Source organism: Brachionichthys hirsutus, unplaced genomic scaffold (assembly GCF_040956055.1).
Source record: "Brachionichthys hirsutus isolate HB-005 unplaced genomic scaffold, CSIRO-AGI_Bhir_v1 contig_1437, whole genome shotgun sequence".
NCBI lineage: Eukaryota > Metazoa > Chordata > Actinopteri > Lophiiformes > Brachionichthyidae > Brachionichthys > Brachionichthys hirsutus.
This window is the reverse complement of record NW_027180411.1, coordinates 1-58,114: the sequence shown is the minus strand read 5'-3', so window position 1 is coordinate 58,114 and position 58,114 is coordinate 1. Positions and strand designations below refer to the sequence as shown.

The window sequence follows — 58,114 nt, the reverse complement described above, 5'->3', positions numbered from 1 at the left end:
GTTTGACGATGAAGACTTGAGAATCTTGAACTACAATTTGATGGATTAAACGAGGTCACATGCCCATTGCTGGCAGGTTGCCTCATGCAGAGTCTTAATATTCCCAAGGAGTTCCCAAGGAGGTGAGAGAACCCGCCTGAATCCTAAACTCGAGTGAAAAAGCCAGGATGAATGCAGTTGCCACATTACCTTTGTAGGCCTTCAGTCTTTATTTTGGAAATGTTCCCGGTGGTTGAATCAGATCCATACAAATTTGGATCTGATTGAAAAATAACACAATACGTCATCTTCCTCTGGCAGGGCGTTATCGCCAATCATTGCAAGTTAGGCTAAAGCATGCAAACATATGGTAAAGATGGTCTAAGATGGGGGGTGGGGGACAACATTTTTCACTGAGGTCGAAACATCAGTGAAGAAGTTGAAGTTGTTATTGAGCTGATCAGCCTTAGGTTTTCATTCAAGTTGAAAGTGAGAGATCATTGCTTGATCAATTCTCCACATTTATCTTGTAATCTAATTATTTGGGAGTTGAAAAACAAAATCCCAGTTTTTGATTATTGTGCACTCTTCACGAGCATCCATGATTAAAAATGACTATTTCCTGGAACAAAACAACAAACATGTCCACGGTCCCTCTGCTAGTGATGTAGCCTATACTTTAATTATTGTATTTCTTTGTTTTTGTAAATTAAGAACAACAACAAAATGATCCATCGCTGCATTTTTAAAGCAAACTGAAACCATTGAGATGACGTCAGATAGATACAGATGTCTTAGGCAGTGGTGACATGCATTATAAGCATTGTCCCTCTTATTATACTCACAGTTTTCTTGTCTCGGGCTGCTGGTGGTCCACGGTGGAGGGGGGGAGGGGGGGGGGATGTTTCACTCGATGAGTCCGACTGATGGAGAGTTGTTGGCGGGGATGAGTAAGACTGTGACACAGGTATCTGCTCTCTGTTCTGTCCTTTTGTCAGTTGCCATTTTGCACTTTGCCCTTTTTGCCTCCTGCTCCCGGGCAGGATGGGCCCTGAAGTATCCAACCCTATTTCTGTTCTTCTGCAACAAAATATAGAGTTAGCCTTAAAGTCTCTTCTTTTCTGGGAGACGGACTGATATTATAACATATTCACTATTATATTACTGCTACTGCTATTACAGCTATTTTTTTTTGCACTTTCTACTTGATGAGTTTGTGAATATTATTTCATTTTACAGGTTAAAGGTTGTTTATAACTACTACGTCAGAATAATGGATGTGCACATTTTGATAAATATTTACCTGCTGTATATGTGTAGCATGCGCAAACAATATTTCATAATTCATATTTTTATTCTCAGCTTGATTCTCTGAGTATTTATAACATGGAATTGAGATCGAAGAGGGAGAAGAAAAAGAAAAACATCTCAGAAATTATCAAATGTCAAAATATCCAGAGGAACATTTTTAAGATGGAATTATATATATATTTTTAAATACATGTACCTCTTGGAACCACATTTCAATACGTAGCGTTTTATTTCCGGCTCATGAGAACCACATGCTCATAACAGCAGGCTGCAATCCCGCTAAAGCCACAAAGACCCTAATAGTCTTACGTGATTTGATGATCAACAAATAAACAGGCTGTACCCCATTGTGGTGCGCTTCTAAAGCTAAATGGGCACCACAGCATCAAATGATCTCGATCTTTCTCTTTAAAACAAACAAGGGGCTTGATGACATTGCTGTGCGGGTCTTTCACTGGTTAGTTAATGAACAGCTTGGGCAAATAGTAGAGATTTGCATAGAAACATATCAACTTACAATGATTACACGACTCATTTACTAGATATGAGAAACGCATCAAAAAGCACAGCAAGTAATAGATAAGACATCAACCTCTTGACACGAGGCTGACTGGCAGGACTGACCGTCTGCGTTGTTTCGTAACCGCTTGTTGACTACATTTCTTTTGTTGGGTGTCACAATTTAATTTAATTTTTTGGCTTATTTATTTATTTTATTTTAAACAATATTGCTTTTTGACACAACAGTCTGAAAATCAAGCATACCAGTCCACCCCTAGGATTTATTGACAGCTTATTGATCATCTGCTTTCACATCTCCATTATCAAATAATTGAATTAAGACACGTTTGTGTTGCTGTGCTTCTGTTCTGTTCTACTATGCTGAAAACACAAAGTGCAGAAGTTTTATTTGCAACACCAACAATAATTGATTTACATTTTATTTTATTTTATTCTAAAAACAAATAAGTAATACAACAATATATGCAGTTATTTGCTATTTCTTTATAACAATGGCATGTTAAAACATTTAATGTGTATTTTTGTGTACTTGAGGGTGAAAATATGACACATTTAGAGCAGCATAGAAATAACCAACCAACACAGCATTGCTGATATGTACACAGGAGGACTTTTATTGGGCAGTTTCTTTCGATAATACCAATGTTTCTCAGCCGCTACAGAAAAATATACTGCATGCACTAAATCACACGCTACAAACACACTAACCACTGCACCAAGATACAGACAAACAGCCTCTTTTTGACCACCCTGCCATTCCTATAACAGTTTTATTTCTGCATATTTAGGCTCCAGCATCCCATATTGCTGTGCCAGGATATTTTCAGATTGGATACACGTACTGTAAAACAAAACGGACAACAATAAGACTGAATATAATCTCTCGTCTCAACCATCCCAACATTTAGAGTTCAGTACACAACCACGGAGCAAGTCATGAGGATCATTATCATCATCTTCTTGGTGTCACTGATTAACAGCAGATGGAAAGAAAATAACATTCTCATTCAACTTGTGGTTTCTATAGGCCATGCAAACTCACTGAACTTCAGTGATAGTGTAAAGTTCAATGACCTGGTTCACCTTTCGGAGAAAATTACACTCGACAAAGGAAACATTCAGTCTAAAAATGTTTAAGGATTAACAAATAAAGTGATGCTGTGCTTTATTTAATTCTGATAGGCCCCATTTTAGCATGAGCAGACGGGGTCTGTTAGTAATACGATTTGCCAAACAAGAAAAGTTCAGTCAGCTGCTGATATCCTATAGTAAACCTTGGCTTGCGTCAGCATCAGATCTCGCTCCAGAGTCGTCTATGTATAGACGAATCTGATGTGGTTAAAAAATAAAATAAAAAATCCTTAACAATTTCAGATTGTAATGACATTTGCATAAAAGTTTGTATGTTCTTTCAGAAGAAATCTAAAGTCTGAAGGTTCTGCTGCGCAAGAAACAACTTCAACATCAAACTCACAACAGAAACATTTACACAACAGCTTCACATTCAACAACTGTTGCAAATGAAAAAGGAACAGCAAACAAAAAACATTTCAAATATAGCCAATGATAATTTATATATATATATATTTATTTCTTTTTTTTAAAGTTTAACTTGCAATATAAAAATAGTTGCAACTCAATCCTTTTTTCACTCTGCCATGCTTTTGTTGATGTGACAACTGAATATCTGACATAGAATCCCTGACAGGCTGTTTTTTTTTTAGGGATGATTCTCAGTTTGAAATTCTCTTTACTGCGACGGTCTTCTGAAAACAACAATCGGGTACAGTGTGTTTTAGACTTCACTTCATGAGTCAAATGGAACTGCTTTTCCAACCACTGAAGTCCATTACAGTGCCGCAAAGGTCAGATGTGCTAATTGATGTTAACCGATGGATGTATGTTTCTCTTCTCGCACCCCTCGGAAGCTTGAGGAAAGATAAAGCCGTGTACAAAACTGCAGAGAAATGGCTCTAGATATGGATATACAGGGGTTATTCCTCTCAATTAAAGAAGGAATTTAAATATCTCAAACACAGCCTCCAGGTATATCAAAAATAAATAGTTGTATACTGTAATGTACTTTACTGTACTGTGTGTATACACTAAACTTGATTTTTCTTTATTTTGAGAAAAAAGTTCAAATGTGGGAAACGCGCTTGTGTACATATTTTACTTTATAATTACTGAAATTGTTTCTAAAACTTAATATTCCTGAATAGAAATTCCTGTTTCGATTATAAACTATTACAATGCTGATTTTGATGGAAATCTGATGATGTTCTATTTATTTTTTTAAATGTGAATTAAATTATTTTGACAGACAGAAACCGTCAACACCCACTGCTAAAGACTCATCTCTTTTGACTAGTCTCTGCTGCTTCGTAAAGCTATCAGATCTGGCAAGGATCTAAAACAAGTTGCATTACAGGTGTGCATGTGTGTGGCTACCTGTAACAGGAGCAAATATAACAAAAAGATCTCCTTAAATTTAGGGCAGTTGGACACAGCAGTGGTTCATGGACATTTATGTGGACATTGTACCAGGAATCTGGTGTCCTGAAATTTGTATGGATCTGATTCAACCACCGGGAACATTTCCAAAATAAAGACTGAAGACCTACAAAGGTAATGTGGCAAAGTTGAAGTGATGAGGACACTGATAAATATTCAGGCTTTCTGTTTTACCTCATATTCACGTCCCTTCCTGTTAGAACAATGTGAAACTGTGAATATCAGTTTGATCTATGCTGACCTTGTTTAGGCCAGTTTTTGCTTCTATTTCTTTTGGCTTTTAGTCGACTGTAGAACAAAAAGTTCACATAAAAATAAAAAACAAATCACCTTCTCAATGACACTGCAGATCAGTCACGCAGTAATAACTTTCGACCTTTCGGTGAGAGTAACTGCAGTGACTTCAGCAAACTGTGACGGCGCATGCATATACTCTTTAGGTGTCGGTCAACAGCAGCAGGCTGCAGTCGGAAAAGACTGAGACAGAGGAATGCATAATTGATCTGGGTCTTTCTGCACAATGAAAATGCATATGGAACAAGAACTATTTTAAAGTCTGATTTGTCCACCTACAGCTTGTCCTGTTAGACAGAAAGATTACATGATGCTTTTCATGCATAGACAAGATTCATATGGGGTTTCTTCAACTTCACACTTTTTATGATGATTATGTTTAACTCAAATTATTCAGATTTATGTGCACGCTGAATATAAACTCACTGCCTTAATGTCCATTGTGATTCCAGCGCTAAGAAAAACAGCACTTCCTGGTGGTTATCTGCAGCACTGCATCGTATTTTCTTGTCTCGCTGTGTGCAGCAATACAGGTGTAAGTTGTCAAACTAGGAACTTTAGTTGCAGTGATGTCACGGATCATAATGATACCCACGCATGGACCACATCACTGCACAAGAAGTAGATGGGATTGAAAGGGAGCAAGCAGGGGGAAGACGAGGGACGCAGGACAGTTCTGTTTACAGTCGGTGAGACGGGAGAGGAGGACAGTGATTAGCTGCATGCAGATTTACAGAGGAGTTTTCAGAAAGAAGACATCTGCCTGGAGAGAAAGAGACAGGCACGCACACACACACACACAGAGTGAGCGAGAGGGACACAGAGAGAGAAGAGTAACAGTCAGGTATATTTGACAGTAACAGGGCGAGAGCATCCGATGAGACGGCAGCCAGTGAGACATGCTAAAATTTCCAGAAGGAACATGTCTTGAGTCATTTTATTTCTGGTGTCATCACTTACTCATGTTTGGGAACTGCACTGCGAAGTGCACTCAGAGGCTAAATTTAGATTTCATAGGATTTCCTTTTTTTTTTACCAACCCCGTTGAAACGTTACCACATCACCAGTTTATGGAGCTTGAAAAGTCACACAAAGAAGTCTGGGATATCAGCACTTTACATGTTTTACCTAATAATATAGTTATTATGTCTTGAATTAAATTACAGCACTACTTCTGTAAAAGGGGCCAACACACTCCCTGTGTGCTTGCGACAAGTGCTGCTTTATTATACATGAAAAGGAACTAAATGAACCCTGTGCTGAAGTAATGGGATGAAGCAACGACTTAGAGACAATAATTTAATCCACCTTTCTCATGTGGATCTTTCCCTGAGGAATGTTTTCATAGAGTGTAATTTTAAATCCACTGCTGGGATTTAAAAATAAAATCCAAAAAGGTTCCTTTCTGAGAGCAGCTGCTTTTTTTGTTTGGCTATTTTTGTGTCTCACAGAGCAGTCAGGGATTGCAAGAATTTTTAATGCGGGACTCTGCAGAAAAATGTTATGCTCCATTTATTTCGGTAATTTTTCATTGAAAGCAGGGCTGTCTATTTTTGTATCCCAGTAATCTAATAAAAATGTCATACCTCTGATTCTGATTCTATGACCTGTGCATTAGCATGCAAAAGCCCCGCAAGACTCTTAAATGGGTCTTCAATCTGCTGCAGGGAACAAGCATGTGTCAGACTTGACATTCGCATCAGTTAATACACGTGACCTTGCATTTAGTCTTCAATATTTAATGTAACCATTTGAGGCAAATGACCAAAGTGTACACACATCGTACTGAGTGCATTTTCAATGACATTCAGTGCAATTTAGTTGCATCTTAAAAATGGATGAGGTGCAACATTACGCAAATTAAAAACCACTCCAATTGTCATAACACGTGTTTTTTTTTAATGAAACCAAATCCAGAGGCCCAGAAGAAGGGAATCAACAAGCAAGTACATTGTGATTTGCACATATGAGGATTTTCCAGGAATAATTCATGAAGCTGTCTTCAAGCAAACTGAGTATCTGCTCTGTTTTTCTGTGGTTCTTACCTCTTTGGGATCATTAACTGGCTGGGGTCTCTGGCTGCAGGCTGAGGAGTTTGGCTGGGTCCCGATTGTCGCAGACGTCAGTTTGGGACACGGAATTCACATTCAGACACATGCTACCAAACGCGTCGCAGTCAAGGGGCCATCACGTGTGTGATCGCAGCAACATCCACAGCAGTAGCAGCAGTAATGGAGCGTGGCGGCGGCGATGGAGAAACAGCAGTGAGCAGGAGGCAAATCAGTGAGGTTACAGCAACGGGGCTCACTGCATGCAACATACATGTGCTAGTGTCTTTGTTCAGCATGCTCTATTCCAATAATTTATCATACTGGAGGCTCATTTCCTGCTTTCAAATGATTGTTGATCAGCTTTTATCAAAAGCAAATATTTCAGGATCCTCAGTAAGACAAGTAAAAGCAGCGGGAATTGTGCAGTAACGATGCACCGTGTCTTACCTGTTGTCATTGATATCTGTGGTGTTTCCTGTGGATGGAAAAAAGTGCATGAGGAGGCAGGCAGGTGCGCAGTGGAGGGACTGCAGTGTGGCGCATTAAGGGGGAAGTGGGTTTGTGAGAGAGCACAAAGCAATTCATCACACAACTCTGGAACAATCTGAGGTGCTGGTTCTGAGATAATAACTTCTCATAACATAAATGATAGAACAGGATGTTTGTCACTGCGTTTGCAAACAGCCCCAATGTGCTTTTTTACGAATCAATGACCCAGCCAGACAAAGGCACATTGGCTTGAAGGAAAGAGGATGTGGTCGTTCGATGATGGCTCTGTAGAGCTGGTAGACGCTGCTGACGGCGAGAGAGAGTTAACCCTTTGTAACATCCATCGCCACCTTCTCCAGTGGAGCTTTTACAGCGGTATCAGACCATCTGCTGTTTTGTATGAACTATTTCATAACGTATAAACAAGCTGCCAAGTCAGCGGTTTTTATTTGCATGCCTGTTACAGTAAAAACCATCTGTCTTTTCTTTGTTTTGTGTTTAACACAGTTTGAACAAATGCTGACATTTTTCTGATGAGGACAATTTTACTTCTGACACAATCTGTTCCACCATCCCACGCAGCATAGTGGTGCATTACCACTGGAGCAGCACTCGCATGCAGAATTGGGCCATTGGGTTGTCTCTCTGTGTACTTCTTGCATCAAGATCGCACGAATTATTAGCTGGATTAACATTAATAATTTTCCAAAAACACATGCAGATATGATCCCTCTGGGCCCGTGCGCTGCCTGTTCCACCCTGACAAAGAGAATTTGTGATGCAACATATTGTCACCATCACTTATCAGAATATGTCAGATGCTTCTCAATTTTCAGCAGCTGAGAAGACTGTATGCATTTAGTCGCTGTCATTCACAGAAGACAGTGTATATCAATTTTAGGAGTAGGCTATTATCAAGGGGCCTCATGCTCGGCTGGATTATATGGCTGCTCAACTTATTCTATTAAAAATGACAGTTAATAAACGGAGCTGTCAAGGTTACGCCTCTGCAGAATACAACCAGCAAATAAGTTAGGCTGCATGAATTACCAAGCTGTCTAACCTCAGTTTGGCCCTTTTGCATAAGTTTTTATTAACACGCAGGACACAATGTGAAAATTACTGTCCATGCTGAAGGAAGGACAGAATGCCATATTGAAAACAAAATCACACTGATTGAAAATACTCTTAAACACTTGTTTACAGTGCAATTATGTGCAATTTTGAACTGATCATTATTGATTATTTTGAGTGTTCTTATTCAAGATAGAGACGTAAATCTTTGCTTTTCCTGATGTTCACAGGGTTGAGCCCATCATGGGAAACAAAAAAATAAAACCAGCCAGGTTACATTCTACAAAGGGTCACTGTACAAAGAATCACTGATGTCTATCATTTAACCCCCCCCCCCCCCCCCAAAAAAAAGGCTGGCGTGATCTATCGTCTCTAACAGTGTTTCTGACTTTTACTGATATTCCTGTTGAATCAAAGAAACAACACAACTCGACACCCGTCATTATGGGTAGCAGGCTGAGGTGGCCTGTCTGACTGGCTATCTGTCTGTCTGAGCAATGATGCTGCAACGCTAATCGATTTCCTCTTAACTCTGTTGGAGCAGACCCCCCCCCCCCACACACACACACACACGCACACACAGACACGCACACACACATTTGTTGACACTTTATCTAAAGGATTTCTGTTTGATGCTGAGGGCGCAGCCCTCCCTCATCAATGGTAGAGTATTAAGATCAGTCCTGCTGACTACAAGCGCATTATAAGAAGATGAAAGAAATAAAAAAGAGGAAAACAGCAGGAAATATAATTACAGTAAACTGGTTTAGTAGACACAAACAGTAACAGCGATTAAAATAACATTCAACTCCATTATAAAGGCTGGTATAATAGTACCACTAAAAATCCGGGGTGAAGTGATTTCACCCCTGCTGATGATCATAATATTCCTCGTTATTTTAACAGGCTTCGTTTGAACAGGGCTCACCATTTTCTGAATCAAGCGTCTCTGAAGCATTCTTATCTGATTGCCTCAGTGGTTCAGCTGGAAGCCTGCAAACAGCAGAGAGAGATATTTGATACACACGCAACTCTCAGAGTTGGGCTTTAAACATATCGACATTGGCCTTTAGACTACTGCAGTCTGTGATTCAAGTAGAATGACATAGAAAATATAAGTTCACACAAATGCTCAGTCAGCCGCAAAATAATAAATCACTGTTAAAAGAAATGCTTGTTCTGAAAATACACGTATGCACACTAGACTTTAAAATGCGCAGTTTAACAGTTTTTCGCTTTTAGAGCGCAACACAATATACTGCAGTACACAGATATCTTGAGCTAGTTAGTGAGATTAGTTTTACCCACGGCTGATATAAAGTCAAGAACGCAGATGTGATTCAAAGCAATGGAGTCGTCCAAACTCTGAAGTACAAAGCCATGCAACCATAATCGGCTGCAGTTCATTACTGGATTCGACCGTGTACTACTGCTTACTCACATTTTTCCCTGGATGTCATTGGGTGACTGGGAATGTCGGGGCTCAGTGTGTTTTTTAGGGCTGTTCTGGTTGGAGCAGGTCTCTGTCGTTGCAGACGCAGCTGCTTCCAGGTTGTTGCTGTTGTGGAAACCAGCTTTGAGGAAAGGGATGTGATCACTGTAACCTCGGATGAAGAAGGGGTTGGCAGGAGAGTGTGCTGGGAAGTGACCCGCACGAACAGGCTTGGCTGTTAATGAGAAATTCCAACCGGTTTATCGATTGATCCATTCTTCACGAAAAGACAATGGATTGTGTTGTGATGACAGGTCTGAGTGGAGTGGCGGTCAGATCATCTGCTCATTTGCTTTAGATTTAGGGCTCTCTGGAGACACAACCCTAGAGGATGAATGGACACTGGATTCTGCCTCAGGTTATCTTCTCTCAGGCTTATCAACCTGTCAGTGCAGTAAGAGCTGTGGAGCCGATGACCTCCATGAACTAACTAAGGTGTTATTTATAATGGAGGCTAAAAGCACTTGTGCAGAAGAGAGGAGAAAATGAGAAGACTTGACTTGAAAGTCATTATTTTCAAAGCGTCTGTTTGAGGTTTCACAGGGTGGCCAAAGCAAGTCATTCCAAATTGCACTGTATAGACTTTAGTTTTACACCCCATGCCATTCCTGCTGCAACCAGGATTTTTGTAATTCTCATTTTCAGATTTTTCCATAAACTATATGAGAAACAATACATCCAGAGAAGTTTGGATTATACAGTGAAAGTTTCAGAAATTAATTAAATAATCAGAAAAATGTAACCATCAAATACAGATGAACTCATGTTCTCAATGTGGGAGTCGAATATCAGTCTGTATCACAGTCACGTGAACAAAATGAGCGTTTTATTGTCTTGACAATGTAGGCGGCAGCTGTATTTTCCAATAAGACACCTATTGGATCTCTGTTGGGACCATGAAATGCAGAAAACATGTAATACTCATGGGCTTTGTGTCAGAGCGGATGCGCTCCTGAATTTGGAACTGAAAGATATGAAAGATTGCTGCAGAAAGACTCGTCACGTCTCACAGCTCACTCATGCACGGGGAGGCTGTGTATGAATATGTTACGATCTGGTAAAGGGATAGATAACGGGTGATGGAGCTGAAGGGAGGCACATCCAACCAGGGCAGTTGTATGTAAATCCTGCAGCATGCCTCTGGCATGAAACATATGTTTGAACAACACTGCATTTAAAGGGCAAATGTCAGAAAAGCTACAGACTGGAATGGTGTGAATGGATAGACAGAATAGTGAACATATGGTGGTGCGGAGGATTTACATTTTACAGGGTTTGATTTCGACTCCAGTTCCTCTAAACTAATCTAACATGAATTTTGCAGTATCCAGAGACATCGCTCCTTTTCTTCTTTGCATATTACTGCCGCTGTAAGAGATACTGTCAAGAAATTAGGTTTGGTAAAACTCTGCATATGAAAGTCTAAGCCAGCTCAGTTGCAAAGGAAATTAAACATTACGAGTGATTTAATTTTGAGAAACAAAATAAAGTTACTGTGGCCTCGATAATGTAGTGCCTTTTAACTAATGAAGAAGAGCAATTAAGATGCACCAGCTGATGGATTTAATGTCTCGACACATGGAGCTTTTCAAAGTGTTGAGCTTGAGATTGCATTTATGGATTCTGCTTATGCAAAGGATCTGAGTCTGAGTCTGAGTCTGAGACCACCAAAGGATTTAACACCACTATAAATGTAAATCATATGGCTTCAATGTGAATGTAATACAAATATTAGAATACCGCATTTTAATACCATCAGATCGGATCAGATGGATGGATTCACGGGGAAACCACCGATGTACCAATCGGAGGATAGTGCTTTGTTCTCATCATCTTCTCCAATTAAACAGCTTTTATGGAAATTGCACATGCAGCTATTTGGCATGCAGAAGTTTGATGCTGAAAGCGCAGTGCAGGTGTTACCTATTTGTGCTGTATTAGGCCGACGGAATGGGGGTCGAGCCCTCATCACGTCCTTGATGCGCTCTACCTCCTGCTGGTAGCGGTGCCGTTCATTCATGGCGCTTTCTTTGGCCTCCTTCAGCGCTCCCTCCAGCGCCTTCACCCTCTCCGCTGTAAACCGAAGACGTTTCTCCAGTTTGGGAAGCTCACAGCGAAGATCTGCGTTGTCACGTACCAGCTAATCATGCAACACAAGAACAGACTGAAGTGATATCACACTCGAAAGTATTGATGGGATGTATTACTTGAAGAAAAGAGTGTATTTCTATTGGTAATATATCACATGCTTCCCTTTAAAATGCTACTTTTAACAAATTAGTCTAATATCTGACATGTTTTACTTTTTGTTCTTGAATTCAAGTTGAAAAGCAAGAATGAGAATAATAATAATAATCTTGGTTTCTAACATAATGACTTCATGCATATTTTCTCAATCATTCTGGTGATATACTCCTCCAAGAGCCTTCCTCAGATTTAATAAAATGAGAGTGATTTGAAGCTGCCCTGTAGTTAAAAAAAAAAAAAAGACTTCAGCTCACACATCAACACTCCACTGCTTTAGTGCATTGAAAAATATTATTGAAAAATGAGGAAGCGTGCATGTTTACAGTATGTACAGTGTTTTTGAACGCAAGGCTGCAGTGAGGAGAACGATGCAGGATTATTGCATGTACCCATGAGGTAAATTCAATTTGTGTTAGTCAAATGTAAAGAATGATTTTATTTTGTGTGGGTTCCTTTTCCTCAGACGGTCTCGTGAGATGACTGATTTTACCGGCGAACATTTTGCCCATAGGAGGCTAATGACAAATGGTGCACACTGCTCTAATTTTTTATTTAGCCTGCTGTTTTTGTGCCCGTCTCATATTCTTTCTAGCTGAGCCACGCAACCATGCCGAGTGATCATGTGGCTTCTGGACGAAAGAAAAACAAAAAGACGATTTATCTTGAATTTTAAGAAAAGGGTGTCGTGATAAATGTTATTTTTTGTCTCGCACTATAACAGTTTGATATTTGTTGCTGTAAGTTGTTACCTGTTTATGAACTTTAGTAAGCTGCTCCAGGTTGTTTTCCAGAAAGGATATCTTCTGTTTCTGGATGATTAATCCCCCACTATAATCCTCTTTTCCTGCACTCTGCAGACAGAAGCAATAAAGATCTTCGACACAAATGTTGCAGCTACAGAATTGTCATTTGCATACGATAGAGGTAAAGACAAACATAATCAAGCTACAATGGTTATGTGCAGGGAATTAAACTTTTAATTGAGTTCTGCAGTTCAGTTTGTGTTTGTCTTACTTTTCTAACGCGGGTTGTGAGGTCTTGAACAAAGAGCTTGCGAAGATTATGCAAAGTGTGGAGCTCACGAGCCTTTGTATAACGGGAAAGACAAAGAAAATGAATGGAGCAATTAAAGTAAATTGACAGTGCAGTTGAGGGATACCTGTTAGAAATGACTTACAACGGTCTCTTCCAGCCCCTTGAGGTCCTGCTTTGACTGCTCATGCCGCTCATGCAGATATCTATAGACAGATATTGCCAGGAAGGACGGATAGAACAGTTCAAATTATATCCCAGTTAACGAAAATGAGTACCGGTGTCCAAACAATTTCTAAATAAAAGAACAAATGCAACTTGGGCCAGCTGGCCCACTTCTGGGACGCCACCATCTGCTGCTCTGATGCAATATGCTGCAAAGGTCAGTGGAGAAAGCTGCGTATGAGCCAAAAACTCCATAACGGAGGTGCAAAGATAGTCAGAGAAAGAAGTGAAGAGATCATGTCTAGATAAGCCCTCGGGCTATATAACTGAATTACTCCATAGACAGGCATACAGCATACAACAAACAGGAGGAGAGACAGGGTTAGGGCTAGATGTGTATTAACAGCAACAATTTGAGTCCAGGCGGCGAAATGTTTGGAAGTTGGCCAAGACAGTTAAAGCACAGACTCACATCAGCTCTTCCAGCTGACAGTTCTTGTGATGCTCCAGGGTCCGGAGATGTTCAAAGTCACAATGCAGTTGGTCCAACTCCAGCTGCTGCTTCTGGTTGCAGCTGGAAAAGTGGACAACAGCTTCTTCAGAGATTCAAAGCATGAACAGATTTATGGTTCTAAGTATTGTCATTATAGTAGTTACTATGCATTTCTGTCATTAGAAAGTGTAAGACTTTAAAATGCGATACGTACAGATGCTCCTCACTTACGTACTCGCAATTATTGGACATACTCGTTTAACAATAAGTTAAAAATAAATGGATTATACGTATTCAAATATAAAAAAATCTTTGGACCGCATACACTGTCAGCCAAGTTGTCGATCAATGGGGGTTTCCGTTTACCGACGAGAACCCCAGTGCTCATCTTTTTTCTACTCCCACAGAAGTGAAGGTTGGAGTCTGAGTTAAGAATCCCCAAATTCATGTGTCAAAGAAGAACGACAACGAAGCACTGACTCAGTCAAGTCGTCGATGATCTTCTCCTTCTCATTGATCTCATGGCGCAGGCGGCCGAGCTGTTTGCTGTGTGCCTCACGATGTGACTCCATCTGCTGCTCCAGAGCCCTCTGAGGTGTGAACAACAAGAGGAGGTGACAGTCACACATAGAAAAAGAGGAGCGGCATCGTTCAGAGGCAGGGAGAGAGGGAAAATTAAATGACTAACAAACAGGAAAGGATAAAATTACAAACACCAGTGCATCTACGAATATAAAGGGTCGCGTGAATACGTAACACTGACACTGAGCACGGCGTGAGACATGGCTAATGAAAGGTAACACATCACACACTGACATGGGATCAATGAACCTGTCAAACAACAACATAAACCAACAACAGCAAATACTCCCAGCTGCACGTGAGTGACTAGCAGCTGAAAGCAGAACGATTACAGCTGAGAAGGAATCGCTCCTGGGGGGGCCTCAAGAACCACCCAGTTCGAGGTTTATAATTGACCTTTTGAATGTTTTCATGCCTGAACAATAAATATTTAGTGGCCAGTTAGCTTTTCCTAGCTTTGCATGAGGACAGAAAACCTTCCCTAGTTCTATCCAAAGGTAAGGAAATCTGCCAAAAACCCATTCTAAAGCTCGATATGCAACAATCTGTCCCTTGCATGGTCGATCCACGCAGAAATTCATCGTAAAGAAATAATGATTTACTGCCAATCACATTGGTTAATTTCCGTTGAGTTGCTGGGCAACCTGTACGGACCAAACATGACATAAACTTTCTCATAATAAAACAACAAATCTTCATTTTCACATTAAGATGTTTTGCCATTGGACAACCTAAAGCTAACATACAAAAATATTGTATAGTCACATTGTACCCCCCCCCCCCCACACACACCAGCTGATTGTTGAAATGGCTTGCTAAATGGTTGTCATGCCATGATTACCTTTATATCACAAGTGCCTTGGCCAGATGTGCGACTCTCCTCCCTGGTCACTTGTGACATGCTCTCTAAAACACACGCAGACACAAAGTTGGGAGAAATTACAGTGGGAAAATATTTTTGAAAGAAAAGTAAGATACGACAAAAATATTAGGAAGAAGAGGAGCAGGCACGTTTACGAAAAGGAGAATCGATGGCATTGTCTTATGCTAATCTGGTGTGTTATCAATGATGTCTGCTGATAACATTACGGGTCTCTCTGCTTCACATCAGACTGTGAGTTCCACATCACCTCCAGCACTTGGTACTAATCTACCGCCGTAATTACCTGGGCACTGTCTGGCTTGACTGTGGAGTAGGGCCAAAATTGATTTACTCTTAAATCCACAAGTAATTTAATGTAGTACTGTGTGACTCTTCAGGAAGAATGACCAGCATTGCCTTCGGGACTGGTTTGCATCCAGGGAGGATCTGCAGACAGCTGGACTTCACGGACATTTCAAATATACATTAATACATTTTTTGCTGGTGCTATAGACTGTTTTGGAAGCCTAAGTTGTTCATCAGTGTTTATTCTTGTTTTTCGCATTCTTGACAGGAAAGACAAGCCTCTGGCACGGACTAAAATTATCCATTGAAGCCAGTAAAATTGCTTCCAGTGAAGAGTCAAAGGCAGTTTTATTACCAATAAAGAAAGTGCATATTTTGCTGTCTTTTTTTATTTTTATTTATTTCAAGGTATAATGTTGTATCATTCTACCTTGAGCTTGGAGTTTGGCCACCTCCTCACTCAGAGAGTCATAGCTGTCCTCCAAGTGTCTCTTCTTCAGCGCTACAATCTGCATGTAGTCTGTCAGAGAGCGGATCTTTGCCTCGTGCTGAAAGTCAGAACAGAATTTATAATAATTAGTAGAAAAAGACATTTCATTGACTGTGGAATGGATATAATCCATAAAAAAATATGATCATTATTCACTTGGAAACTGGTTAAAAGTGCAAAAAAAATTGTGACAGCGAATATTTCAGTGGATATAGGTCTAGGTTTTTCCATGTAAGTATCAACATTTCGCTCTGGATTGAGAGATTTATGTTGTTGGTCCTGCCAATCCTCCCTCACCTGTGAAACAAGAAGATGGCACGAGGACAGCTCTCTGCCCGTCTCCTCCATCTTTCGGTGGCACTCCATCTGAAGACTCTCCAGGTGACGGCAGCGCTTCACCATGGACTTCACCTCTGACTTTATCTTACTGATATAGAGGCGAGCAACTGTGAACTCCTCCTCGATCACACCAGTGATCTCCACGGGCTAGAGATAAATGAAGTGGGAAGAAGTGGTGATAGATGAAAGAGCTGCGATAGGGTTTGGTTCAGATTGAGTGTTGGGGGGGGGGGGGGCTCTTTCTGCCATTATAGCTATGCCTCCATTAAGTCAGCAGCATACAGTTTAAACACACACATATTAATTAGACATATGTCTGTATGAAATGATGCAGAAGAGATTTAGAATCATCCACTCTATCTTGGGTCTTAATATTTTACAGTGTGATACGGCTTTTCTGAATGAATCTAAAGTCCCATCAGATAAGTTTAAGCATCCCACCAGCATTCCCGTCCCTCGTGTTCCAAATCCAAGATAGTAATCTAAAATTGGAAAGTGTTTTGTCCGAGTGGAACCTGGACACTTGAACGCTTGGTCAATTAATCTACATAAGGGTGCATCTTGACTTTTCCATTAGATTTTATTATCTAATTTTCACATGATCTCCATCACAGTGGTTGCAATCACCGTGCTTCAGATACCAGTGTAGATTGTCTTCACAGCAGTTTGAAAGTCTATTAAATTGTGGCAATGGCAGTATTAGCCTGTGGGGACCAAGTAACTCTGATGGGTATCAGCATTGTTCCAATCATTGGGTAGCATCGGATCTCTTATTAATTACTTTATAAATGAGATGCTAATCTTATGTTTGGGCATTTATTTATATTCAGACATAGTTTGTGTTCAATGTGAAGGTCCCAGAAGTGTGCATGTATGGTGAATAGGATATATATTTTTTAAATAATGTTTTTTAATAGAAATGATATCAACTGTAACCAAAAAAATAAAAAATAATCTTTGGAATGTGATTGCATAGAAATATGGGGATTAAATATTTAGGCATGCTTGTTTGTCTTGTTGTCACTCACCAGCTTGAGGTCTCGGTTTCCAACAATGGTGCTAAACTCACTCAGGTCCCTCATCATGCCATTGAGAATCTCAGCAATGCGTTTCCTTTGGTGGCTGCTCACTTCCTGTATATGCGACAGCTCCATCTCTAAAGCCATTAGGTGAGCCTGTTGGAAGACAGGAGTGAAGCGAGAGAGCAAAAAAGAGACAAAAGATGAGTGCCAAGCAAAGTATGTAACAATGAGTATGAGAGAAAACCCAGCAGTGGAGATGGGAAAATAACAGGGTAATAATAATAATAAAAAATTGTAGCCAAGAAACTGAGATAGAAGAATTGAGAGTCCTTTAACTTGAGCGCTTCCACGGCTATGAAACACTGACCCGACCTCATTCTCGTCCAAGACGTCCAAGAAGGAAAACTAAATGGCCTCCAAATTACAAATCAATAAACAATAAACGATCAAGATGGGGTTTGATAGCATCAGCACGGAATAAAAGAATGTTGGAGAGTGACTGATGAGCTTACACCCCCATCGCCTCCTCTAAACGGCACTGTAGCCCCAGTGGGCTTGAACCCAATGAAATAATTGGGGTTCAATTTATACAGGTCTGATTCAAAGACAATTCAAAATCAGGGAGGGCAATATTGTCATAAGTGGAAATGTCTGTTTTTGGATGGGACACATCTGTAAATAATCCCAGTGCTACCCCAGAAGAAAAAAAAAAAAAAAATCAGCTTTCAAAATTACAATTTTGAAATCATCAAAGAGGATATCCAAATTCAACAGCCTGGTACTTGGTTTAGTTCCGTGTGACCATGAGCAAGAACCATTTCAAATATATCAATAGCTTGGGAACTTTTTTGCCCAGTGGTGGAGTGACACACACCGTGAAGGTTTTCATTTTATATCAGTGGATCGGACAATGCCACAAATATTGTACACAAGCTCCTCTCTAATGGAGTATTTGAGTAACTGCCCCAACAGATCATCAGTCAAGCGAAAGCCCCATTTAGCCTCTTGATTAAACACAGTAGAACTTACTCCTTTTTCAACCATAACTTATTTATCTCCATTAACATCCAGTTATATGACTATTTTCTCATAACAAAATATGAATGCAGCAAGATAGCCAGTAAAACCTGAACTGAGATATGATATGTGTGTGTAAAGCAATGAGGAGAGAGGAATGAAGGGCTAATAAATCAATTTAAAACGTGATGATAAGACAATTGAAATGTAGAGATGGCTGGTTGACGAAGGAAGTTAATCAGATTAAGAGTCAGAGACTCAGGAGGATTGAGGGGATTAAAGGAGGTGGTTGAGGGAGCAGGTGAATGGCAGTGAGGAAGGATGGAAGCATCTCCTCCTCCAGAGGAAAACAAGCAGTGATGAAGACACTGAGGAGACGGTGCGGTGAAGATGATGTATGATAAGTACGCACCATTTTCTCTGCACATATTTCTAATGCAGATGTGGAAACTAAAAAGCTACCACCCTGGATATTAGCAGGGATACAGTAAAATATGAAACTATTCTAGAACTTTTTATGACATTATCAAGTGTGTCAGTGTGGTATGGTTTATAGTAAACACCATACCCTGATTACAATGTTTGTTAAACTCTGATTGGTGCATTGAAGCACGACATCACATTTTCTGACGCTGGAACAAAAACAGAGGAAGCCGTTTTTCATTGTCTCTACATTCCCATAACTCAAAAGGGAAACAATCACCAATTTAAAATGCACTTTTTTTCAATACATTAAAAGCCTCCTTCCTCAAAGATTGACATATGTCTGATTATAAATTATGTTGTGTTAAATAATTTTTTTTTAATTTCCTTTTTAAGATTTGGCTTTGTAGGTTAACTGTGCCAGATGTATTTTACAATTTAACAAAATGGATCGCTGGCCCCCCATGTCAAACTGAAGTTATGAGCTAAGCTTGAAGCAAGACCTACCATTTTCTTTGCAAGCTCCTCAGCCAGTAGTTTGTTCTGGATGCTCTTCTCCTCCAACTCCGCGCTCTTCTGGTCATAGTTGACTGCCAGCTCCTCCAGGGCCTGGAGAACTTCCTTCACCTCAGACTTAGCAGATTCATTCTCCGTCTGCAGCCTGCCAAGCTCTGACTGCACCTTTTCACTGTCACCCTTGGATGATGCCAACAGCTATAAGAAACAATAACAGTTTAAAAAAAAAAAGATTCAAATGCGCATAGCTACTCATAAAATATCTGATTTAAAAAGGAACACAGATGGTCGACTGTTGAGCAGAATCCTCTGCTGTCTTCACAAGACAAGTTATTCTATCTCGTGTTGTTAATTAGAGGCAAAACAGTGTCACGCCATAACAGGAACAGATGAAAAACAGTCCAAATATTGACACAGTCAGAGGTGATAGTGTTCTGTCCTAATGCTGCTGGCTTGGATTGGTTCTGCTGCCTCGCAACATGGGTTGGTTTGCTGAATGGAACTCATTAAATGTGGATGTTCCTCCTCCCAGGCTGCCCGTATGCACCATTGGGCGCACATTGTGCTGGAATAAATGGATGTAAAATGATATTACCATACACAAGCTAAGGCAGTTACCATTATGTCAGTTCAAACCCCAGCAGGCTCATTTTTGGAATATGAATGAGCTTATTTATTTGGCGGTTTGTACTGCATGGCGAACCTCGCCTCAGGACGCTTAGCTCGCTGTTTTAGCTCCTGCTATGAATGCATGCAGCACGCACGTAATTACATCTTAACTCTGGTTCATCCAAAAACACACAGTCAGACCTGTTTACTGCAGATTTATGTGAGAAAAGGGGCTGAAAATCATTTTCTCTAACATGCAGCATTTCTAAAGGTAGCGATCTCTTCCTTTATTCGTTTATCGGCCGTTATGTTGCAGCTCTTCAGTTGCTCATCAATCTTTTTATTGATTAGTCCAGCAGTCATTTGTTTCTGAGCCACCAGTGAAACCTCTATTTTAAGTGATGTGAATGCACAAATCACACTCAACAAACAATACAGTTTTATGTGTCTTGAGTCAAATGCTCTCTGCCACCTGAACACTGCTTTTTTTTTTTTCCTCAGCCACCTCGAAGGTGAGTTAATATACCTCACGGATGGGTTCTATCCGATCGGGCTTCTGATTGCACCATTTTTAGCTGCTGCCAACTACGGGCCATTTAACCAATCTGATGAACGGATTTAAAAACGAGGGCTTCTACCTCTTCCTGGTCGAGCATCTGCTTCTTCAGTTTCTCCACCATCTGGCTCTGGTGATTGATCTCATCATCCTTCAGAGGCAAAGAGACATATGGAATAGGAACAGTTCATGTACAGTGTTATTGATTTACATGCATTGGTTACAGTACAGGCACACCTGCTTCAAGGTGTTGAACATGCGACATATTTTATCAGACGTTGTATTCTACATCTTATTTCCCATGTGAAAAATCTAGAGAACAACAAACATAAACCGAAGCCCCGTTAAGCACAGCACAGATCTGTTAGTAAATTACATCTTTCATCCTTTTTAATGCAAAACATTACTATTCCCTCAATGACACCTATTCCTAATAGTAACTAGATTAGTTGCTGCTATGTGCCCGATCCTCAATTCATTATCATTTATAATACGTGAGTGGCATGCATGACTCTACATCACCAAGCGTCATCTGTTCATCACCTTATCGTCCATCTGTTTGTAAAGCTTGCGGATCTCCTCCTCATACTTCTGCCTCTCCTCCTCAGAGATATGAACCACAATGGAGGAGGCAAGTGAGCAAGGGCTGCAGGGGCTGCAAGGGTGGCAGATGTCAAGAAGCGGCTCCTCGGATTCATGAGGCACCAGGGGGATATCCTCTGATCCTGGAGTCACATCCTCTAACTCAACATCCTCACCTAAAGTTGAGGGACGAAACATAACATTTTTGATGTTGTTCTTATCTCTTTGTATATGTCTCTGGTTTGATTGTTTTTCTTGAAAAGCATTAACAGATTTATGCTAAAACAGTAAATCTGTTCTGTTGAATTGAACAAAATAAATATAGCCCCCTCAAAAAATAGTACATATTCAGTACAGCCTTTTCTTATTGATTTCCTGATAAATGCAAAGATCCTTTCACATAAGCTAAATATTTAACATGCCAACTAGTCATATTATTCACGAGGACAGACACAGCCATACTGTTTCCCAAAAGTACATTCAGTTTTATTAAATTGTTTTCTGGCTTTTTCTCTCGAATGGCATACAAGGAGTTAATAGTAGAAATCAAGAGTTTGCATCTTTTTTCGGCAGCCAAGCACTCGGTTGGTGTATTCTGTTAAACTACAGTATTTTATTTTGTGAGATCAAATATTCTTGCAAGCACTAAATGCTGACATATCAATCAGTGTTTTTTTTTTTATATATGATCACTATGAGTATTTTTTCACCATTATTTCAGTGAGAGATCCTAATGCATTTGTTTCAAATGCTATTGCTCTGACAACACTAGTATTGCATTGTGTCAATTAATTGTGCCTCCCTTTGAGAAAAGGAAGAATAAATGAATAGTTAGACTCTTACAGTAAATCTACCTTTCACATACTCTCGTCCATTTTAAAGTGCCACCTGTCTGCAGGGGGACTGGAGAAGATGGAATTTAATTTACTGTGTGAGACAGCTGTTCCTGCCTTCAAGCCATGCCTGACTAAAGACTCGTGTAATGCGGTGCAGTACGGAGGTCAGCAGCATTCATCCCTCGATGCTCTTAGCCTAAGAGGGGGGTGAGTGGAGGCAACTGTGTTGTCAAAATGATCCATTACGAAATTAAAAGCACTAAATTGTGAGATGCATCGATGAAAAAAATGAAAGCAGAGACTAAGTTGTTGTTTTTTTGTGTCTGTTGGAGACTGAGCGTAACTAAGGGGGATGAAGCAATACATTAAAATCATTTTCAGTGATGAGTGTTCAATAAAGATCTGCAGGAACTTTTCAAAAATTCAGGGAAAATAAAAAATACACACAAAAATCTTCATAAAAGATTTATTACACAGCTTTGAATGTCAGCCCATCTCTACCGATGAGAGGGCTGACAGTCGAATGGGCCCACAGTCCAGTAGGGAGGGCGCTTCGAAAGGTGAGCACCCAAATTAAGAATGAATGTGTTCAACCTTTACGTATGCGTGCATGTGTGTGTGTGCACAAACGCAAGTGTATGGGTGCTGACAGAGCAAAAGGATCAGAAGAGGTTACGACGATCCCTAGGTGTGATTAGCGCTCACTGCTATGAGGATGATTTACACATAATAAGCCATAAATCAGGCATCCACGGTCGCCTTCGGCACGGTGTATGGGGAATGAAAATACACAAAGTGTCAAATGTGAATAGTCAGACAAAAACCAGACAAAAAGGGATTTTTAAGTTTACGGTTTTTGGCGCAACTTCAGCAAGTCTGTTTGGCTGCTGTCCTAAATCATCCACTGTCTGGCGTGCATGCAGATGATATCACATGAAGTTAAATTCACACTTAAAGCAACTGAAAACTAATGTCAACAAGCCATGATGCATCTGCAATGCTGCCGACTTCATCCCCTTGGGACAAACTGCATAAGCTATCATGGCTATGCAGCTAATAGCAGAATAACAGGCTGATTACATATCCCATTTGTGGAGGTGATAATATTGTTGATATTGTCGATGACTATGCTTTCCCGACCTGAAGACGCACTGATTCTGTGTATCAGTAACAGTATTACCGTTCCTCCAGCGGTTCAGTTCAGCTTCCAGCCTTTGAGCCGTCTCCTTCAGTGACCTGTTCTTCTCCTTTTCCCTCTCATATTTCTTCTTCCACTGCTCTGCTGTGAGCTCCAGATTCACTGATACAGTATTTCTAATGGTCTTCGCTCTGATTGATATGGAGAGAAACAGAGAAAGAGCGGAAAAGAGAAGAAGGGGAGGAAATGGTGTGAGGGGGGAGACGGAAAGGAACAAAGAAAGAAAATGTGAGAAAACAACAGAGCGCAGAGGAACTACCAAAAGAGATTTAGCTGCTCAATGGAAACGATGTTCATGGTTATAAATGTATATGCAAATTGGCTTTTTGTGACGCATGTAGGGAAAGGGAGGCACTAAGAGGCAAAAACCTTATTGCACCAGACCTCATTACACATATTAACATCAAATTGAAATCACACAATTCATCAGAGGATTGGGAACTGTATGTGTTTATAAATTATTACTCAGTTGTGGCGTTATAGATGTCAAACATTCATAATTCTGCAGCTGTATCATTCTGCTCCAAATGTGAAATTCATATCACTTAATTATACTCTGTTGGGGAAGTACTCAGTGACATTTAAAATATCTGCTGTGGTTTCTGTTACTTGCTTTTCTTCATCATATATTATTTATTTCACCCAACTGTCATGTCAGTCTCTGTTGAAGAAACCCATAGGTCAGGAGAAAAACAAAAGACTCCAGATGCATAAAAATTCTCTTCTTTCGGGAAGATGTCTTTCTTCTCGTCTGTGCATTTCTGTGATTTGACAGCAAACTGTAGGAATGCAAAGTTGGCAAGAACACAGATGTCTGCTTCTATGACTGCAGAAACTCCAGAGGATAAAAGGAAGGTTTTTTAAGCAATCTCAGCACAATCTGAAACCCAATTACAAGGGAGCCCTTGCCTCTGAAGAAGGCTGAAGTTGATCAAAGCAAAGTTCTCCCTGTGTCTGCGTGGGTTGTCCCACCACCAAAAGCCATTCAAATTAGGTGAATTGGTTACACTAAAGTGCCCATTGGTGTGTGTGTGTGTGTGTGTGTGTGTGTTAGGAAGATGAATGAATGAATGAATGAACAACATATCTGAGCTGAGCATAAAAACATCCTGAAAGCTGAATCTCAGTGAAACAAACATAGAACTTGAAGCATGGATGCACGTTACCGTTGGCCGAACATCAAGGTGGATTTGGTCTCTACATCGTTGTAGCTGGAGGGAGAGCAGCATATGAACATGGTGGTGCGACAATTCCCTCCAAGCGAGTCCTGCAAGATGCGCGTCATTTTGCTGTCACGGTAAGGCACGTGGGATTTCTGAAAAAGAGATCACGGAAAGAAGAGAGTGGAATAAAGATGGCATGACAAAGACATTAAAGCATTAAAAGATTGAGGATGAATCTCAATTTCTGCATCAATATGTGCACACATTTCTTTTTACAGGTGTTCTCACGCAGTACTATGAGCATCTTCAGGAAGAGAGAGAAATATTTATTTATCATTGCTGCAACATTCACTGTATCACCTTGAATGACACCATGACCTTGCTTAATGAGTTCAGATTGAAAGCCAGCAAAGCTCTGAATTCTTGTGAGGGATTCAGTCAGAGCCAATTCATTGGACAATGAATTCCATGTGAGGTACATTATAGGTGATGTAATGTTTTATTTGCTACAAACTGGGAATAATTTAGGGGTTAATAGTTAGCTGGCATGCTAATAAAGCATTATTCCAAATTAAACTGCAACGACTCCATAATAGAAATAAGAGGATTTTGCAACATCCTGGCTTATATCCAGCAACAACACTTTTCTTATCGCTCTGCCACTTTTGAAATTATTACTTTCCATGCATGATTGAAAGCAAAATATTGTGTTTGACGTTTGCATTCTTCCACAGACTGCAGTGAAAAGGCATCATTCACCTGTGCCATTCTCATGATTTTCAGGTAAAAAGCTACCTCCTTATGTGCTATAGCTTAACACAGGCACTGGTCAGTGTCCCAGAGGCTCACTGAACCCAACAAACATCTTCCCCCTAGTTTCTGCAAGTAAGCTAAATGTCGACAGATGGACATGAGTACTGATAACACCTCAGCGACAAAGTAAGTAATTATATTCCATAAAACATTCAAGGCATTTCTCTCAAATAGGTTTAGCTTTATTCCTATAAATAGACTGGGCTTATTTACGCAATATGACTTTGAGCGACCACTGTCGCTTAAACAAGAGAAAGACACTCATCTAATTTGTTCAATAACATCACTGCAGCATAATGTCCCTCTTGTAAAACAGATTGCTTTGGCAGCAAGTATCACATCTGTTAAAACAAAGCAATTACAAGGTAAAGCATGAGGCAGCTGTGGTGCTCCAGAGGCCTAGTTAAGAGGCGGCGAGGATGTTTCCAACGCACCGTTCCCTCAGCCAAGGCTGAGATGACGTTCCCCAGGGCCGATAGAGACTTGTTGATGTTCTTGGCCTCATCCAGCACTGCTCCCTCTGCACCCGTCTTACTGACCTGACACATGAAATATAGGAAGAATGCGTTCACAATGTGCATTAATCAGCATTAAAAGCATTGATCTTCCTGTTATACTTCATTTAAAAGGTACTATAGTTCCTTGATGTTCATCTGACCATTACCACTACTACTTACTATTACTGCCTATGGCCTCCATTCAAACAAATAAAATTACTGACTCAGAAATCTCTATTTGCTGTCATCAAACTTGACCTTTTTTAAAGAATATTTGACAGAAATAATAGGCCCATCAATGAAAGCACGTGCAGTCTGCCTTGCATTTTAAAAGTCAAAAACAGATGGGAGGCAGAAAGATTCTTCTGCCTTTTGAAAGCATTGATGCAAGACTCAAAGAAGAAAGGCATATCACATCATGGCATCCTAAAGACACTGAAACATGGGGACAGATAGTTGTCTGTTGCTCCCCTCAGTTTGACCACTCTCAGCTGAAACCTCTTTAAGGGCTGAACTGAATGGGGATTACAAATCAGTTTCTCTTTTTCTCTGAAAATATTTGTCTGGCTCATATTAGTGAAAATTATTGGAAAATTCATAATGATCAAACATAAATCTTCATAAATGCATCAGAGAGCCCTCCCTAGAAATAAGGACAGATCCTCCCGTCTCGGAGACAGATCCCTTATGACGCAGAATTAAAAAAAATATATAGAGCACTGACTGAGAGCATAAAAAAACCAACAATAACTGACTGCTCTCAAATGCTTTCAGGGTGACATGCACTGTGTTTCTGGTTCATGGGTGTCTCAAAATGCATTTCTGAGATGAAACCCGATGGTTAAAGGATCAGTGAATGCTGACAGCTAACAGCATTATTGATGTCTTGAGAAAAAAATAGTGCATCATCCTACCTTTTCGCTCCCAGCCAGATCGACCAGGTATAGCTTTCCACACAGCTTCTGCTCTGTCTCCACATTTTCTTGTTTAATGTTAATGAGGAAGATGCTGTGGCTGCGAGAGCTGTGCTCATTCATGTCTTTAAAAAAAGCAAGTAGAGGAGAATTTAATGATGTGTATTAGAAAACAAAATTCTGACATGAAGCTTTCCGAGAGCATGAGCATCAGAACATTGGATAGGTCAAGTGTTTGACTCACTGGTGACAGCAACATGACGGTTGGCCTTCCCTTCATCTATGACATCCATCACTTCCTCGGGGCTGGTGACAAATCGCTCTGTGCAGCCCTTAATGAAAGACGGACACACAAACATTAACTCGTGCTTTAAGGAAATTAATATATATGTCCCTCTTACCCCCTCATGGGGTCGTATTTGTATCATCAAGCTCAGGTCCTCTACCAGATGCCTGGTTGATATTTATGTGCCGTATCTTGGCTCTTCCTAGAACTGTGCTCTTCTCGACTGAGGCTTCCGATGTTTTTCCTATAATCTGCTGAAGCCACCCTCTCAGTTGGAGGTCCACCGCCCCGAGTGCTCCTACTCCCATGGAGACCATGTTAGCTTTGACCTTACACATCTGTTCCAGCTGTTCTTCTATCCTTTGGAACTGTGACAGAGCTCGTATCGCCACATTTATCACCACCGCCCCCTTTTGCTCTTTGCCCACCACTGCTATGTCTGGTTGGTTAGCCATCAACTGTTTGTTAGTTTAGATCTAGAAGGTGATGTCCCGCAGAGCCTTGGCTCTGTTGTTCTCAAACACCTTTGATGGTATTTCCCATTGGGATTCTGGTACTCCTAACCCATTACAAGAGTATAATAGTGCACTGTTTTCCTCTATAAATGTGTGAGCAGTCGACCCAAATCTTGCCAAACGGCGCTTGACTCACCTTCACATAAGGGACTCTGTGTTTGTCTTCATGCACTGACAGGTTGGTTTTCGTCACTAGAATGTGAGGGCAAACGAAGAGAGGTCATTGTCTTACTCCAAACATTATCTCCAAACATTATCTGATCTGTGAGTGTGTGTTTGTGTGCAAATGAGAATCTTCATATATTCTTTGCTCTTCAGGGTGGGGGGGGTGTAATATAATCAGACCTGTCTATGCCCCCGCTGTATAGGGAAGTCAGTGTTGCATGTTTTCAGTGAAACTAAATTATTTTGAGCCACATAGAGGTTAAGCAGATTCCCCGGAGCTAATGCAGTGAACGGACAAGTAAATGCTGCCGCTAAATCCTGCATTAGTCTGCACGGATACTAAATCGCATATGTTAATTAAATCTAACAACAGGGTGGAGGTTTCTTCTTTTCCTATAGCGAGTGTGTTTCTTTTATCACCATACAATCACATTTTCTGGGTGCTGTTCTCTGCACTGCCTCAATCCATCTTGTTTGTTGTTGACTATTTTTTGCATTGACCGCTTAAATGTTCCTCGGCTACTACAAGCTCACCTGCAAACAAATGGAAGCTTTACCACTGTCTCTGACTCACTTAAAGATGTAATCACAAAAACACCACCGACAACTCCCTGTCCAAGCCTCGCTGTCATTTTATACTACTATACAACCATCTGAAATTTTGTGGCGCTTCTGTGTGTCTACACGGACAATTATGTGTCATCTAAAACAGATATACACATGTATAAGGATGCTTTTTGGTCATTTAACTTTTAATTTGTGAGTTGTCCTAAATCACAATTATATGTGTGACAACAGTGAGCAAGGGTTCGATTCATTTTTATTTTACAAACAAAATATGAAAACATGGTGAAGGCACATTTTCATCCTCTCAGGCTGTAATCATCCCCAACTCTCCTATTTAAAAATAAAACCAGACTGCGTGCGCACTGAAAGTTAAAAGCCAGGGCTAACAAAGTCCATAAATCTCTGCTGCACGACGGCAAGGTTACTGTACCTAAGTGCAGCTATAGGAGATTTAATTGCTAACCGTTTGCTAGAAGACAAGTGTAGAGTATTAATAATAAATGGGGACTGTGCAAAGCCATGCATTTCATGTACAAACGCACCATCCAAGAGGTCCCGAATTTTATCCATGTAGATCTCAAAGTAGGAAACCTGCAACAGCAACAACAACATGGGGACACTGATTACATATAGAGACTAAATGTGCAGGCTGTGTGCAATTTTATAAAATGATGTTGCAGAAATCTGCTCTCATCTATGTTTGAGGCGGTGTTGTCATCTCTTATACGACTACAGTGTCGACGGCAGAAAAGCACAACAAATATTATAGGATTAAAAATGGACAAATCCACATTCACGAATAAGCTGTCCAACATGGAAAGCGAGGCCAACCTTTATGTGGAACTCCAGGTTCTCATCCATGGAAAATATATGTTCAAAAATGTCCTCTGAGATTCGGGGGATGATTCCCATTTCCTCTGAGTCATGAAGGTTCCCCTATGAGGAGAGCAGGACAGGATAGGAATGACATATTTAGACTGAATGCTGATTCTGGAATGAATTAGGTGGAGCAAATTGTAAATGAAAAGAAGAAATCCTGCTTTTTGACATGAGAAAGGGAGAGAGGTTATTCCCCAGAGGGAGTTGTAAAGAAGATTAGTTCTAACAGAAGTACGATAAAATGAGAGAGGAAGACATGGCAATGATGGATGGAGATATGTATCAGGGCCAGCAAAGGAGCAGATACTTATACAGTAGGTACTACACAAATGTTTGTGGCACAGCAAGAAGTCTACCAGTTAAAATATTTAGCTCCACTGTACCTCCATGGTGTGTGTTTTTCCAGAGCAGGTCTGCCCATAAGCAAAAATCGTCCCATTGTATCCACTCAGTATATCTATAATTAGAAAAGAGCGGGGGCGGCATGTTAATTATAGAGAAAAAAATATATAGAATAGCAATAAGATACCAATAAGAAAATGGATTGTAGTGTGTAAGTGTGTAAAGTCAGGAAGGTAAAAACAAAAAAACGTAAGACAAATACGTTGATGTCAAAGTCAGCTCAAGCTCTGCCTCAGAAAACCTTTATTTGATTAAACTTGGTCAGATATGCAGCATCTACCTGTAATATTGACATCAACAGCAGTGCAGCACCAAGGAGCAACTATCCTATGTTATTCCCTCAATTAATGTAATTGGAGACACAGCGACTCTGCTGCATGCCTGGATGTCATCGTGCTGAGAAGACAATTAAACCCATGTATAATGTAAATGAAGAAAAACATATCAGGCTAACCATAAAGGCTCTCATATCGAAATAGGAAGCGCCCTCACCAACAAGAACTAAAGAGGAGATCACTAAACAACAGAGACCCAGAGGGAAAACACGACAGGGAAAGACCAAGCATGTTTAAAATGAAGACAGACAAAAGGACAAGAGCGCAAAACAGAGTAACAGATAAGTGTCCAAATATTTATCTGTCCTTGCTTACTTCCATTTTCCTCTGACAAATTCCAGCTCTCATTTTTAATCTCAGTCTCTCACTTTTCTAAAGGCCCAACCATGAAATTTTCCAATACTAATTTCCAATACCAAATTTATCTTGCATTTTGATTTCCTTCTCCCGCTGCATACAAAGTAATCTTCACACCAAATCAGTCTTTGTCATGAATCCATCGAAATAGTTCCACACTCGAGCGTGGCACAGAAAAGGGCTCTTAACAGGAGGACAAAGAGGCAAGGAGGTGTGCTGAGGCTGACAGGGGACGCTAATGGACTCATTGTGAAAAGCGTCTTTTTCATCACTGCATTTTGATCCATGATATGATAACCATTATGAAGAGTGCTTTTCTCACTGCTTGCAAAGAATGCAACCATCGGCTGGACCCAGTAAATTGACAAAGCTGAGGAGAACCTGAGGATGCTGGGATTGTACTGCCAGCGTGTGCCGTCTGTATTCTAAAATGTTAACATGCTTGTGACTCACCTTTGACAATCTGCTTGGCGCAGACATTGTAGATCTGCTCTTGACTGGCGTTGGTGGGGAACACTTGGTCAAACACATATGACCTTTTCTGTGAAGACCAACACAAACACACTTGGCTATATGACAGTAAAGGAATACTTTATTCCCAGCACTCATCCACCCCTCCTGTGATTTACTATGGGCAGCTTGTGACATCAAGCACGTGTGTGTGTGAACAAGAAGGCTTCACACATCAAGGTCATTAAATGTTATTGAAAACCATATTATCATTGTAAAAAGTACTGCATCCTTATCTACTTTATCCACAGCAAACATGCATTATGCATGCTGTGTCCATGTGAGTGTGTCAGCCATTAATGGCAGAGGATGCATACTGTAACCCCCCCTTTCTACTGTGTCTCTTTCCACAGGCATGGATACTGACTGAAAGATCTGATTTTATATGCATGTATTCTCTGCCGCATGAAGCTTTGGGCAAATCTAGACAGAGAAGGAGAGTGCTATCATGTCTAAGGTGAGGCCATTAGCGGCAGCATTGAAAGAAAGGAGTGAAGAGCAGAACTAGTGTGGTGGAGTAGAGCAGAGGACTGATGGAGTGAACTGGACCGGTCCACCTCCACCCCTGCTCCATCTCATTCCCGTAGTGGGATTTGAAATCAGGGCCATTTGAACTATGCCACCGTGTTGGTGAGGAAACCCCCCAACTGTAGCAATAACAAAAAAGTTTGATCAAATCTGTATGCTGCACGGACCCGGAACCTTCTGGCTGGGAGTCAAGTGTGCTACCCTATCAAACATTATGATAAATAGACAGTAGCATTGTTGACTTTAGGCGAGGCACTGGTTTCGAATCCAGAGACGGGGTACACCCTGGACAAGCCGCCAGTGTAGGACAATAATGGACTATAAATATATCTTATGTAATCTGCATGTACAGTATCACAGACAGGACATTTATATTGGCCACAGCAGCTTTACAGTAGTCCTAAGGGTTTCATAGTGAGTGGGAGCATCATGTTGCATAAGTAGGGCATTAAATCCAAGCAAGCTCGGTGAGCCTTGTTCTACTAATACCGTCGTTCTAGCAGAGAGTAGATTTCTTTCTACTGGGGAGAAATTCTTATGATTATTTGTATTATTATTATCAAGATAATATCAATGTTGATGATTCAACAGCAAGAACGAATACTAAAAAACAAACAAACAAGGATTTAAACCATTAAGACATGAAAAGGAAAGGAGAAGTGGAGCGCTTCAATGAGGTCCCACTCATTGCTCACCATCTTTCATGACATTTAGATTTTTGATTAATGTTACATAACATAGTCTCAACAAAATGACATTTTAGTACATGTGAATCCATACAACACAAGCGAATGCTGTAAACCACGCTTAAACCAACATGATCTGGGATTAAATACATCCTTAATCCCCTGCCTCACATAAGGCCCTGCTCCTCTCACACCGTTTTGAATAGCAGAGTCAACAAGGAGAAACAAAACCCCATTGCACACATATTCATCATGGTCTTCCTTTGATTAATGAGTTCTGCGCCGGGCTTTCATGGATGGCTGCTTTGATGGCTTGACACCTGATTTATCGACCTCCTTTTGTTTTCAAACACATTTATTATGATTGTGTTTTAATTTTAACAATTCGTTGTTGAGGCAAATTTGCAGAGACAGCAAATTCACAGTTAGAATTTTTTAGATGTGAGATGTGTGTTAATTGTAATGCACAGTTAAATCTTGGCTGTAGCAGAAGACACCCATCCAACAGACTCACATGCACATGGGTTAAGCTCAAGCCAAAATGTACAATATAAACATGAGTTGAAATAATATGAATGATACTCATCAAAATACATAATTATATATTTTTGACTTCTTTAACACTGCTTGGCACTATTTGATCAAATGATATACTGACGCAACAAACTGATATCATGTCAAAGAAGTTACTCCGATTTGATTTAGTCTTGTGTTCATGTTGCCCCATGACTTCCTGTTTTATTATAAGATCTAACTCCTCTCATTTCAGGCAACTTCCTTCCTTCCCTTGTGCATTTCCCTGCAGTGTGATTGCCCCATCCTGATTGTTTCCACCCCTTCACCTTGTGTATACCGGTAGTTTATCTCATTTGTCCTATGCCAGTTCGTCTTGTCCCATCTGTCAGACTACCGGTGCCGTTTCCATGCCAACCTCAATGCCAACTCAGATTTTGTCTTTGTTTCCAAGTTCCAAGCATCGTCAGGTTTTGAGTCTTTGTTTATTATTTTGCTTTGAATCTACAGTTACATTTTGTATTAATTAGCTTTTTGTTTTTTTACTTTTTCTGTCAGAGTGATTTTTATTTGTACTTTTTTAATAAAGATTGTTTACTTTGCCTCGAGAGACGTGCATTTGGGTTCAAGTCCTAGTTTGGATGTGTTGATATTTTAAGCTTAAACTTGTTTTTTCAGTTGACAAAGATAATGTTTTTCTTTTTTTTTATATTGCCACTCACTATAAACATTCTTGTTTCCTGCCCACAAAGCAGGAAATATACAAATTGTCAGTCCCAAGAGTCGTAGCTGAAAGCCAGGCGTTACTGAAAGACATCGAGGGGGGAATATTTCCAGAAATGTCCTCCCACTTTGCAGTATTAGATGTCCGCATAATGATTTGATGATGAACCAGAGTGGAGAAAGCTTGTCAGAATCCAACTATTTCTCCTCCTTTTCTTGATAAGATGAAAGAGCTGTTAAATGTTGTGTTCAAGTGCTTTTAAACACTGCTGCAGGTATAAAGAAGCTTCCCATCAGAGCTAATTGGCGCTGGCACGGTTAGCAATGAGCTACTTGTAATGCTGCACACATCCAGGATGGGGGGCTGGGGTGAGGCGATGATGCAGTCTGCAGTGGGCTGGAAAAAAAAGAGATGCTTTACCTCTATCTCTTTTTTCTGATAGCCCACCATTAATGTGCTAATCTCATTATGTGCTGCATAAATACGATAGAATACTTGGCACTCTGTGTACGTGTCCATCAACCTGTTAATTTGGGGACACATGTTTGTCTGTATATTTTAACATTTACTGAATTATGGGCAGTCACAGCACTATACGTGTGAGTACAAGTACATGAGAAGCTAATACATCCAATAATGCTTGACCATGTTGAATCCACATGCCCTGTCAAGCCTTCAATCTGTGTGCAAAAATACAAAGAAGTGATGGGAGGCAAGCAAAGAAAAAAAGGAGGGGGCACAAATGAGAGACAGAAGAAAGGCTAATTAAAAAACTGAATGTCGTTGTCAATGTGCAAAGAATAGTTGAACAGAATAAAGACACTGAGTGAGTAGAAATTATGGGAGCAGAAAAATAAAAATATCCATGCAGCAGAAACAGAGACATGCAGAGGAGGTGGGGAACATTCACCGAGACTGTCGCCTGAAGCCGAGGAAATGATTTCACAAGACTCGAAAAACAAAACAAAGAGAATGCAGGGATAAAGGGTCACTGGAGCAGTGGAATCTAAATGGAGGTATTTTAGTTCACGGCATTTCAAGATGTTCAGTCAGGACATTCGGCCTCCATTATAAGTAAATGGGAAAATTCAGATTCATTTGTATCCGAATTGCTCTCAAAATTTAATTGGATCTAAATTAGACAAAGACCCATCTTCAGATTTATTTTTCATCAAGATCCATTCAGCGTTTTTCCATAATCCTGCTAAAAAGTATGACAGACAAACGCAGTCAAAAACATACCCTCCTTGGCGGAGGTAATGAAGAACTGACGATTTTTCCTTTGGCATGCTGCATAAACATCCCTAAAATTAGGCGTAAGCAGCAAAATGTCTTTCCTCTGCATGTGAATACTTGGTGACTGCACTTACAGAACTAACCACACACATTTAATTCCCATTCAGAAAGGTTGCATTCTTGTCTCATCCTTCCTGCCTATAGTTCCATATGAAAGCCCCCTTTCCCAAAGAAGGAGATGTAATGCTGAACTGAATGAGTCGATAAGAAGATTAAGCATACATTCACTCCTCCTTCACGTTGGTGGGCTGTCAGGCCAACGGCTGCTCATTGTTTGGTCCGTGGTTCCTTTGCAGGGGATTGGTGTTTGGTGTGCAGTATCACAAGAGAGGGGCTGAAGGAAAGTATTTTCCCATCGGATTCCAAATCAGGCTGCCCCAACAAACTCATTACCGCTCCTCCCTTCTTCACGCACAAACACACAAGCAGTGAGACTGACAGGATGATGAGCCCAGGCTGCCAGTCTGCACCATTCGTCAAGTTAATCAGGCTTCAAGCCTCAGAAAACATCATTAGTAATAACAGAAATCCCAGCACGAATGAAAAAGCTCCAGTCACGCTGAATTACCAAACATTACTGTAGTTTTTAATTTACCCTGCTGACAAGCCTGCATGGGCAGAATGGACTGATAATGCCCTGAGGGCAAAGCAGCCTCGCCTCAGATACGCAATTCAAATGCAATGATGGGCGATAATTTATAAGTAACAAGTTATCTCCAATGCAATACATGATTCCTGGTTGTTGTTTTACTTAATCACAAGCTTAATGAAACAAAGTTTACCACTGAAGATTGTATTTTCATCTCTCAGCTAATAATCTAACTTATTTTCCCCCGACTCAAGTTGTTCAATAAGGAGCATGTTGAACTGGAGCAATTAGTCACCGATCAAAGTGGAATATCCTGCATAATTTACCAGGATGAATGAGGGAAGCTGGATACAGACGAGTGGAGAACAGAGGGGGGGGGGAAGGGGACGAGGCTTTATCCGCTGAGTTTCAGACAAGAAAATAGGAGCGGCATAAAACTCACGATGGACATAATGGAATAAGAAACAGAAAAGAGCGTTGGAGCCTCTCATCAGCATCACTGTGAGGAGACAGACCTGGCAGGAACTGATGACGATAGTCATGACAGGGAGACAGCGGTGGAGTGAAGGCAGCCATTAAATGTCTATTCATGTTAATGCTTTTTGTTTCTGTGCCATTTTCTTCAATTCATCCACTTTTGTTCATTATATTTTAAGTTGTGTTTCTCGCCACTTTGTGAACGGAAGTCAAAATTCACTCTGTCTCTGTTTTCATCTCCACCAACTCCTGAGGGAAATCTCTGGCTCTTCAGCTGCTAAATACTCCTCCGCTATATATCCCACCTAGACCCAAGGGTGTGCAAATGGGGCGGGGGGGGGGGGGGGGGGGTCGCTGAAATAAAATGCCTTATTATGAGAAAACTGTAGAGGAACCAAAACAGTTAACTGGTCAAACAGCTCGATTCAGGAGATAATCTCTGCAGGTTTACCACTCATACCCTTTTATATATACAATTACACATTTAGGGTAAGGACTAATTCAAGAAATGGGTAGACATAGGACATTTTATTTTTCTCTCTATTGCTAAGAATTAGATGAGATTCATCCCACTAACCAACAGCTACTTTGCGGCAATGAACGCTAAAACTGCCTAAATACTTTGTATCTTCTGCGTTTAATCATGCGGTGTTTAAGTATAAAAATGACACATTGGTTTCTGCGAGACGTGACTTTGTCACCATGACGATTCCAGGCAGCCAGTGAGATACAATATGCTAATGATCAAGATTTAGAGGTGCTGATGAGCAGTGTGTTAACCCTCATTTCCATTCTTTATGGCACGCTAATCTAAAAGGCTCGCCTGTCGGCTGGACCATTTAAATAATTCAAATTCAGCAGCAGACGTTCACAAAGTAAAAAGATGTGAACATTTACTTCTTCAACGGAGTCCAAAAACATCCAAAGTTCTTGTACATTGGATTTCAATGAAAACAAATGTCAAGGTTGAGAACTGTTACATTCTAAAGACAAGCACGATAGAAAGTCTTATTTTTCAGCTGGCATAGATACTGCAATGTTATTTTGACTCGAAGATGCAAACTGCGTTGAAAATAGGTCAGGATCACATAAACAGCCGAGAGATCCCAGAACATCATCTAAAGGCAAAGGGCGTCCAAAGCAAAAACCCGGTTTTGCAGTGCATGCAGTGTTCCTTTTTTTGCCACCCTCTCAAGGTCTTCATCAGGATAAAGAGAACAAGAGATGTTTTGTACGGAAGGGGAGCTCCATTACACATTTGTTTAGAAAATAATTTCTGCCATAGGGAGATTGAAGTGGATACCAAATTAAGACTCGGGCCTCCCAGGGGAAATATCATGGAATATATTTAAATAAACTTGACAAATAAATGAAATGCTTGACAAGAACTGTGATCACGAGCCTCAACCTGGCGCAAAGAGGGTTAGGGTTAGGGAGTCAAATCCAGAATGGGGTAGATCATTGTTGTGACCTGGAATTTGAGAAGAAATATGGACGATAAGGACAAAAATATGGCAATTTTTAATAAAGAGCCCTATTTTATAACATGGGACAGTCTGTGAGCCCACCTTTAGCTGTCCTCCCTCTGAAACTGAATAAGGAATGGACTTGAGGAATGCCAACTTGAAGTCATTACCTCTCTGCCAGCCTACAGCCCCCTCCCTTCCTTCAATACAGCCTGCACAGTCCAATCAAAATTAATTAACACACTGCACAGGATCACTCCTGGTAGCAGCTTTGTCTCAGTGTGTGTGCTGTTTGAACGGGGAACAATGTCAGGCACATTTATCATTCAATTCAGTATTGGATGATAAATGTGCCTGGGTTTTTTTCTTCTTCTCTCAGGCAAGTAAAACCAAAAAAAGGCTGAAGTGCTAATATAGCCCTGAAAGTGTAAAATATCCCAAACAACACCAAAATAGGTGAACTGAAAATTGTATCCTTATGTATTAAAGGGTGTATGAAGTCATCCAGGAATAGTCCACAAATATGGACTGTTGGCGAAGTCATGTTAACAAACAAAGCACTTAACTCAGCCATCAATCGACGACCAATAATTCAATCTATATGAAACCGAGTCAACTGCATTGATTAAATTTAGGTAAGCGCTCAGGTGGAATATAATGCAGGCAACCATTCAAGCAATGAATGCAGATGTCCAGGTCTGCTAAATTTAGAAACAGAGGTCAACCCTCAACTCTCTGATCCTCGAAAGCCAGAGAGCGGCACAGGCAGTAGCCCACTAATTATGGCAAGAAACGCCATCAAGCTGTTATTGATCACATTGTCTGAGCGAAAAGGATAAGAATAGAATGAAATAGATCATAGGAGAATAGGTTATAGTGAGATATATAAAACATATCTATCAACACCTGCATTAGCCAGCATTTATTAAAGTCTGTGAATATAGGGGAATAGCTGGTAGAAAATGAGTAATCAAATAAGTAATGTTAAGTAGTATTTAAAAAAATAGGCACAAAAAGAATTTGCAGCATGGTTATGGAGCTTTTCTACTTAATTAGCCACAACTAATGAAAGGGCTGTGCACTGAGTTTTGTCATTTGTATAATAAAGAGCCTGTAGAAAGTCAAGCAAACAATATCAAGAGTTTGCACAAATGTAATTAATTTTAAACTCTGGGAGATAAAAGCATTGAATTAAGAGAGTGAAAAAAAAAAAGTAATTGTGTAGTGATTATTGGTGTAACTACCGGTAGCTACAAAGCAATAGCTTCCTGCAGCCTGGAGAAGTGCTGTCATTGTCTCGGCTTGGACCCAGACCAAGCTTGAAATGAATGTTTGCTATGTAGACATGCTGTTTAATTACAATCCTTAAAAGTATCAGTCTCCCAAGAATGGCACATTATATTTTTGCCTCTTTTTCTTATGCGCAATCGCGGCAATGTAAATTGCTTCTCAATCTTACATTGTCTATGGTGAAAGTGATTTTAAAGGTTTACTCCTTGATTTTTAGTGCAAGCAACAGAATCACCTCAATTTAAATTATTGGATAAACGTACAAGTTTATAAAAGGAACTCAATCATTTAGGACAGTGTACTTGAAATCATGGATCTCCTGTGACAGTTAGAGGACTCAGTGACCTAGCGGTAAATGTCAGTCGCCTCAAGTGTCAAATCAATACATTGCGACTACTTGAATGAAATCGGCGTCCTTGACAAGGACAGGATGCTCCTTTTGACTCCTTGGAATTTTACTCATTCCTATCTGAGGTCTGAGGACTAGCAGATTGTACAGATCAGTGTTACATAGGATATAAATAGAGATAATTGGGTTCCATTAAAGAAAAATAAAAGATGGAAAAGGATTACAGATAATACTGATAATCAATAGGGGATTTTTGGTAGGGATATAATATTTACTACCAATCTTGATGATTATGAGCCCAGCACCTCACCTCCACCAACTCCCATTACCTTCAATAACTCACATGATTCATTTGAATGCACCAATCCACCAGCAGCAATCGCTCAGGACTACTGTGAAATATATGCTAATAATTAGAAACTTCCATTTCCCCTTAAATCTACAGTAAAATAGCCATTTGTGTTTATTTTTCAGGTATTATGTAGAACAAATGTGCTTTTGTTTCATTGGGGGTATTTTTTTTCTAGGAAAAAAGTATTATATTTTTCAACTCCTGGTTGGAGACTTAGCAAATCGCAGAGCAGCTGCGTCTATAATCCTAAATTTAAATCTAAGATGAAAGACATTTTCCTGACAAAATATTGACAAGAGGAATCATTTTTGAGTCCAATAATCTTTCTTTTCCCCATTTACTTTTCTAACATTTTATTATTCCATTGTTTTATAAAGGTGTTAAAGTAAAAAAAAAACATCTCATTGAAATTCTCTTGCATTTTGCGTTTTGTATTTATTTGTACATTTGGAATTGAGGTCATCCAAATGTAAGGAAGAGTGATCTGGTTGCATTACCAGAACGCTGTGATACATGGATGACAGTAACAAACATTTTTTTCAACAGGCTATTTGTGACTAAATTGTGATATATTTATAGCATCAACTGCTTGAGGGGCTACATGTGAAAACACGTGTGTGAACACGTGCACTTGATTACAATGCACTGCGCACAGAGGGCAGACATGACGAACAGGCAGCATCATGGGCAGGACCGTGGCTAATGAGCAGAGCGCAGCCCGTTAACGTTCCCCAGAGCTGAAAGCCTGGTATTCACAGCCTACTTCTGTCACAAAAGGAAAAAAGTGTTGGCAAGCTGGTACATGCTTATCTAACCCCACCGTGCATGCACGTCAAGAGAAAAAAAAAGATAAATAGAAGGAAATGAGAGCAAATGGCAAAAGAGTGTGGCTGCTGATGAAATCTGTGTCAATATAATGTTATTTATTTGTCATATATGAGAGGAAGAACTGGCAGCCATCACTAGTATGGATTGTGGATAGATAAGTGGGTCCTTTTATTCACTGAAGTAATGTTAATTAATTTTTTCCCCCCTTGAAATATATAGAAAATTATCTCAGCATGTTGTTTTTTTCATTTTGTACATTCTCAGAGCTCTCAACGAACAGCCGTGAAAGAATCGTTACCAAAATCTCCTGACATTTGTTCTCCTGAATGACAGGAGCTTCACCGGCCTCGACACCATTAAAACCAGCGAGCAGCCTCTGCTGATCTCACTGAGACCACAAACTGAGCTCAGTTGCTCAAGTCCTCCCCAAATTGCTGCTGAGTCATGGGGAAATAAGCAGCAGGATCATTGTACCGTAAAATATTGAAAAAGAGGGAGCGAGAAAAGGAAAAATAGGGGGAGAGATGAGGTCTGATCTGAAGGGGCAGCTGGTTTGATGGGAGATACTGTATGTGCACCTCAAAGACGTGCATTGAAGAGGTGAGCCCTTTGGATCCTTTGGTTAGCAACGCCCGTTGCAAAAACATATCAATCACAAAGTTATTGATAAATCCATAAATTAAAGAATGCAGGTAGATGACTTTATGCTGAACCGTTGACTGTTGGTTCCAACAGCAGCTGTTTTGTCTTCTGTTCTTTACCATGGTTCTTTGTCGAGATACATAGAAGACAAAATCAGCTCTCAGGTGAGGACAAAAAAGAGCCAAAGCACGAACAGAATCCACAAATAACATTTATTTTACGATTAGAAATCTGTGAAGTTTTATCATTAAAAGCTGAATTTTGAAAACTATAGCAGATGGAAAAAAATAAAAAATATAATTCATTTTCATAAATCAGAGAAAATGCATTCAGTAGACCACAGGATAATTCTAGTGGAAAGAGCAAACCCGTAAATGAAATGTATTATGTTCAGTGCAATATACTCACGAGTCAAGATTTTTCTAATCCTCCTTTCTTCCTAAAGATGTACCCAAGGCCTTTTTACACCCTGGAGTTTCTATGGTTAACATGTAAGCAAACAAGAGAGCAGTAGCCTGGGAAAGGGAATCCATCAAATGACAAATTGTTCTTTAATGTGCTTTTATCAGTTAGACTCAGGACTAACTCCTTATATCACACTGTAGTCATATGTGCAGTCATTCAGGGTGATGGCAGACAACTTGGCAAACAAATTGCAGCCGGATAACTTTTTTATTTGCATTTGGTATGTACCGGTACACATTGTGCCTGCAAGCAAGAAGCAAATGTCCCACACTTGGGCTGCCTCTGTGGTGGCCTTGATCTTTCGTTTATTCATAGAACTGGGTCAAAGGTGAGTTTCCTCATGGCTATCTTTTTCTGAACCAGCAGATTGGAAGAGACAGTCTAGCCTCTGTGACAGTGCACCTCTTTGCCTCTGTCAGTTAAAAACTTCTGGGAGGACTTGACAAATGTTGGGCCATCGACACTGCAGAGATCCAAATTGTTTTTATCAGCATAGTGCAAATACACAACACAGCTTCATGCCCATTGGCCTGCTATTTTAATTCCTGATGCAATCTGACGCGGTGCATCATTTTAAGCTCTCATGGGCTGTATGTTTATGACTTCCTCAGAGAGTATTCCAGTGCTACAAGAGAAATGCTACAACTTGAAAATTCACACCCCTTTGATTTACGTTCATTCAGACAGATGAAGATTGCTCACATTACTTTGTTATTAAATCAATTAATCTGGAATTTGCAGACCATATGTAGTACAAGAATGACTAAATATGTTTGTAGACATCGCCTGATTTGAAGCCTTCTGCTACTATACAGACGTGTAGCTGGGGAATTACAGCGACACAGCAACAACATGTTGTCTTTATATTGTGAAAGGTAGCAGTTATCTGACTTTATTTCTTCACGCAGTTTCCAGGCTTCTCATCTGACCCTCCCCTTCCCTATTCAGTCTGAATGGAACAGAAGCAGTGACATCAAATATACCAGATGAGACAGTGATGCAAGAGTGGAGTGTTGAATTTAATGCTGAGGGCGAGCTCGCACAATCTACAAGAATGAACAACCAAATGAATTTTTCATCCTTCTGCTGCCTTTAAATGCACCCAGAACACATTGTAATAAAGTCGCTAGGATCGACAGGGCAATCAATGATTTCAAGCAGCAGCGATGACAGCCTGTCATCAAAATGATGCGAGCATTCAATCTGCTGGACATCCTCTTTATACAACCAGAATTGTGTTGTGTGTTAGACCAAAGAAAGCTGATGGCTGGATCTCTCTCCCTGGCTGTGTTATGGGGGCAAAATGCATGAATAATAGACAGTAATATGTGCATATGTGCCAATTTGTGTGTGCATGTGTGTTTGTATATTCCATTGGTATTAAGAGCACTCAGAATGATGAACATTTATATGCTGGTTCATTTTCACTACTGCTCCAACAACAGTTACAGCAACCATCAGCTTTTATGCATTTTTGCACTAAAAACCTGTCTCCTGGACAGATAAAACAGACACAGCCATAATTGTGTTTCTCATTGGGTAATGCAACGCCACACCTGAACATTCAAACATCCTCTAGTCTAAAGGACTGCAAACATCTGCAATCAATCCTGCATCATTCCCTCAGTCATGAAACGCGCTCAAATTTAGCAGACAAATGAAAAAAGGAAATACGGAACCAGGGCAAGGGATCACAGAGGTGGGGGTTTACACACCCAAAATCATTTGCCCTTCCCAAACGCATCATTTTGGAGTTCAGTGCACTTGGTTTCACCAAGAAAGGAATGATTCTGACAAATCAGCTAAAGACATGGATGGCATGTAGTATATCTCGTCATTCAAGGCTCCTGGATAACAGGTATGGCTGTCTGTGCCATCTGACAGCTGCGTCGCGCTTTAATTGCAATGGAAGCAGCAGCACACCTGAAAGACGCAACGTGCCGATCAGAGCACGGAGGCGATACTCCGTTTGATCCCCGTCAGACACCTTTAAATAACGCAGTCCTGCGTTTGGGTGTTTGTTCCGAACGCCGAGCGTCACCCCTAGCGTCCATCGTGCGCACGGAGAGGGGACGGACAAGGAAGGGATCGTTACGAATAATAACTTACCCCGAAGATCACAGTGTCGTCCCTCTGGAATATTGGGATGAACTTATCTCCGCGAATAATTTCGGACTTGTTCAGCGGACGAAATCGACACAGCACCTTGATGTTGCATTCCGCGTTAGCGTCAGCCATCGTCGAAAATAAAGATGTAGAAAAGAAAAAGTGGGTATATACGCTTCCAAAAGCTAAAGAGAGATGTCTTTATTTAACTGAAAAAGAAAAATACCCCCCCTTTGCGAGGCTTTTCCCTAAAGCACCGGGAGGTCGGCTATATCCACACGCGTAACGAGGAAGGCGGGGTGGAGCGTTTGGATGAATGGGCACCGCGAGTTTTTTGGAAAGACCACAGCCAAATGCATTAAAGAGACGTGAAACGAATGGGACAGGAAGCCTGTTTTTTTTTTTTTTTTTTTTGGGAGAATGCCTCTTGCTTCCGATGCCTTCGAAACAAACTCAGGTGCAGTTGAGAGGCGGAGAACAGACGTGGATGAAGTGCGTAAACGGGAGTATAGTCCAATGTGGTCCGCTCGGCTGCGTCTGGATCGGCTGCAGGATGCTCGGAAGCATGCCTTGCATCACCGCCACCCGTGCTCTCTCACTGGGGGGGCGGGGCGTGAACAAGTAGTGACTCTCATCAGCACCACTGGGCACGGGGATCGAGGAGTCAGGAGAAGAGATGCGACTCTGCATTCTGCAAACGCGCCAGCACCGACCTCTAGAGGGAAGTTCTCACCGTTCACTTTCAGTCGCACACAAATCCTCAAATTATGAACGGATATATTTACTGTGATTGATAGTTTACGAGAAGAGCATATGATTTTTTTTTTTTTACCACAGGTCTGCACCAGACTGGTCGTCATGGCAATGCTATTTTGCATGACAAGCATGGGGAACCAAAGGCTCAATAATGTGTGTCCTGGGAATTAAAGAGGTACTCCAGCAATGCGGCACCACATTCATCAAGCTGAAAGGGAAAGCTTGGAAGCCAGATTGAAAGAAGAAGATGCAGAAAGTCTCCTGATTGCTTGACCTTTAATTATATGGGGGTCAAGCTCCAAAAAGATGGAAGGGGCTCGACTGTATACCTTTCTATAGATGTTATCCTGAACTCTCACACAACCGTGGTTCATAATGCCATTTACTATTTATAGCATAAGAATAATAACTGTGCTTTGACAAAAAGTTCCACTGCTCTTGAAGAATTCTGACCACGTAGCGAAGGGAGTCAAGGCTGCTGTCCAAATGGTTGTTGTTACGCAGCTGGAAACATTAACATAACCTAGCAACAGTGCCATAAGTTCACTGCTCTCTGATTGTTGTCTATTGTGGACTTGTAAGTCGGCGAGCCCGTGAGGCACCGGACCAGATCAGGGCGAATCATTTTATTAAAGAGAGTGGGGAGAATTTATTGGATGCTTTGACCATGTGCATCATGGTATTTTATACATCCTTACATTTTTAAAGATGTCTTGTATGATATTGCTTGATCACTGCTATGTTTTTCTCTTGTCATAATCAAGGAATCGTGTGAGCTTTTTAAAGTAGATCACTGAACAAGTCTGGAGGGAGACTTTAACACAACCAACATCTGATATTATAGGAGGATATTGGTAACAACACATTAATTAATAGAATTAATAGGATATATAAATAGCAGACATGCTAAAAAAATGAGATTAATTGATATTGGATAAATAATGTGAATAATGGAAATGCAGTAAATTAAAACATTTAAAAATCATGACACGTACTTTAACATGTGTGTGTGTGTGTGTGCGGGGGGGGGGGGGGGGGACTTGTGTACAGATAATGCTATTCTAAATAATTACAGTACAGGTAAATATTGTTGTTTTCAGGCAACAGTCCAAAAAAAGAGATGGCCAGCCAAGCAGAGACCTGGAAAGATCCAGAAACTACAAAAATAGACACATACATCAACATTATCTACACGAATGTTGTGGTAATATCTGGATGTACCTCGAAACTTAATTACCACTTTTGACAAATAAGAAAAACAAGTTCTACACAGTGAAACATCTGGTAAATCAAACATTTGTGACAATTGAATGGTGTTTAAATACTTGTTCCTATAGCGCCACTGTGTGACGATTTGCTGCACTACCCTTTAAAAATGAGAGATTAATATTGGTGCTATATCAAATTATTTGTTGAAAACATTATAACTGTTGGGAAAATCAAACAAAACTCGAAAACAACGGGCAAAAACATAAGGCCATATAAAATCATATTGGTCCATCAGTGCGTCGCACACGTTGTTACGCCGTGTGCGTAACACCGTGTGCGTAACGACGCGTCATCAGGGGTATGTTTGTTTCAATGGTTTGGCTGGGCCGGTCGACGCGCTGTCGTGGATGAAGCAAGCACAGCATCGCGCTCTTGACTGGCTCCTCTCACAAACCTAACGCACCCTCAAGCTAGTGAATTCAGCTAGCCTGAAAACCTTTGCCGGCTAAGAGGACACTGCTGGTTCATCTTTCGTTAGCATTTGATACGATACGATTTGATTTGGTTAATCGATCATTTACTTAATTTAAAAACTGGTATTGTGATTTATTTATCTACTCTTTTCTTCCCGTGGACAATGGCTGATCCTAAATACGCAAACCTGCCAGGAATTGTAAGTGGCTAACCAAACGCAAGCAGACAGGCTAGCTAAATCATTTTGCAATGCTAGCACCAAGCTATGATAATTTAGCTTAATATTCCCATTAACCCTTAGGTTATACGTCGTTTGCATTTGTTATATATTTTAATTATATAATTGTAGATTCCTATTTGCATATACTTGCCATGCAGTGTTGTTTGGTGTGATTCGAGTCACTGTAAAATAAGAGTATTTGATGGGACGGGGCGTTGGCCGAGCTAATGACAATAAACTATTGTTTCCTTGTTCTTCCAACAGGCCTTCAACGAGCCGGACGTGTACGAGACGGGAGACCTCCCAGAGGACGACCAGGCTCAGTTCGAGTCGGTGAGTGGACGTTTATAGCACGACCCTGGATGTGATTGTTGAATCTGAAGCTAATGGTACTAGCTAACAAATGTTTACACTCAATAATTTCTATCGTGCTCATAACTCATGCACTGAATAAAAAAAAAAAAAAAACCCACACACATACAGGAATGCGGCTTGATTTGATTTGAAATGGCACATCATCAATATAAAGTTTCTGCTGTGCTAACTGTTGGACATGCATACAAATTAAACAAAGGTTTATTTAGACATAAAGATTATACCTCCAAAAAGATGTTTATTTTGCTAATGGTTCATCACAGAGCCGAGTTGCCCGTTCATGTTATTGGTTAATGCGTCATCTTTATATGGCTTATAGTGGTATATAGTATCTGCTTATTTTTTTTTTGAAGGAGAAAAGTAAAGAAAGCGAAGCACTCTCAAGTACCACATATCAGAAAGCCGGTTGATGACTTTAGATGTATCTTAATATTTTGTGTCTCTTTGAACTGTCTGCGCTCACCGTCATCTAACTGCAGTCTTCAGAAGTAGTTTGTGGTCACGTTGCCACAGTCTTTTATAGATGTTTATATATATTATTTTTTTAGATGCTAGAAGGCACTCTACACAGGGGAGGGATGCTGGGCTGAAATGGCTTTGAAATAGTTTTGGGTTGTTTACTGATCACCTGAGTGGATCCCAATTGACATGTTTCCTCACTCGTTCTTCCCGTACCCTTGCCCTTTTTTGACTCTTCCCCACCCCTCCTGGGACCCTAGTTTGTACAAGTAAGGCATGTATTCTACTCCGTGAGCTTAATGTCATGCTCTTTATGCATGTTTTTAAATATCATATCCACCTTTCTAACCTTTTACTGACTGGGATGATGAAATGAGAAATTGATCAATGTGACAGTTTTTTAATTCATCACTTTTTTTGATTGTTGAAGTGCAAGGAATTGATTATTTTCCTCCTGTTGGCCTTGTATATTTAAGCTCTTGTATGAGTGTTGTTATGGTGTTAATGGGTCTTCAGAAGTACTTTAATTCCCTCTTTCGCGCAGCGATGCTTTAACAAAGCAGTGAAAGGCTCAAGTATTTGTTTCTCTGTGTGTGAAATGCTTGCAGGAGAAAGAAGTTTGTTTTGGTTTGTTTTACCTCTTTCCATAATTTAGCTTGTCTTCAACAGCTCCTCCTACACTTTACTGTCTAATGGCTCCTGTACCGTGTGTCATAACATCACGGAGCTGCACTACTACACTTAGTGTAACACTTACAGGATAATAATATATGTTTTTGACACATGTCGGACTGTAAAATCAGTTCCCCGTGTATGCGTTTGATCCATTTGGTGGTTTTGTCTCATGTTTTATTGTGGTTCCGCAACATTTCCTTCTTAGTTTGCATTCCACAAAGACCCCTTTCCCTCTCCATCTTTGATTGATGTCTGTTACATACAACATTTATCCTTAAGATTTTGTATTTCCTATCTAATTTCACATGATACATCAGATTAGTATCAGCACCACTATTGATGTTAACAAGTGGATTTCAGCCAAGCATGACGAATCCATATTAAGCTGACATTTTGTTAGCTTCATTATAGAATTCACTGTTTCCATAGTAACGATATGTGGCACTAGGCTGCAGGACACACATTTGTTCCCCACTGTCTTTGACCTTGTGGGTCTTACGTAAGTTTGGGAAAAGGTTTCATCACATTTTGCAATTGGCCGGTTGGTTAATACTTCAATGCAGAGCTGCTCATGGTGGTATTTTAATGAATGAAATTTTGTACGTATTCAATAACTCATGCAGGTTGCACATTAAAAAAAGAAAACAAATTTTAAACTTTATATGCCTGTTACATTTTGCTGTTGTTGTTGCGATATTGAACCGTGACGTAACACCCGTAAGTTATTTTATAAATCAGCAGCAGCAGGTGGGCTCATAGCAAGAATTTAATTCTATATTTCTGACACTGTCCTCTGTCTTTTGTCACTCATGGTCATAATCAGTCATCATTAATATGGTAACCATCAGTGAGATCTAAAAACACCGTCTTGGATTAATGAACAAAAATCATCTCATAACAGAGTTTATCGAGGTTCCACCGCACACTTCATTAGCAGATGTGGTTTACTTTAAACTAACTAACGTTTATTTTCCAGTTTAAGATTCGTAACATCTTACAGACACCTTGAAGCCACTTTCAACCCTTTATTCTAACCGATGGACTCGCATACATAGAATAATGACATGCGTTCCATGAGAGCATGTTGCTCACTGCGGTATCAAAAGAGAAAGTAACTTGTTGGAGAGAGAAAGAACTGCAGATGTCAGCAGTGTGATCAGTGCGTCTCCAGGCTTTTTAGCAGCAGTCCCAGAACGCTGCTTTCTTTCTGGTCTATCCTGACCCTGGCCAATGTTTCCCCGGTGTGTGCATGGCATGTGATAACCATATTAATCTGTGTTGTTTCTCTCTCTCCCACCTGTGTGTGTTGTTTTTCTCTCCCTCTGCTCTTCCGTTGCTTTCTCTAATTCTCTTTGGAAAACCAAGGAGCTGGTAAGAGCCTGACTAACTCCCCTCGTCACTCCTCCTCACTACATTAGTGTAACTGTGTGTTTTCTTGGTCCGGCTCCATGCCACATGTCTGTATTTGTCTGTGGGGAGTTAATATTAGTCAAAGCCTTGTAGTTCATCATTGATCGTTTGCAGCTTTTGATCGATATGTGCTCCCCATAATCACTAATCAATCCCCCATTCGTTTAGTGAAGGAAGTGACCATGTCCCCCTTCTTTGGCTTTACTTTTTCTTTCATGTGCCGTGCTATTTAATGTTACTAAAGCACCAACAATCAGGCCTGGGTTTAAACTATGCATGTAAATGTCATTTTGAGTATTTATCTCTCGCCTGCTGATGCTTCACATTACGATGGGATAAACTGGATCTCCCCAAAATAGCCTCTAATAATGGCTGATTTTCACAAGTCATTTCTCCTCTGGCTTTTAATTTATGAGAAATAAAAATTCTAATTTGTTGACTTGACTGCATAATTCCTGATCTTTTAAAGTAATAATGGGAGCAGCGAACGAGCATAGAATGCCTTTATTATCAGTCTGCCAAAACCTTGGGTTCATTGATTTCGATTTTTACATCTTTGCCATCTGTGTAGTTTTCCATGCCCTTTTAGGATTCTATCCATCTATGTTCATTGGTGTTTCAATGGCAGGAGGAGCTCTGCAGTGACAGCGTGGAGAGGATTGTTGTCAATCCCAACGCAGCCTATGACAAGTTCAAAGACAAGCACGTCACCACCAAGGGACTTGGTCAGTTCGTGTTCGGTTCATCACTATCTGTTTACCACAAAATCTTAACCAGTTTATGAATTAAGTGCTTCTGCTATTCACCTTACTCTTAGATTATATATTGATATAGCAGTGTAAGAAATTATTAAACCATAAAGCACCATAAACTCCAGCATTGACTTTGGTTAGAACCAACCAAAACTCTCGAATACAACGGCAGTAAAAAGTGGGACAGTCTAACCTTTGACGTACAGATCTTTGCTGGACGGTTGTATAAGAGACAATAAGTTTAGCTCATCAGCTGGCAACTGAGTCCATTTCCCTCATCAGTGGCAAGGAGGTTGAGTGTCCGCTTAAATTCATATCGTCAGAAACATCTTTTTGGGATACAATTTACAAAAGCAACAGATTAATGGATGTTCAGGCAGCAATTTGTGCAAGTGATTTTTTTTTTTTTATGAGAAATATTGCACATTAGATGCTTGTCATTTTGATGTAGAAACTTTACGATATAATGTGTGGAGTAATGAATTATTGATTACACTGTTTTAGCCTTCCTTTCACCAAAATAACCAACACGAGTATGACTAGGCCTGACAGAATGAATGAAGGCAATATTGATTGATACCAAGTTATTCTTGTTCGGTTTCAGACATTACACTAGCAACCAATTTGCCTTGTCAACTTCTCTAACAACTGTCCCCCCCCCCCCGTTCAGACTTCTCAGACAGAATCAGTAAAAGCAGAAGAGTGGGCTATGAATCGGGAGAATTTGAAATTGTGAGTACTGTCTCTTCAGCGGAAGTTCATTTCTTCAAAAATGTTCAGAAGATAAACGCCACTGTTACATTTGTAATTTTTGCTGCTACGGCGTTTGGCCTAATTGTGGGATTGTTCTTGGTTGCTCTCTGGAATAGACTCACTTTGCTGTTGTGTAATATTCATGCAGCGTCGCTGCTCTGTCCTCTTTGATTAGCTCGGAGAGGGCTGTGGCGTGAAAGAGACTCCTCAGCAGAAGTACCAGCGCCTGCTGAACGAGATCCAGGAACTCACCCAGGAGGTGGACGCCATCCAGGTAAACTGCCCGCCAGTTTTGCACAGGTTCAAGACACACTTGTCTTTATGCCAAGCTGGACTTGTTTCAAAATGTTTACCTCACGATGCGCTGGAGACACTTCCTGTTTATATCCCGCCTCTCGCTCATAGAGAACCTGAGATAGGCACGAGCAAAACACCTGTGACCTGGAAGGTGCAAAAAATTGATGGATGAAAAAGTATTTGCATACGTATAGGCCATTTATACTGTACATGTGTGCGTCCTCACTCGCACTCAAACTAACAGCGATTCCTTGTCACTTAACACAAATGTTTACGCTTCGGGAAGCCCGTCGTAACTCAGTACGTCAGTAAGGGAGGACCGTCTGTATTACTCCAGAATACTGCATCACATCGTGTAAGTAATAATTGGAGCTAAATCAACTTAATGAGTTTAGTTTGATGTGTTAAAGCGTGCCAGCAGTTGTAGGCAACCCTTTAATGTAATTTATAAATGGCAAGAAGCCGACCGATTGAGATCGTAGTTGGTGTTCGTTAGGGTGCCTGATGCTTTATTAGAGCTCATTCTTTTACTATCCCTCCACCTGCTGGACATGCACATGATGAATGAACAGGCAGTTAACATAATGGATATTCTGTTCAATTGTAATGCAGGATTCTGAAGTATCCAAGACGATGTGCCGGTACTTGATTTGATTGATAATGAGCTTTGCTTTGTTCTTATGAATGTTTTCTAGCAGAAATCTTATGGGGTCTGAATGAAAATATTTTGGCAGTTGCCGTCTGCGTCAATGAGATTCAGGAAGCACGAACAGCAACACGGGTATATTTGGGAAAAGCAGGTCAACCTTGTCTGAATAGAAACAGATGTAAACACACGAATCATTGGATTTTGCAAATTACATTTAAATAAATTTCTGTGCATTTTATCCTCAACAGGGTTTGAAGGAAATCATTTATCTTGTGTCTTCCTCTGCTTCCAGGCAGCTACAAAAGAAAGCAATGCAGAGGAGCGCCTGACCCCCGTGGTACTGGCCCAACAGGCAGCCCAGCTCAAACAGCAGCTGGTCTCCGCCCACCTGGACTCGCTGCTGGGACCGCAGGCGCACATTAACCTGGCCGACCCGGATGGAGCGCTGGCCCGGTGAGCTGAGAGGATGGTGGTGGGACAGTAGATATGACGCAAAAGGACAAGCATGTGGAAACTGAAACGTGTTTTTCTTTCTGCCTGCAGACGCCTGCTCACCCAGCTGGAGGTGGCCAAGAGCAGCCATGTCAGTAGTGCAGGAGACGGGAAGCGAATGGCTTCCGCTAAGGGCCCAGATGGAGTGGTTCTCTATGAGCTGCACAGCAGACCAGAGCAGGAAAAATTCAACCAGTCTGCCAAGGTCGAGTACGGAGGGATGTGAATGAATCATTCGGTGCTATGCTTACCTGTATTTTGTCTCGTGGGGGGTCTGTGTGCTGTCGCCATCCTGCCTTGCCTGGTTTTGTCCATGTTAGATGGCGGAGCTGGACAAGCGTCTTGCTGAGATGGAGATCGCCGTTGGCTCAGGATCAGAAAAGCAGGTACGTCCAACTCGCGTTCTTTACTTAGACACACTCTGAGACGCATCCGGACACAGATCTCAGAAGACTCAGAGCTTCCACGTGATTTGTGTAAATGATGGGGTTGGCATTATTATCTCTCGCTGAGCTGCACTTTCCGTCTTTGTGGTTGTGTTGCAGGGACCTCTGAGTTCTGGCATACAAGGAGTCAGTTTGATGGTGAGTCGACCTCTTTCTGCTTGGACGCACTGTAAAAGCACGTCTGACGTGCAACTCGAGAACTGGGCCTTTATCTAATCGCCCTGAGTGGGAGCAAGAACAAACGTGTTGTCCACAGGCTTGTATGTAACTCCAGGTGTGTGGGGGGTTCGTGTTCATGCAGGACACCATTGAGCTGCTGCAGGCGAGGGTCAATGCGTTGGATTCTGCTACTCTGGATCAAGTGGAGGCTAGACTGCAGGTAACGTAGCGAATCAATGTGCAGCATATGGAAGAACCTTTTTGATGTAAAATGTATTTGAAACGTATTTGTGGCAGAGGCACAGCCCAAATCCAGCGCTTCTTTTTTTAATGTAAAATATAAGACAAGGAGTGATATTTTCTTCCTGATCTTTGCCCTTTGTCTGCATGCAGTGTTGAAACGGTATTTGTCTGTTGTTAGAAACACATTTAACCTTAGTTGTTTGTTGTGTTACACCTGAATGATTCCAAGATGCTGCTTTTCTTTCAAAATAAAAAGTATATGCCCCCCCTCTCCTTTAGAGTGTTCTCGGGAAGATGAATGAGATTGCTAAACACAAATCAGCGATCGAGGATGCAGATACACAAAATAAGGTTTGTAATCTCTGCCTCATCAACGTGTTGCAATGATTGTAATTATTTTTCAGAATTAAAGTCTTAAAAAGTAGGATAATCATAAGAAAATTTTAATTATTGGGCATATTCGAACCACTTCCTTTTAGTCCACCTGGGATTTCTACAATTATGAGAACTGACCTTTTACAGGAAGTATTTATCTGAAGAATAATTACGATCAATAAGAAATGGCAGCAGGGAGCGTTAAGAGCTGCATCATATTTGTGCTTTCTGTATTTTTCAATATTGTCTCAGTTAATTTATTCAATTTATTATCAGGAACGGAACGGAACGTTTTTATGACGTTCATATCTCTTGTTTTGAAGTGCTGTATTCTTAAATGGCCAGTAGGGGGCAGGGCATGGCATGATGTTATGATCAGTGGGGATGCCTTTGTATGTTAAATTAGCTGCACGTCTTTAGCTATCAAATACCGGTCCTGCGTATTATAATAAATGGACTCAGTCCCTGTTGACTAGAGAGAGTAGAATGCATTTAGCAACCAGTGTGTTCTCACAGTATTTCCTGCTCAGTAATTATTGCATCAGGAAACAATGAGTGGCCTTTTTATGTACCTGTATGTGTTTACTTGCCAGGTGTCGCAGCTTTATGACGTGGTTCAAAAGTGGGATGCCATGTCCACCTCTACGCCTCAAGTGGTGCAGAGGCTTGTTGCTGTAAAGGACTTGCATGAGCAAGGTAAAAAACAGAGCGCTAAAATGTGTGTTGTTTCCTCATATAAAGGTAGTTATAGTGTGGCTCTTCACTGTAAAAGGTCTTAAGTAATTAGTTCATTTCTAATGTTGCTTGAGGCCAAATGTTCTCCCAGTCAGGATAATAAAGAGTAAAAACTGGATAATTTATGGCCTGCTGTTTTCTGTGGGGTAAGAACCTTGAGATCACGCCCATGAGAGTTCAAGGAGAGGATGTATGTAGGTTAGTGGGGGGGGGGGGGGGGGCTTAAAGATTCAAAATATGTAGGATGAAAAACAAGAACAAAGTACTGCTCTTAGGTTTGAGTATAATCTGCGAGACAAAGGATGGAAACTAAGAGAGGATGATATTCAGGCTGATCATGTGATCTTCCAGAACCATGCATTTCTATTAGATGCCCAAAATATGCAATGAGAATAAATCCATCAGTCCTGTTACACCCCCCCACCCCCCTGCACACACACACACACACAGAAGGAGATGCTGCTATTGTATATCATATGATCATCTTGATATTATTTGGGGCAGAAAACCAGAGCCTTGGAATGAATAGATTATACCGATAATTTGTTTCGGAGCGCTGCAGAAGGTCATTTATCATCCAGACTCTGTACCGATCTGTCACAGTCTGCAGCTGAAGTGTTCTCTGCTCAATACGGCTTTTCCTGATGTTTCTTTATAGATGAAGGTAAACAACTCAAAGAAAATATTCCTTAATCGTCACGCAGTCAGTAATCCATTTCATGTCGCGTGCATTCCTCTATTTGTGTCTTCTCCCGTCGCTTTGGCTCATTTTTATCCCTTTTTTAAACCTCAAATTTATAAACGTGACGGCCAATATTGAATCCTTATTTATTACTTCTCTTTCTCGCTGTGCTTCGCCCTCCTGATTCATTCATCCTCTCGCAGCCATGCAGTTTGGTCAGCTGCTGACCCACCTGGACACCACGCAGCAGATGATGAACAACTCTCTGAAGGACAACAACACCCTGCTGACACAGGTAGGAAGAAATCAGTATTTACACCAGTCACCTGTGGAGCTTGAGTGATTTTTAGCCCACTTAAATATTCACCTTTTACACGAGCAGGTAAAACCACAGGAGCAGTAGCTCTACTGTTGACACACAATAAAATTAAATTTCCCATGTGCAGAGAGGTAATTTTGAAAATGGAAATGTTTCTCATATGTAATTAACAAAAACAACTTAATTCATATTTTTTTTCCTTCTTTGAAAACAGCATTGCCCCATAAAGATGTTCTCAGTATTTTCTGATTCTACCTTCTATCGATGGCAGATTTCTGTAACTATAAGGCTAGATTTAATAAATCTTTACTGAATGATTATTTTTAACTAAAGAAAATTGTTTTTGGTGACCAACGGCTGGACATAAAATATTCCACAAATCGTCATCACTCTTCTCCACTGAAGCCTCTATTCCCCCCCCCCCGCCTTTGTGTCATCAATATGTGTCTAGCGGGCCTTTCCAAATCCTCTTTTCCTCCCTCTCTCACCTAATGTATTTATTTTCACCCTTTCTCCAGGTCCAGCAGACGATGAAGGAGAACCTGGTGGCTGTAGAGGAGAACTTTGTCGCAATAGATCAGAGGATTAAAAAGCTCTGCAAATAAACGGTGACACAGTTTGGACCGATCTAAGCGTGTAGGACATGGACAAAGAACGGTGGCCGGAGAGCACACACGAGCAATTTGGGGTTTCCTCTCCTGTCCTCTTCTTCAACTCTGCCTTTTTTTCCATGAAGTGGAATGTTGGGAAAGTTGGAAGAGATGGAATAACAAAAAAGTACACCAAATATTCTTCTTGTCCACTTATTGGTATAAAATTTATATATGGAAAAAAAAGATCCATACCTGTCCACTTGATCGATACCAAATGAGTCTGCCGTTCAGCTGAGACATTTAGACCGGATTGTTTTTATAAGTATTAGTATCAAATACTTTAAATTCCTCCATTTTGGAACCTGTCTATTACTGAATTTGCACTGTACATTTCGATGAATACAAATTGAATGGATTAGAGTCATGTTGGTTTTCATAGATGATGCAACAAAGTTGTCAAAAGGAAGATCAGGTTCTATTGTTTTTGGAGCGTTTTATCTGGTGCCCGTCTGTGGGAGCGCCAAAGAAGGAATGCCTGTAAATATGCCCGTGTACCTTATCGTTTCCTCACGCTCGGCGCTTGTAACTATATTATGACTACAACCAGACACAGCTGACAAACTTTCAATCTGCGCCGTCACCGCCTACATGTCACCTGTATTATTCTGTGTTCATGGAAACAGATTAATAAAACAATGTGCAATGAGCTCGACTCTTTTCATTTCATAAGATGAGGATCATGCCATAATTGCCCTCGTGAAAAATGTGGCGATATAGATTATGTTGATAACATTGTCTGGCCAGACGCCCAAATGACTGAAAAACAACTGAAGAATGAAGGGATGATGTAAGAGTACAGGTAAAGGAGTCACCAGCCTTTGGTACGATAAATTATAGCCATACTTTTACACAGAAACACGTTTTATAAAGGGGATATGCTTGAAAACCAAACATGCCTTCATCTTTAATCTGTAAAAAATACAATTTTACATATAAAAGAAAAACATTTCCATTGTAATGAATTGCTATGCCCCTTGTGAACACAAGGGGGCAGCATGGCATCTATTAAAAATCCCCAGACGTAGTTATTCCACGTTCAAGGACATTAAATACCATCAGGGTAAATAATTTATATTTTAAGGACTCTTTCCTAAGACAAAGATTATTACACTCCTAAAATCTTAAATCTTTAGTGATTAAATCAGTAAATTGAGATTCTTGACCAACTGAATTAAAACATTGAGAGGATGATTTTAACACACTGCTTAAAATGTAAACATGATGTTCAAATTGAGGTTTATTTAACTGCTTATTTGGTTTTATTGCACTTAAACATTTCATTATTCCCATGGATCAAACTTTCCCCCACTGTGGACACAACCACAGTTACTGTTGAGAAAACCAACAAGTATCACACAGAGTCCAAGGTCAACAAGCGAAACCATCATTGTCATTCAAAGTCTAAAAACACAAGTCACTCAGTTCATCTGTTAAGTAAACCTGAATTCTTTTTGACATTTATTTACTACAGGGAATCAGACGATTAACAGATAAGCAGAGTAGAGGTGAAAGCTCAGACGATTCTGATGAGTCATCCACACAGCTGTCCAAAGGTCAGCGCCGTGACAACTCAAGTCCAGTTCAAATTTAGAAGCTCCATTGACTGAAATGTTACAGAAATATTCAAAGTGACCAAGAATCCACGATCTCTTCTGGATTGTCACCAAATTTTCGTCATCCGTTCCTGGTAACATTCCCAACATTTCCTGGACATTTCATCAAGATCCATCCAGAACCTTTAGAGTTATCTTGCTAGCGGACCGACAAAGACAGAGATTACAATACCTCCGCATAACCTAGCTGGAGGTAATTAATTAAATTCAAGATGCTTTATATGAGGTGAACAGAAGGGCACTGTAGGCCCAAGAAACAATGAAATATCTATATATACTGTATGTATATACACTTGTTAAAGAAGTATTGGACCAGTTTGTGTCAAGGTTCAGGGGGATCATCAGCATAGAAGTGAAATTATGGGATTCATATACACACACACATGGACCCTCATGCCACACTCCGGAAAAAAGGAATCCACTGAGAAGAGAAATCAACTACACAGATAAAAGGGATTCTATCAGTGTGAATAGACCTAAACCAATTTATGACTGCCGTGGATGCTTGAGGGTGGAGAGCAACATCTGATGGACCACTGTGACAAATGCAGCAGTAAGACCATAATAAGAAGATCAAAAAAATACACAAGGACCATCAATGATAAGAAAAGGGTCTTTAAAAACCTTTGAAATGGTTGTGTCTGTGGAGAGTAAATGTAAAAAACCAAATTCTAAGCAAATGTTGCAAAGTTATGTTGAGATAGATCAGTGGGGTCCAAACAGAACATGCAGCTGCATTTTTTTTTTAGAACAGATAGACAAAGCCTTCAGGAAAGAATCGATAAAAGATCAAATCACACCAACAACCACTTTGAGGAGAAACTATGTCACAGATACATTTAAAGTTAAAATGGAAACTCTTTCCAAGACAGCCGGTGCCGATAAAGGTAGAAGCAGAGAAAGATCGAGTGACAGGGTGCCACAGGTAACAGACATATATATAGATGAATACTTTAATATGTTCTGGACAGGTGAGGAGGTAAGCAAGTAAAAAAAAAAAGGGACACCGTTGTGTGTCAGAACGAGGCTTACATTGCACAGAATAAAAGGAGGATATAAACAGCGGCGAGGTAAACACTGCTTTTATAGACTTAACAAGATCGTCTGTAAAGTCGTCCTTAAGCTCCCTACACAGAAACCTGAGCAGGTGAGACGATGCTGTTAAATCTGGACTCAATATTCAACTTTCAGGTCATTCCAATTCGGTGTCTTCTTTTTTTTTATTTGAATACTAGATATTGGATAAAGCAGAACCCCCTGAGGACATAAAATACAAATGATTTGATTAATGGGCCTCGTCAGACGAAAGAGAATTGCAATATTGACCTTCCACTGAGACATCGATTGACAAATGAGATGAATGTTTGAAGACGAACCTAAAGCTCAACGAACAAGTGCCAAAATATTGGTTGGAAAAAAACATATTATTCATATTCTAGATTTGTATTTGTGTGTGTGTGTGTGTGTGTGTGTGTGTGTGTGTGAGAGGCGGCATACACACATCTCATCGATCAGCCAGAATTTATGATACAATGAGGAGGGTCTTTCTGTTGGTTGTTTGAGTCCCAAAAAAACAAAGAGAAAAGATAAAGCGTGTGCCAAAAGACAGAAAGATGACAGCTGTATCAGTTGAGACTTAGTTGAGAGAGGGGA

The 58,114-nt window shown here is 40.5% G+C and overlaps 2 protein-coding genes across 2 annotated transcripts; one reads left to right on the top strand and one right to left on the bottom strand.

The window, feature by feature from the left end:
* Window positions 1-6,678: 6,678 nt before the first annotated feature.
* LOC137914724 (kinesin heavy chain-like) lies at window positions 6,679-42,847 on the bottom strand. The gene is made up of 29 exons (XM_068758220.1): window positions 42,719-42,847; window positions 30,348-30,435; window positions 29,184-29,257; window positions 28,753-28,857; window positions 28,464-28,512; window positions 27,326-27,381; window positions 26,633-26,720; window positions 26,389-26,513; window positions 25,412-25,516; window positions 24,168-24,316; window positions 22,984-23,132; window positions 20,929-21,143; window positions 20,468-20,536; window positions 19,212-19,418; window positions 17,271-17,417; window positions 16,201-16,389; window positions 15,844-15,961; window positions 15,087-15,151; window positions 14,144-14,253; window positions 13,643-13,744; window positions 13,151-13,211; window positions 12,988-13,059; window positions 12,723-12,824; window positions 11,650-11,866; window positions 9,676-9,901; window positions 9,163-9,227; window positions 8,284-8,291; window positions 7,119-7,198; window positions 6,679-6,748 (listed from the first exon to the last, which is right to left on the bottom strand). Exons 1-29 carry the CDS (start codon window positions 42,845-42,847, stop codon window positions 6,679-6,681), a joined length of 3,240 nt encoding a protein of 1,079 aa, XP_068614321.1.
* Window positions 42,848-45,184: 2,337 nt separating this feature from the next.
* LOC137914728 (dynactin subunit 2-like) lies at window positions 45,185-55,486 on the top strand. The gene is made up of 14 exons (XM_068758224.1): window positions 45,185-45,353; window positions 45,639-45,707; window positions 48,922-49,018; window positions 49,716-49,777; window positions 49,974-50,072; window positions 51,037-51,197; window positions 51,288-51,441; window positions 51,557-51,622; window positions 51,782-51,820; window positions 51,984-52,061; window positions 52,364-52,435; window positions 53,053-53,155; window positions 54,080-54,171; window positions 54,714-55,486. The coding sequence occupies exons 1-14, from the start codon at window positions 45,318-45,320 to the stop codon at window positions 54,798-54,800; spliced, it is 1,215 nt and encodes a 404-aa protein (XP_068614325.1). The 5' UTR covers window positions 45,185-45,317; the 3' UTR covers window positions 54,801-55,486.
* The last annotated feature ends 2,628 nt before the right edge of the window (window positions 55,487-58,114 follow it).

Excerpts from the sequence above, each read along its gene's own strand:
- LOC137914724 (XM_068758220.1), bottom strand. The coding sequence starts at position 42,847 with ATGGCTGACGCTAACGCGGAATGCAACATCAAGGTGCTGTGTCGATTT. Across the intron at positions 23,133-24,167 it reads ACCTTGATGTTCGGCCAACG|AGCGAAGACCATTAGAAATA; the intron begins GTAACGTGCATC and ends CATATCAATCAG. Across the intron at positions 21,144-22,983 it reads ACTGAACCGCTGGAGGAACG|GTGAGGATGTTGAGTTAGAG; the intron begins GTAATACTGTTA and ends CCTCAACTTTAG.
- LOC137914728 (XM_068758224.1), top strand. The coding sequence starts at position 45,318 with ATGGCTGATCCTAAATACGCAAACCTGCCAGGAATT. Across the intron at positions 49,778-49,973 it reads AATCGGGAGAATTTGAAATT|CTCGGAGAGGGCTGTGGCGT; the intron begins GTGAGTACTGTC and ends CTCTTTGATTAG. Across the intron at positions 52,062-52,363 it reads AAGTGGAGGCTAGACTGCAG|AGTGTTCTCGGGAAGATGAA; the intron begins GTAACGTAGCGA and ends CCTCTCCTTTAG.